This window comes from Canis aureus, unplaced genomic scaffold (genome assembly GCF_053574225.1).
Source record: "Canis aureus isolate CA01 unplaced genomic scaffold, VMU_Caureus_v.1.0 ptg000086l_RagTag, whole genome shotgun sequence".
Taxonomy (NCBI): domain Eukaryota; kingdom Metazoa; phylum Chordata; class Mammalia; order Carnivora; family Canidae; genus Canis; species Canis aureus.
The window spans coordinates 343687-415455 of record NW_027554427.1 but is presented as its reverse complement, the minus strand read 5'-3'; the positions used below and the strand labels follow the sequence as shown (position 1 = coordinate 415455).

Here is a 71769-nt window from a genome sequence, read left to right as displayed (position 1 = left end):
AACGAAAGATGAATGGATAAAGAAGATGTGGTTTATGTATACAATGGAATATTACTCAGCTATTAGAAATGACAAATACCCACCATTTGCTTCAACGTGGATGGAACTGGAGGGTATTATGCTGAGTGAAGTAAGTCAGTCGGAGAAGGACAAACATTATATGTTCTCATTCATTTGGGGAATATAAATAATAGTGAAAGGGAATATAAGGGAAGGGAGAAGAAATGTGTGGGAAATATCAGAAAGGGAGACAGAACGTAAAGACTGCTAACTCTGGGAAACGAGCTAGGGGTGGTAGAAGGGGAGGAGGGCAGGGGGTGGGAGTGAATGGGTGACGGGCACTGGGGGTTATTCTGTATGTTAGTAAATTGAACACCAATAAAAAATAAATTAAAAAAAAAAGAAAATCCCCTACAGATCCAGGCTTTAAAGTTAATTTGTATAGAGTTTTGCAAAGAATTCCCATAATTATTTTGTGTTCGTCTGTCATTAATGCCCCTTCCTTGTTCACATGTCTCTTCATTCATTCCTCTTTCAGCTTTCCTGTAACTTATTCTCTTCTCCATTTTGTCACGTTGACATTAGTTCACCGGGTCGGTCGCTGACCTTGCTGGGTGACTCAGAGCCTGGGATCTGCTCCTTTCCTCACCCCTGGTCAGAGGACTGATGATAAAGAGTTTTCCCCATCCCCAACCAGCCAATCTTTTCTCTCTTGCCTATAAGAGCTCCCCAGGGATATCATAACACCAAATGGGTGACTTTCTAAACAAAAGGGAGTCTGTTGTGGTACTTACATTGCTCATATTAAAAGCATTGGCTCCAGCGAGATTAATTTCTGGAGTATCTGGCATGAGGTGGACTGAAGTTTTATCCTTGTCCCAAAATTCTCTGTGCTTTGGCTGTGGAAGAAAACACAATAACAACATTACTTTGCAATTTGTAATTCTTCTAGTTCAGTGCACTACTTTCAACTTTTCTGATCTTAAATTTTTTCATATTAAGGAAAAACATCTAAAAGTTTTCCACGTTACTCAAATTTAATATGAAATTAATATTAATATATTTTTGTTTAAAACTTATAAACAACAATAAAACAATCCTACTAACATTACATATTAAAACCTAAAATCATCAATGGTATAATTTTACAAATAGATTACTGGGTTAATTATCAGTCACTTACAAGCATGACTTAATTTTAACATAGATGGGGAAAAGTGACTTTCAATACTAATATTCTCAGCATTCAACTTAGCAAGGACAACTTTTGGTGTGTCAACAATACGTGTCTACCTGAGGCTCTCTATAGGTGTCCGATAGACACTGTCTAGTAGGATCTTCTGAGCATTTTTGACTCTCAACTCTTCAGGAGACCCTGCAAGTCAGCCTTATAGATGGCCTGGGAAAGAAAACAAAGTTAGATAGAAGCGTTTTTTTTCTTTAATTATGATAAGAAAGCAGTTTCATGGTATATTTTACCTCCCACAAACTAATTAAAATTGAGCATTGGCCCGACAAACACAATTCATCATGTGTAGAGCAGGATGCATTAGAGCCCAGCAACGTTCTAGTCTGCTTTTTCTGTGGCGGGGCACCTATGCACTCATAAAGAAGAATGATGCAGAAGGAGCTCTCTCTCTATGGGATGCATGGAAGGTTTTCAATAATATTTAAGTAACCTCATACTAGCTCGGGTGGACTTTTAAAGCAATAATAACAGGCTTTCCAGTAAGTTTTCTATACAGCAGGCAGAAAGATCTTTATAAAATTCACAATTCAAATCTGACACCACAACATTCCTCTCATCACATGGCTTCCCATTGGCCTTAGGAAAAAGATCAAATTCTTTACATGGACTAGAAGGTGAGGATAATCTAGCACCATCTTATATGCTTCCCTTTGACCTACGGATTCTGTCCACACTGGTTTTTTGGTTTGTGATTCGTACACAGCCCTCTCCTTTTGCATATATTGGTCATTCTGTAGGAATCCCTGTGTCTTCCTCACAGAACCAGCTCCTGTCCTCCCTTGCAATCCCTATTAATGTAGTATTTCCTTAGATAATCTTTCCCCACCTCACTTTTTCATAGCACCATTGATCATTATTTCTCATCCATCAGATTTTTTATTGATATTCTCTAGTTAATATCTGTTTATTTGCTAGCAATGTAAATTCCCTAAAGTCTGAAACTTTGTCTTGGTTCTTCCTCTTCCTTCACCATTGGATCTTCAGTGCTTAGCACAATACCCGGCACATGGTGTATTTTAAAGGGATAATTAAGAATCCAATCCTATTGTGGTAAACAGTAACAAGGTTGTTCAAAAAATTGAGTATAGAAATACTGTATGCTCCAGTAATTCCACTACTGGGTATTTACCCAAAGAAAATGAAAACTCTAATTCAAAAACATACATGCAACCTAAATGTTTACTGTAGCATTATTGACAATAGCCAAGGTATGGAAGCAATCAAGAGATGGATGGATAACGAAGATATGGTTTATGTATACACACACGCGCACGCATGCATGAAATATTACTCAGGATACAAAAAAGGATGAGATCTTGCCATTTGTGACAACACAGATGGACCTAGAGGATATTCTGTTAAGTGAAATAAGTCAAACTGAGAAAGACAAATACCACATGATTTCACTTATATTTGGAATCTAAACAACAAAAACAAATGAATAAAAACAAGCAAACAAAAAAAAAAGAAGAAACAGATCAATAGATATAGAAAAACACTGACAATTATAAAGAGGGAAGGGGTAGGGGGTTGGGCAAAGTGGGTGAAAGGGAGTGGGGCATACAGGCTTCCAGTTATGGAATGAATAAGTCATTGCGAAGAAAGGTACAGCATGGGGAATATAGTCAACGGAGTTGAAATAGGATTGTATGGTCACAGATAGTAGCTACTCTTCTGGTTGAATCACTATGCTTTACTCGTGAAACTAATGTGCCATTAGGTGTAAACTGTAATTTTAAAACAAAGAATTCAATCCCTGGTTCCACAATTTCGATCACAGTTGGCTTTTCATTTTCCCTAGATATCTCTTCCTTTTGAATTAGGATTTACATTTTCTTGGTCATTTGTTTCTTTTTTTCACTTTCCTGTAATATTTTTTAAATAATAAATTTATTTTTTATTGGTGTTCAATTTGCCAACATACAGAATAACACCCAGTGCTCATCCCGTCAAGTGCCCACCTCAGTGCCCGTCACCCATTTACCCCCAGCCCCTGCCCTCATCCCCTTCCACCACCCCTAGTTCATTTCCTAAAGTTAGTAGTCTTCGTGTTCTGTCTCCCATTCTGATATTTCCTACCCATTTCTTCTCCCTTCCCTTCTATTCCCTTTCACTCTAATTTATATTCCCCAAATGAATGAGACCACATAATGTTTGTCCTTCTCTGATTGACTTATTTCACTCAGCATAATACCCTCCAGTGCCATCCAATTGAAGCAAATGGTGGGTACTTGTCATTTCTAATGCCTAAGTAATATTCCATTGTATACATAAACCACATCTTCTTTATCCATTCATCTTTCGATGGACACTGAGGCTCCTTCCACAGTTTGACTATGGTGGACATCGATGCTAGAAACATCAGGGTGTGGGTGTCCTGGCGTTTCATTGCACCTGTATCTTTGGGGTCAATCCCCAGCAGTGCAACTGCTGGGTCGTAGGGCAGATCTATTTTTCACTCTTTGAGGAGCCTCCACACAGTTTTCCAGAGTGGCTGCACCAGTTCACATTCCCACCAACAGTGAAGGAGCGTTCCCCTTTTTCCATATCATCTCCCACATTCATTGTTTCCTGCCTTGTTAATTTTCCCCTTACTCACGAGTGGGAGGTGGTATCTTATTATGGTTTCTATTTGTATTTCCCTGATGGCAAGTTATGTGGAGCATTTTCTCATGTACTGGTTGGCCATGTCTGTGTCTTCCTCTGTGAGATTTCTGTTCCTGTGTTTTGCCCATTTCATGATTGGATTGTTTGTTTCTTTGCTGTTGAGTTTAAGAAGTTCTTTATAGATCTTGGAAACTAGCCCTTTATCTGATACGTCATTTGCAAATATCTTCTCCCATTCTGTAGGTCGTCTTTGAGTTTTGTGGACTGTATCCTTTGCTGTGCAAAAGCTTCTTATCTTGATGAAGTCCCAATAGTTCATTTTTGCTTTTGTTTCTTTTGCCTTCGTGGATGTATCTTGCAAGAAGTTACTGTAGCCGAGTTCAAAAAGGGTGTTGCTTCTGTTCTTCTCTAGGATTTGGATGGAATCTTGTCTCACATTTAGATCTTTCATCCGTTTTGAGTTTATCTTTGTGTATGGTGCAAGAGAGTGGTCTAGTTTCATTCTTCTGCATGTGGATGTCCAATTTTCCCAGCACCATTTATTGAAGAGACTGTCTTTCTTCCAATGGATAGTCTTTCCTCCTTTGTCGAATATTAGTTGACCATAAAGACATTAAAGGCATTCAAATTGGCAAAGAAGAAGTCATACTCTCCCTCTTTGCTGATGACATGATTTCATGCCGATGACATGATAAAAAAATGATATTTTAGTAACTAGTTAATAGCATACAAATAACAAGCTAGAAAGATATATGAGGAGTGAATTGTGGAGTAAAATTTCTATCTTAGTGAAGAACATTTTATATTTTAGCGTGTAAAGTATGATGGATATCCAAAATTCAAAAGAAGGGATTCTCAAAAAGGATTACATACAGATTTTGAAGTTTCCCTTTCTCATTCTTTAGAAACTTGATTCATATGCATTCCTTTGTATACTAATGTTATTCAGGTTAATGCAGAGTTTACATTTCTCTAAAAACTGGCCTAAATCTACCACTTGGCAACTCATGTCAAGGATGGGTATGGGTACACTTTTCTATAACAAATGTATTCATTAGGAGAAAGCATTCCTTGAAGCTCTGGGAACCAAGTTTAAATAATTAAAAGAACCCGTGATTTCCAGTAGAATGGGCAAAAAATATGAATAAATCTAAAAATATTTCAGGTAAACTAATGAAACACCACAGTGTGGAGACTACTACATTAAGGGAAACTAGTGAGTTTGGAGCATGCTGCTAACCTTTGAAATTAATTTTAAGGAAGTATCCCTGTCATTCTTCAATTGAGAGGCCATGGCAATTTTCATGTTTAGGAAACACACAGCACACGTTCAAGAATCTACGAAAAATTCTGGTAGCACCACCAAGAGTAAAAAATAAAACTTTCTAAATAAGCCTAGCTGTAAGGTAGACATTCAGTAAACTTGGTAAAATGCTAAAGGGAAGTGCTTATTAGGGAGAGTTGCGTTTTCCCAAGGCCTAGGAGGAATGACCAGGCAAAGCTGTGGAAGGCTTTCTCCCCAGAGAACAGCTCACGACTCAGGCACCTCGGCTGGTCCTCTCTGCACAAGCAACAACTTACATCACTCTGCAGGTAGTGGGCTTTCCCGGCTTGGATCACATTGTTCTGGTCAGGAAAGCAAGACCAGTCAGTGGTGCAGATACTGGCGATAATCCACATCACTTGCTAAGGCCTGGGCTTCTTTGGCAGCTTTGATGGACACCATGTCCACTGGGATGGAGATCTTGGCCTTGTGGTTATTGTAGGCCTTTTTGTACAGCCTGCCATTCTGCATTTTTTTTTAATTTTTTATTTATTTATGATAGTCACACAGAGAGAGAGAGAGAGGCAGAGACACAGGCAGAGGGAGGAGCAGGCTCCATGCACCGGGAGCCTGATGTGGGATTCGATCCCAGGTCTCCAGGATCGCGCCCTGGGCCAAAGACAGGCGCCAAACCGCTGCGCCACCCAGGGATCCCCCATTCTGCATTTTTAACACAGTTGCTGCCCAAGCCAGCTTAGGGTCTTCCTTGGTATTGCGACATCCAATATAATGGCCTTTCTGTTTCTCGTAAGCGGTTTTCCATAGATACTGGTATACGTGAACAAAAAAGAAGAGTCATGTTTCTCAATTCACTTTTTCTAAACAGTCTGCTCCAAGTATGTCCACCTCCCTTACATTAGCCTTTTTTGGGCACTGTTTTTCATGAAGTCCATACTCTAAGATTTAGGATTCCTAACCCATTGGTTTGTCTTCTATGTCTACATGCATGAACACATTATGAGCATTTCTAAGGCAAGAAGTGTTCTTCTGGATTATCCCCAATACAGGCTTATCTAGTGTTTCCCAACCTTGAGTCACTGTCTACTACCTTCACCTTCTGCCACAATCAAGTAGCACCGTACTTCACACTTTAAATTTAATAAACAAAAAAATCTAGTCAATAAACTAAAGTATAAACTTTGAAATAGTTGTATTCTAAAATTTATAATCTCATTTAAATGGAAAAATATATTTCTAGCACATATTAACATATAACTTTTAAAAAAGGCTTGTCCATCCACTGGACAAGAACATCCTGTATGTTTAAAATTCTCACAGGAGAAACTTTATGTATGCTGCACTTCAAGAAACAACAGAACTTTTTGTATTCATTGAATTTTTATAAGTGCTTGTAAATTACATGATTTTGAGACGACAGTGAAAAGAAAATAAAAACCTGCGCTTAAACATAAGAACAACAGAACCAAGCCCGATGCAGAAGGGGCACCGAACTGTTGTACAAGTTATTCTTGGTTTTGCGATTTCAAAGCAAGACACTAATCACGATGATCTCCTTTCTACTTAAGTGTATTAATGGGGAATTAAGCTAAAGATCAGAAAAATATTCACTCCCATATGACATCTATTAGCGTTGGTTAAGGCTGGGAAAAAAGGAGCTCTCACATCACTGGCGATCTCCCTGGAAGCCCTGGCGTGCTGAATTGGGATGGCATCTTCCCGCAGGTCATAACCCTTCATCTTGACATCTTCTCAAGCTTGGTTACAATGTTTCTGCAAATGGAGATTGCAATGCCACAGTTAATCTGAAGAGGGAGCCACTGAGTCAGCCTTACTGATGTGTAAGAAAACCTGTTAATAAGTCACATGGAAAATTAGTCTCCCGTTAAGACTTATAAAAGAGGCTGGTTTCATACTGAAATTAAGTTCTAGTAGGTTTTTTAAATGAAATTTAGTAAAGTTCATTCTTTTCAAGAAAGAAATTAGGAGACAGTAAATCAAGTAAAAAATGAGAAAAATAGATAGCGTTTGGCTTTAAAAGGAAAACTCAGTGATGGGCCACTGAAAAGAGAACCAAGTAACACTATACTTGCATATATGTATGTTTTTCTGTGGTGTTTTTGGTGAAAGCAGTGCATGTTTCCTTCCAACAAAGATAAGGACACACATCTCTATTTATAAACACAACGTGCATATGCATATGCGTGCCCGTGTACGTGGGTGCTCACACGTGGCACTTCTCATTAGTTTAAATACTAGAAATCAAAGGAATGGTAGGGAAATGCCTTTTGCTAAATTTCCTCTGGAACATATCAACTTAAGTTTCAGTTAGGCAGAAAATATTGTGTAACGCAAGTGAGCGTGTAGCTCCTTACATCACTGATCTGTACGGCATTGATCTTGGACTGCAGCATCCCTGGGGTGTCCGCTGGCACATTCACATTCGCCTTCTCTCTCTCCCAGGCATCACGACACAATGGCTGCTAAAAACGAAAAACGAGAGATGGTTGATAAGTAAATAGGCCAATTACCGCACGAATAAAATTATAGGGACAGTTAACGGTTCTCTTTGGATGTTCTCAGATATGAATGATATAAATCTAGATCACATTTTGTTTTCATTGTGTGAATTTTCTGGGGTTTTTTTTTTTTTGGTTGTTGTTGTTGTTGTTAAGTACTCTCCACAGCCAGCATGGAGCCCAACATGGGGCTTGAACTCACGACCTTAAGATCAAGACCCGAGCTGAGATCAAAAATCGAATGCTCAACTGACTGAGCCACCCAGGCACCCCTTCATTTCTGTTTTTATTTAAAAGGTGCCAATAATGACTCCAACAAGAAGAATACATTGATGTGTGATAGAATATAACTGGAAAATGAATCCGAAATACAGTAGTAAAATGATCCTTTTTCATCAAGTCACATGTAATCATCTGGCAGGAAAACCTACATTGCAGGTAACTATGATAATCCACATCACTAATCAAATCCTGGCTTTCTTAGCCCAAATAACTATCATGGTATCGAATATTGAGGCCATCCCTGGACTTTTCAATTTCCCTCATGATTGAAAAGCAATAAAAGGTGGCAGTTCTGTGATCATGGTATTACCTGGGAGACTTGCATTACAAGCAAGACCTCAAAATGTATTCAAGAATGGGTATCCGAGTCTGCAGGATATAAAGATGCCGACCGCATCTATGTCAAAGTGTCATCTAGGTAACTGAACTGTAGATACCATTAACTTATTGACTACGAAAGTGTATCTGGATACATGAATGTTCAAGGTTCTAATCCTGGTAGTAGCAACTTAAATGTCACACAATTCTTATGGAGACTTCTTCAACACGTCCGAACACATCATCAACCCCACTCACCTCACTGATCTGTATAGCACCGATCTTTGCCTGGATGACTTCAGGGGTATCAACAATGCTGGTGAATTTGAAGTCCTCCGGCTTTATACAACCTCTCATTCAAGAGGTTCTTGAATGGGCATTCTTCACTCTCATCACTTCCACAGAACCCTCTGGCCACCATCCTATACCCTTCAAACGTTCCAGGTCTGATCTGTACATGTTCCGTATGAAGGAAAGGACCACAGAGTTCAAAGGAGTCAAGTCTGCTCACTGTATCACCATGATGCCAGCAGGCCACACACTACCTCTATTTAAACTAGCTGGGTGGCCAGTCCCATGGAATGGAAGGATCAACAGTAAGTATTAATATTTGGTGTTACATCTCTGACACACATCTCTGGGAGAAGTTCACATAATCCTACAGGAATTGGAGCAGGGCTGACAAGTGACCCATGTGGAATGACAGCAATGGCACATTGTTTTGTTTTTATACAAGGTTGACCATCTGCGCTCACCACTTGAAATCTGCCTTTTTTGCACTACTGAGAATCACATCTGTAAGAACTTGAGAGAATAAGGTCTTCAGAGGCATATATAACGAGGAAAAATATATACTTCTACCTGTATACACCACTCTATCTATAAATGTATGTACCAGATAAACTTAAAATCCAACATTTCCTTACGTTTATATTTGTTTCTGAAATTTAGATATTTCATCATGCAACCGTAATGGGTTAAAAACAAAACAGTTGGAAGGAATAGGTATCATGATGACACTAAACGCGTGTCTTTCAATAGTAACTCTGAACGTGAATGGGCTTAATGACCCCATCAAAAGGCACAGGGTTTCAGACTGGATGAAAAATCAGGACCCATCTATTTTCTGTCTACAAGAGACCCATTTTAGACAGAAGGACACCTACAGCCTGAAAATAAAAGGTTGGAGAACCATTTACCATTCGAATGGTCCTCAAAAGAAAGCAGGGGTAGCCATCCTTATGTCAGATAAACTGAAATTTATCCTGAAGACTGTAGTGAGAGATGAAGAGGGACACTATATCATACTTAACGGATCTATCCAAGAAGAGGACTTAACAATCATCAACATATATGCCCCGAATGTGGGAGCTGCCAAGTATATCAATCAATTAATAACCAAAGTTAAGACAAACTTAGATAATCATACACTTATACTTGGTGACTTCAGTATAGTGCTTTGTACACTCGATAGGTCTTCTAAAAACAACATCTTCAAAGAAACGAGAGCTTTAAATGATACACTGGACCAGATGGATTTCACAGATATCTACAGAACTTTATGTCCAAACGCAACTGAATACACATTCTTCTCAAGTGCACATGGAACTTTCTCCAGAATAGACCACATACTGGGTCACAAATCAGGTCTGAACCGATACCAAAAGATTGGGATCGTCCCCTGCGTATCTCAGACCATAATGCCTTGAAATTAGAACTAAATCACAACAAGAAGTTTGGAAGGATTTCAAACACGTGGAGGTTAAGGACCATCCTGCTACAAGATGAAAGGATCCACCAGGAAATTAAGGAAGAATTAAAAGAATTCATGGAAACTAATGAGAATGAAGATAAAACTATTCAAAATCTTTGGGATATAGCAAAAGCAATCCTGAGGGCGAGACACATCGCAATACAAGTAGCCCAAAAACTGGAAAGAGCTCAAATACAAAAGTTAACCTTACACCTAAGGACCTAGAGAGAAAGAGCAAATAGATCCTACACCCAGCAGAAGACGAGAGTTAACAAAGATACGAACAGAACTCAAGGAAATCGAGACCAGAAGACCTGTGGAACAGATCAACAAAACCAGGAGTTGGTTCTTTGAAAGAATTAGTAAGATAGATAAACCATTAGCCAACCTTATAAAAAAGAAGAGAGAGAGGACTCAAATTAATAAAATCGTGAATGAGAAAAGAGAAATCACTACCAACACCAAGGAAATACAAACAATTTTAAAAACATATTATGAGCGCCATACGCCAATAAATTCGGCAATCTAGAAGAAATGGACGTGTTACTGGAAAGCCACAAACTACCAAAACTGGAAATGGAAGAAATAGGAAACCTGAACAGGCCAATAACCAGGGAGGAAATTGAAGCAGTCATCAAAAACCTCCCAAGACACAAAAGTCCAGGGCCAGATGGCTTCCCAGGGGAATTCTATCAAACGTTTAAAGAAGAAACCTTACCTATTCTACTAAACCTGTTTGGAAAGATAGAAAGAGATGGAGTACTTCCAAACTCGTTCGTTCTATGAGGCCAGCATCACCTTAATTCCAAAACCAGACAAAGAACCCACCAAACAGGAGAGTTGTAGACCAATATCCCTGATGAACATGGATGAAAAAATTCTCAACAAGATACTAGCCAATAGGATCCAACAGTACATTAAGAAGATTATTCAGCGTGACCAAGTGGGGTTTATCCCCGGGATGCAAGGCCGGTTCGACGCTCATAACACAATCAATGTGATTCATCATATCAGCAAGAGAAAAAACAAGAACCATATGATCTTTTCAATAAACGTAGAGAAAGCATTTGACAAAATACAGCATCCATTCTGATCAAAACTCTTCAGAGTGTAGGGAGAGAGGGAACTTTCCTCGACATCTTAAAAGCCATCTATGAAAAGCCCACAGCACATATCATTATCAATGGGGAAGCACTGGGAGCCTTTCCCCTAAGATCAGGAACAAGACAGGGATGTCCACTCTCACCACTGCTACTCAACATAGTCCTAGAAGTCCTAGCCTCAGCAATCAGACAACAAAAAGACAGAAAAGGCATTCAAATTGGCAAAGAAGAAGTCAAACTCTCCCTCTTCGCCGATGACATGATACTCTACATAGAAAACCCAAAAGTCTCCACCCCAAGATTGCTAGAACTCATACAGCAATTTGGCAGTGTGGCAGGATACACAATCAATGCCCAGAAATCAGTGGTATTTCTAGACACTAACAATGAGACTGAAGAAAGAGAAATTAAGGAGTTAATCCCCTTTACAATTGCTCCCAAAAGCATAAGTTACCTAGGAATAAACCTAACCAAAGAGGTAAAGGATCTATACCCTAAAAACTACAGACCACTCCTGAAGGAAATTGAGAAAGACAAAGGAGATGGAAAATTATTCCATGCTCATGGATAGGAAGAATTAATATTGTGAAAATGTCAATGTTACCCAGGGCCATTACCACGTTTCATGCAATCCCTATCAAAATACCATGGACTTTCTTCAGAGAGTTGGAACAAATTATTTTAAGATTTGTGTGGAATCAGAAGAGACCCCGAATACCTAGGGGAATTAAAAAAAAAAAAAAGAAAGCCAGGGCTGGGGCATCACAATGCCAGATTTCAGGTTGTACTACAAAGCTGTGGTCATCAAGACAGTGTGGTCCTGGCACAAAAACAGACACAGATCAATGGAACAGTATAGGGAATCCAGAAGTGGACCCTCAACTTTATGGTCAACTAATATTCGACAAAGGAGGAAAGACTATCCACTGGAAGTAAGACGGTCTCTTCAATAAATGGTGCTGGGAAAATTGGACATCCACATGCAGAAGAATGAAACTAGACCACTCTCTTGCACCATACACAAAGATAAACTCAAAACGGATGAAAGATCTAAATGTGAGACAAGATTCCATCACAATCCTACAGAACATGGGCAACACCCTTTTTTAACTCGACCACAGCGACTTCTTGCAAGATACATCCACGAAGGCAAGAGAAACAAAAGCAAAAGTGAACTATTGGGACTTCATCAAGGTAAGAAGCTTTTGCACAGCAAAGGATACAGTCCACAAAACTAAAAGACAACCTACAGAATGGGAGAAGATATTTGCAAATGACGTATCAGATAAAGGGCTAGTTTCCAAGATCTATAAAGAACTTCTTAAACTCAACAGCAAAGAAACAAACAATCCAATCATGAAATGGGCAAAACACAGGAACAGAAATCTCACAGAGGAAGACACAGACATGGCCAACCAGTACATGAGAAAATGCTCCACATAACTTGCCATCAGGGAAATACAAATCAAAACCACAATGAGATACCACCTCACATCAGTGAGAAAGGGGAAAATTGACAAGACAGGAAATCACGAATGTGGGAGAGTATATGGAGAAAGGGAACAATCCTGCACTATTGGTTCGAATGAGAACTGGTGCAGCCACTCTGGAAAACTGGGTGGAGGTTCCTCAAAGAGTTAAAAACATATCTGCCCTATGACCCAGCAATTGCACTGCTGGGGATTTACCCCAAAGATACAGATGCAGTGAAATTCCGGGAACCCTGCACCCCGATGATTATAGCAGCAATGTCCACAATACCAAACTGTGGAAGGAGCCTCGGTGTCCATCAATAGATGAATGGATAAAGATGTGGTTTATGTATACAATGGAATATTTCTCAGCCATTAGAAACGGAAGTACCCAACATTTGCTTCGACGTGGATGGAACTGGATGGTGTTATGCTGAGTGAAGTAAGTCAGTCGGAGAAGGAGAAACATTATATGGTCTCATTCATTTGGGGAATATAAAAAATAGTGAAAGGGAATAAAGGGGAAAGGAGAAAAAAAGTGGGAAATATCAGAAAGGGAGACAGAACATGAAAGACTCCTCACTCTGGGAAATGTGAACTAGGGGTTGTCGAAGAGGAGGATGGCGGGGGGTGGGTATGACTGGGTGACTGATGGGCACTGAGGTGGGCACTTGACGGGATGAGCACTGGGTGTTCCTCTGTATGTTGACAAATTGAACACCAATAAAAAATAAAATTATTATTAAACAAAAGGAAAAAAACAATTGGGACTGAAATTTTCTACCTAATTACACAGAGTAAGAGAGATTTTCTTTGTCTTAAGAAAAAAGAATTGCCCCATAAGGAATCCTCCATAAAACAATGTTCCAAATGATTCTTTTACCATGAAATATACAGATTATGTAAGGTTCTATTAAAATCACCACTTAAATTATATCCCTAGGTAGTACACCGTGACACTATTCACAGAGACACACGTCTCCCCCAAGAGTCTGGTGACAAATACATGCACATCACTCTGCAGTTCGTAGGCCTTCTTAGCCTGCCAGATCACATCATTCTGTCCTGTCAAACATGTCCGCTGGTGCAGATAATTACAATGATCAATATCACTAACCAGGACCTAGCACTTCTTAGCCTGAACAAGTGACATCATGTCCAATGGTGTATTGGGAATTCTTTCAGACTTCTCATAAGCTTTCTTGTATTTTCTGTCACTCTGGATCTTGGCAGTGTGTATAGACCATACCAATTTGGGGTCATCTTGTAGGGTGCGGAAACCCACGTGGTGGCCCAGTTGCTTATGCTAACCTTCTTTGTACTTGTACTAAAGTGGTGAAAAATCAGATAAACAGATATATGAAAATAATGTAGTACGGTCTTTTGAACAAATGTTTTCCGAATATTGGCAGTCATTTTATATTTCAGTTCACTCTGAGCAAAATAGAGCTATTTTAGGTAGTTTGATAGAGAACGGGAATAAATCAGGAGGGCAATAGGATGGTGAATAAGAGTCATTACAAAAAATTATAGCTGACATTTACTGAGCAATGACTATATATGCCAGACACTATTATGAGTGCTTCATATGTATCAGGCTGATCTGTGTGAAACTGCTGTGTTTTTTAGCAAAAAATAGTTGAGTAGTAGCAACTACAATCCCATTTAATCTTCCCAACATCTCTGTGAAGTGCATACTATTATTATTACATTTTTCAGATGTGGAAAATAAGACACAGTGGGTGTAATCATGGGTCTCCAAAGGCCGCCTGAATGGTGGAACATTAATAAATTATCTGGTCCCCCAAGAGGACTAACAATACCTCAGTAGGAAAAAGTTATTTGTGTGGTTTGGGAGACAGGTAAAAATGGCGCATATTTCACAGGAATGGAAAGCAAGGTGATTGGTTTGAATCAGATGACAACAAAAGCCCTGGAACAAGAGTTTCCATCTTGTTCAGACTTGTCCTAAAAGTGTCTTAGGACTAGACTAAGGTAATATCTTTTCTATATTTGGATAACATAGAAAAGTTTGGACAAAAGGGAGGGAGAGACACCTGGGAATAAGGCAGATCCTATAGACTGGCTACTGTATTTAGAGACAAAAATGAGAAATAAGAGGGAAGAAACAGGTGGATACACAAGATAAAAAATAGAGAAGAGCCCAGATAAAGGGAACAGGATTGCTTAAAGATTTGGAGCTGAGGGTGGGAGGTAGGGAGCTTGGTAGGATAATTATTTTGACTAAGTTTTTAAATTACTATTAAATGAACTTCAAAAGGTTGCTGAGAGCATTATACATAAGCCTCCAGTATAAAATCTTATGTATAGAATGTGATTTCGGTCTTGTCTGATATGAAACTTTCAACTGTGATCTAGATTTATGGAGAATGTCATAAATATTTGGGGGATAAAATGACACTGGTCAATAATCAAATAGATTGTTTCCTGAATTTTTCCCAAGAATTCTGCATAGATTCTTCATGTTTTTTTTTTCACTTCTACTTGGAAACAACCAAGAAGTTATACATATACCTCATCTATGCTAACCTTAATGTGCTTCATTCAGTTTTAATGTTTTTATTGTTTTGAAGATGTATCTGACAGGGAGAGAGAATGAGAGAGAGCATGAACACAGGCAGGAGGAGCAGCAGGCAGAGGGAGAGGGAGAAGCAGGCTCCTCATTGAGCACAAAACCTGACATGGGGCTTGATCCCAAGACCCTGAGATCATGACCTGAGCTGAAGGGAGATGCTTAACTGACTGAGCCACCCAGGTGTCCCCATTCTAATGTTTTTAAATAGAGAAAGTCTTTAGTTAGTGCAAAACAAAATAAAATTGTTTACATAGATTTTTTAACCCCCCTCGTCGATTGTTAAAAACACTACTGTGTTCGTTACAAGAAAAGCTAAACCACAAGGAAATAGAGGCCATACCTCACTGGAAATATCTCTGGAGTCTTTGGCTTGCTTGACTTCAATGGCATCTGCTTTGAAGTCATAGCCTTTCTGCTTGGTCTCATTCCAGTCTTTTTGGTAAAATTTCTGTTGAGGGAAAACTCAGGTTTGTTTACAAACATTGAAAATAAGTGAATACTCCAAGTACTCAAAATATGAATATGACAAACTGTGAATGAAGACAGGATAAGGAAAAACAGGGATTTCTGAGTTCCTCTGGTTGTTGGCTATTTCCTTAATGGAGTGCAGGATACTTCTGACTAAGATTTTAAAGCTAAACATCTAGACCTAGTAAATGTTTGAATGCTTGTCTTCATCACAATATGGTACACATCTGAAAATACCGCAACACGCAAAACATGGAAACTAAGAATCAACTGTGAAGCTAGAAAAGCTTCATCAAGGTCTCATGTAAGGTCCGGTAAGATATTTTTTTTCCTAATGTTGCCTTTTGACTTTTCAGAGGTCCCTGCTCAAGGGACATGACATAGATATGTTATCGTTTAGATATGATCTTAATAATTTAAAATCTTTTAACTTTCTGATGTGGAAAATAAGACACAAAGCTAATGGCTTTGTAATATCAAACAAGAATGCTCTGGATCAATCAAAAATTTATAAAGATAAAGGAGACTGTCACCTCATACTCCCTCAAGTAAGAGAAATTCAACTAGGTATTTCAATATTCTCTATTAATATATGATGAAACTGAGCTGTGAACATTGGATATCGAACAATGCTTTCAAGATTGAAAGGAAGACACCGATAGAATACAGATATCCCAACTCTTTGTAGTCCTGGGACCCAGCCATGTATTTAAACTAACATTTAAAAGGAAGAATTTCATTCATACTGCATTAGGAATAGAAAGCTAAAGAAAAAATGTTTAGCACCAAAAGCTGTACACATTTCTAAGATAGGTAATTTGTCCATTTCATTATACCACACTCCCAAAGCTGACATATATTATCCTATGAAGGTATTTTCAATTCGTATTTATGCCTCTTACATTGCTGATTTGCAGGGCATTTATAGGGGCCTGCAGCATGCCTGGCATGTCAGAAGGAATGGTGATGTTGGTTTTATCTTTATTCCATGCATCTTGATATAGTTTCTGTGGAGAGAAGGGAAATGTTATTTGAGTAGTGGATATAGACAATAAATTGGGCTTTCATTGTGATTTCACTGAAAACCCCACAACTTTGAATTTCATCCATGACAGTCCCCCTAGGCTATTCCTGGGGAGAGACATTTCGGCTGGGGAAAGACATCTTCATTGAGTGACAATAAATGGATGCCATATCTTTCCTTACAGAGGATGATTCTTACAGAAATCTGGTTCCTGCAGAAGGAAATGCCCTGAATATTAAATAGCCGGGATCCCTGGGTGGCGCAGCGGTTTGGTGCCTGCCTTTGGCCCAGGGCGCGATCCTGGAGACCCGGGATCGAATCCCACATCGGGCTCCCGGTGCATGGAGCCTGCTTCTCCCTCTGCCTGTGTCTCTGCCTCATTCTCTCTCTCTCTCTGTGACTATCACAAATAAATAAAAAAATTAAAAAAAAATAAATAAATAAATAAATAAATAGCCTCCACATGCAGCTCTCCATGAATCATGCTACAATCACAAAACCTCCCTGGTTCATTTAAGATGACTCACCACATAGATTAACATGCATGAGAATGTGAGTTTTAGTTAAAAAAAGAAAAAAACTTTCCTGAATTCAGAAAGAGTAGAGAATACTATTTATCATTCTACATGTCACCAATGAAATGGGTCTGCCAAGAGTGACCATGCCCTCTTGCTGGGAATCAAGGTGGTTTATATACTTAGTGGAATATGGTTTTACCTTTGGCCTGTGAGTTAATAAAGACACTGTCAGTGACTGTAACAGGAGAACACAAAGCCAGCAAAAACCCTGATCATCTACCATGCTTTTTGGTAAAGGTGCATTTCTCAAATATCTTCCTGTATTGTGAAGCCTACTAAGACAGGAAGAGAATCACCCCTGAAGTGCCAACATTCCTGGGCCTGTCACACTCACATCGCTCTGAATTTGATTCACATTCCTGGTGTGCTTGCTTGAGACTCATGGCATCGGGTAGGTACATGTAATGGTGTACGGGCTGTTTGTAGTTGATATCGCTGACAACATCCCGGGACAACTTCGCAGCTGTAATGCTAAGCATGTCCCCAGGGGTATGGTAGCTCATTTTGACGTTCTCATAGTTCCTCTTGTGTTCATGATCCGACTACAGTTTTGCCACATTCATGTAATGGACCAGCGTGGGATCATCCTGAAGGCTTCTAAAACCCACATGCTTTCCCTCTGACTTCTCATAAGCTTCCTTGTATTTATACTGCGAAGGTAAAATTTGGTTAGCAAAGTCCTCGGCGTTGATAACATTAGGTATAGCAAGAATAGCCACACACAAAGGCACTTTGACACTGTGACTTTCTGGAAGACTACAAGAAATCCAAACCATACCTGCCCACTCCTATGTGCCCCAGAATATTCAGAGTGAAAACAGTTATTTCCAACACTGCTGGGATAGAAATAGGTAGGTATCATGATAAATTCAGGACCAGTTTTTTTCTTTGCTATAAATCCTACAAATGCTTTTGTATGTCGGACTTCACTTAAACAACCCATCTGAATGTTCATCCTTAATGCAACAAGACATTCCAAACATAAGGCCAGTACCTCTTGGTTTCCTAGGGATGTGAATTTTCCCAATCCAATATGGCACCACCACCACAGAATGTTATCATACATCACAGGACGTTAGAAATTGGTATGAAAACCTTCCATTTACTGCTCCCATTGACTGAGTGATACGTATGCAACTGACGCAGAAGAAAATCCAAAGAACTCTGTGAGTTCACACACAGTTTTTCTTGGGAGTAGGGGGTGGAAAACTTTACTATGTTGTCTCAGGCTGCTGGAGTAAGGTTAGAACAAACCCCTCTTCTTTCTAGGGGGCATCAATTTAGATACTGCATAAGCAGGTAGCCAGGCCTTTCCCCCCCCCATTTCTCGGCAGCCACTTTCCAAGCCCCCTGCTGAAGCAGCTGCCGATGAGTTCAGGAACAGGAAGGGCAGGAATGGCTGGGAGCTTCCCCTGGCAGTAAAAACCTCAGCACAATGCTCCACAGCCCAAGCTCTCTCACTGCTGGACCCAGCAATGGTGTATAGATAGAGTTGTACGGTAGGTAACAGGTCAAAACCTCAATTTTTATAGAAGAGAACTCAAATCCACTTAAATTCTGCAGAAACTCTGCTCGTGCCATTTATGCACTGATTTATAAACAAGAGCTTAGCATGCACTGATTTATAAACAAGAGCTCAGCAGACAAAAGGGTCACCGAGACATTTCTAGGTATGTTAGAAAGAGCCCTGCACAAGGCCTTAAAGAATGATAAATTCACATTTAGACTTTCATTTTGTCCTTAACCGAGAAATGTACTTCCTCGTGGTGTGCACATCTTTGAGGGACGCATTTTCAGGGACCTCTAAGGAAAGCTGTAGAATTCTTCCATCCTGAGCTCCCCTGTGGACTGCACACATGGGCATCTTATTTCTTCTCCTTTCCCAAACTGTAACTGTAGCCCTCAGAATAGTAGGTGACAGTGAAGTCTACGGGGCATGTGTGCTGTTTGACATTTTTGATCTGCAATGATAAGAAGTGGAAGTGTATACTTTTCCTATTGCAGATGAAATGGCATTGATTTACATACATGAAAATTAAATTCAAGAAAAATGGACCACACCTTTACCCATTTGGTTTACAAAATCCTTACATTTTATACATCATCTTTTCAATCTTCTTAATACAATTATTATGCAGGCAGTCATTTGAATTTAATGTGTTACTGTCAGGGAGGGTGTTCTCACTGAAAATTAATGTAGGCTGTCAAGGAAATGTGTCACTAGGGGTAATCTGGCCTACGAATCAGGGGAGAAAGTGGTTGTCAGATTTACGATAGCTCTACCAAGTGGGGTCAATGGAAAAGAATCACAGAATTTTGAAAAAATGACAGCTCCTCAAAACAGTATCTTGTGGAGAATTTCAACGTCATTAACTCGACATATTGTTTTCAATGTGGCAACATTTAGACAAGCACACATTTGATTAGTTTTTTAAAAGGCAATGCACCCACATTTCACCGAAAATGTTTACTCACATCACTGGCAATGTTTCTGGATGCTTTGGCTGCAGTGATGTGCAGCCTCACCTAGCGCATTGTTGCCCTTGGCTATTAAATCATGCCAGTCCCGTTTGTAGCAGACCTGAGGTATGAGGGAAAGAAGGAGGTCAGCATGCTGTACATGGATCAGCTGAAGTGAGTCCCCAATTGCTGGGACTGTTTCATTCGTTTCCAGATATAAGCTAAAGGAATCTTCTACAGTACATTTTATTTTGGGAAGTCACATTAGCAAAACATTACACCTTGTGTAGCATGACATTACAGGATGCTGCACCAATTATACACCCAAACCTGGTTTGAGTACAGAGCAAAGCAGGATACTGAGAAACTGGAGTGGATCTGGAAGAGAGGAATAAAGGTTCTTTCTGGAAACCTTGGCGTGTGAGGACCAACTAGAGAAAATGAAGTTGTCCACTCTTATGGAAGGAAGGTCAAGGGAAGACCTGGTGGTTAGCTTTAGAAATTTCAGGTCTGCTGTAATAAAAGGATTTCATTCATTCTTATTTTTCTGCAGGATAATAACTCTCTCCACTTGCAAAATGAGGAAAACCAACTCGAAGTTTGAGAGGAATAGATGTTGGGCTCCACGTAAGGGAGAATGTCACATCCTTTTGGAATTATCCTGCCCTGGAAGAGGCCGACTTAAGAGGCAGAGAGCCATCGTCATGAGATAGGCTCCATCCAGTGTGTGTGTGGGAAACCAACCTAAATAGTTATCAAGGCCCCATCCTACTCTGAGATTCTATTACTGTACCACCTTGTCTGGGTTTCACACCCCATTGAAAACCCTACTTACGTCACTCATATTGTAAGCATTGCACTTGGCCTAGAGAAACAGAGGAAGATCAGGACTCATAGTGTATTTATGTTTCACATCTTCTCCTTTAGCTTTGTAGAAGATCTGCAATACGCAATCACAAAAATAACATGTATCACAGAGAGTACAAAAAAGAAAATGCTTAAAGTGAACACCAATAAAAAATAAATTAAAAAATAAAAAATAAAAAAAGGAGTATTTGGAATAAATCATGAAAGGAACTACAATGGAAAGGATGGAAACTGAGTGTGTGGGGGGAAGTTAGAGAAAAATACAAATCATGAGAGACTCCAAACTCTACGAAACAAATAAAGGGTTGCCGATGGGGAGGTGGGTGGGGGGATGGGGTAACTGGGTAACAAGCATTAAGTAGGGCAGTGGTGAGATGAGCTCTGTATGTTATACCCTATGCTAACATATTGGATTTAAATAAAGTATGTTTTAAAATAAAAGAAAAAATATTCCAAAGGAAAAAGTTCTAGGTATACTAGAAGATGTCTTCAAATGTCTTTTGAAGTCATTTATCAGAAATCCTTCCAATGTTATGAGCCACTAAAATACTCTCAATAGCTTGTGTTTTCACACCCCACACACTGACCTCTTCCCACAAAACTCCCCAAAATCCTCAAAAATCAGCAATTAAAATTGTCATCTTACATTTGCCAAAGGGCAAACATTACTTTGCTGTTATCTTCTAAAAATAAAGTTGTTAAAAGCAAAATAAAATGCTTCAATTGTACACTTAAAGGAGTTATTCCCAGCACAGTCCCTCTACTACTTCTATTGTTAAAAATCAAAGGTATTCTCCTATTTTTAAAAAAGTCAAGCATTTTTGTCATTTTCAGAAAGACCTAAAAACTCCGTGTATTAAAATAGACAGAAAAGTAGAAAACAGTGATCTTTGATGGCTAGAGATGAATGGAAATCATTTCAAATGCAAAACCCTAATTTGAATAAATGGAGTTTACCAAAGTCAGAAAAGTCCAATCTTTGCTAGTGGAGTAAACCGGTCTTGTTTTTGTTTTGGGTTTTTGATTCTTAGAAAATGGCATTTAGAATGAGACTTTCACTTCTGCTAAAAAAAAAAACAAAACTTTCCAATTACAATTGTAGCACTAAAACCATATAATAATTTCCTCATGCTATGATATGAGGGCGCTTCTACATAAACCCAGTGTACTTAAGAGGTTTACCATTTCATACTTACCCTATCTTATCCTTTTACAGATGTCAGGAAGACAGCTAGGTCCAGGATGTAGAACTTAGATTGTATCCTCCTCTTGGTAATAGAAAAGAAATTGCTTGATTTCTAAAATCTAAAATACAACTGGAACCACTAGATTTCCAGTCTCTTGACTGTCATTTATCACATAAACCTTTAAGCAGATTATCACATGTAAACTGTTGTCTATGTATCACAAAGTCTAAAGAGGCTGATATCTATTTGAATTCTCAAATCCTAAATAATTTCTTCTAGGCATCCAAGAGCTAACGTTATTCCCTCACTGCCTTTAGAAACCATAGCTAGGCATTCACAGAGTCTCACCGATTCTACCCTCTACACATGTCCTCTGCCATTGCTAGTGCTTTAGTTGAAGTCCAAAGGAGTCTTCTGCTAGGTTTCTGTAAGCGCTTTTAATCCATCTTCTTACCTCCATCTCTTCCCTCATCAATGCCATCTCAGCACTCTTGGTCAGAAGTATCTTTTAGAACACAGATCTGATAATCCAACTCCATGGATTAAGATCTTCAACACCTCCCATTACCTACCCCACAATCTCCAGAGTATAAGCACACAAGATCCTCAATGATCACATAATAATCCCGAACCCTTCACCGTCCTTCCAGTTCATTAGCTCTTGTTGGTCATCATGATTTTTTCTTTCACCAGGAATGCACCCTTCCCTTATTTGCCAGGGAAGCCTTGGTGGGGGGTTACCCTCTTCTCTTGTACTTGGCACATACCTCTCCTGTAGCATTCACCTCTTGGTGTGGCAATGCTCTGGTTCCATCCATGCCTTTGTCTTACACTCTTATATCCTTGTCATCTCCTATCTATCTCACCACTCATCATCTATGGCGTCTTTATAGCATCAGCATATAATACAATGCCCGGCTCAGGGAAGGAGTTCAAAAACGTTCATTCAATGGATTAATAAATAAATGCTTTCCATGTCCCTTTAGTTCTTCTACACACTAAGCTTCCCTTTAGGTCTGACCTTAGCCAGGTCATACACATCGCTCATGGACAGCCAGGCAAATAACATACTAATCTCCAAGACCTAAGTTTTCTTTTTTTAAAATTTTTAATTTATTTATGATAGTCACAGAGAGAGAGAGAGAGAGAGAGAGGCAGAGACACAGGCAGAGGGAGAAGTAGGGTCCATGCACCGGGAGCCTGATGTGGGACTCGATCCTGGGTCTCCAGGATCACGCCCTGGGCCAAAGGCAGGCGCCAAACCGCTGCGCCACCCGGGGATCCCCAAGACCTAAGTTTTCAAAAGCCTCTATAATATTTGTGTATGATGAATTCTGAGAAGTAAAACCATATACGCATGTGAGTTATTTCCCTGTACTAGTATTTTATATACGAACAGCAAATATATGCAACTTAATATGGATCTGAAGGTGATGAGTTTGTTAAAGTGTCTGGAATTCAAGTTTAAATTTTGTGTGTGTATATACAGGTGTAGTACAAGAGTAGAACTTTTTCATCACAACAAATTTATCCCATAACACAGTATTTCAAAGGCAGCTAAAAAGGAAGATGTTATAAAAAGGAAGATAAATAGTAATATAGAAGAAAAAAGAAAATGTTAGTGCCCAAACTAAAAATAATTGTTGTGGTTGTTCTTGTTTGTATTCCTAATGGAGCCCAATGCAGGGCTTGAACTCATGACTCTGGGATTAAGACCTGATCTGAGATAGCAAGAGTCTGACACTTAACCAACTCAGCCACTCAGTCAGGTGACCCCCAAACTAAAAATAATTGTAATTGTAATTTTAAAATACATAAAGTAAAAGGAAAATTAATGGCTCAGAAGAATTAAACTTTTGAGCTGCTATTTATTTTGTTGAAGCCTCCTCCCTCCATTCTTGGCCCCCTCTTTTGTACTTACATCACTGACTTGCTTTGTGTTCTGTTTTGCCTGGACCATAACTGGGGAGTCCACGGTGCTGGTAAATTTGAGGGTGTCTGGATGCTGCCTGTACTTCTTTTCATTCAGGGCATCACCTGCTTTCTTAACGTTTTCTACATCTAGACTGCCAATAGGTATCCAGCCTATGCGTTTCATCCAGGTGTTGTAGTCTTCCTTGCAGGCATTCTATTGCAAAGGGAAAAAAAAGGAGTAAGTGCCCCAAGCAGTGGGTTCTCATGCACTTTCTGACTTTAGGAGAGGATTATCCTGTGAAATAAGTGTCACTTACATTGCTCTGTACGTGCATCATGTTTTTAGACTACTCCAGGTCCATGGCATCAGGCAGATAGGTGTAATGATGGAGTGTATGCTTATAGTTGACATTGCTGGCAACATCCTGAGCTTTCTTGGCTACCACAACATTGAACACATCATGGGGTGTGTTGTATTTTGTTTTTGTCTTCTCATAGTCTTTTTTATACTCCCGGTCGGATTGTATCTTGACTACATTCATATAGTGAACCAGTTTAGGATCATCTTGGAGACTTTGGAAGCCAACCATTTTCCCTTTGGTGTTTTCATAATCTTTTTTGTATTGAACCTATTGGAAACAAAGTGGGTATATTTTAAAATGTAGTTATGAAGATTTTACTGATCAATAAGACTATGATTTAAAGCAATTGAGCTTCCCAGGAATTACTTCAACAACCAGTTAGATGTATTCATTTGTATATAGTTTGAAATGTAGCCTGGTAAAATTAAAATGTTACTTAGAGCCCATTTAATTGTCTGTAGCTGCCTCAGCCACCTGAGAGAGATTGGGGTGGGGAACGTTTCCATAATTCATGTCAGAGACAAGGTAGTAAGTTCCTTTCTACTTATACACTGGTAGAGACAAATGAAAAGATAAACATTCTGCAATCATTACCAGTTATATTGTGCTGCTCCAGGAGACCCCTCCCCAAATAGCTGGCTATCTTAGTTGTAGTAGAATTTTAATGAGTATTTGGATATTCAAAGGAAGACCCAGAGCCAGTTGTGTGTAAACATGAATTGGATCTAAATTATAAAGTGAGAAGAACTGAACTTGCTTGGGGAGATCTGGGAAGAAGCATGGGAAACTGAGAAGCAGAGATGTGAAGGAAAGCTAATGTGTGTGTTGGGGTGGGGAGGAGCTGGAAGAGTGCACCCAGAAAGAAAGGGAATGGGTATCATCAGCGCTTTGATGATACCAGTATTTATTACTCAATTGTAACTTATTTACATCGGCGCAATGTCAACTTCATTTCAAACCATCGATGAGGTTGTGCTTGGGACTTGGGTTCGGGGGACTAAAAGATGGTTCTGGACTGCTGTGTTCCATCTCTGGACCATGCAGACCAGAAAAAAGTGAACCCAGGGCAGGAGAGTCCAGGTGAGCATGAGCAAAACCACTGTGTACAAAGTAGGAGCCAGAGGTAATGGAAAGACAAACCTCAGAATATCTGCATTGAGCAGGAGGAAGGGTATCCTACTTCCTAGAGGTTAGCTGGTAGGGGTTTGAGTCAATTTGATTTGAATCTCAAAGAGGAAAGTAACTAGTTCATAGTTACAAGTATGATAAGGAAAAGAAAAAAGACAAAATTTTTAACTTTCATGGAGCCTAATGACTGCTATGGACCTTGGAGCCAATTAATCCATCTCTGGAAGCAATTAATTAAAAAGAAATAAGGGAAAGAGGGAATCCATGTAAATTAAGAAAATTTTGAGACAAAAATCTTACCCCCAGGAGGCGATTAGGACTTAAATAGTGACTGATTTGTTTACTTCCATGAGGAGAATAATGTGAATTTGTACAAAAATGCAGAGGAGACCTTAAACTTAGAGTGTTGCACTAAAACAGGTTAGTAAAGGTTCTACAAATCCTTACTGCCAGGAAAATTCAGACCTTTTTAGGGAACTTTCTTTTCTAAATAGTTTTCAACAGGACTCACTTCGTGCTGGGGACAGCAGACACGGCGACTTCTGCATAACGAATCCACCCCACCCATACTTCCTAGTTACAACACACCAGTGACCCCACCACCGGCACTTACCTCACTTGCTGCCTGCCAGGCAGCTTTGGAGGCTCTGATGGGAATCGTGTCCGTTCTCAGGTCATAGCCCTTCTTGCTCAAATCTTTCAAGCCTGTTTTTGTACATATTCTGAAAGAAAAAAGTCCCTTGCATATAACTGAGGCCACATTTAGAAAGGCCTTCACACGCAATCAGCAGCTGAGCTCACGTGCATACCTCATTGATACTGTAGGCATTAACTTTAGCCTGGATGAACTGGGGCAGGTCGGCTGGCAGGTTGTACTTGTGAAGAAGTTCTTCTCCTCTGGCTTTGTATGCTACCTTGAGAGATGAAAAGAAATGCATGAACAAAACAAAGGGGATCCCTGGGTGGCACAGCGGTTTAGTGCCTGCCTTTGGCCCAGGGCGCGATCCTGGAGACCCGGGATCGAATCCCACGTCGGGCTCCCGGTGCATGGAGCCTGCTTCTCCCTCTGCCTGTGTCTCTGCCTCTCTCTCTCTCTCTCTCTCTCTCTGATGTGACTATCATAAATAAATAAAAATTAAAAAAAAGAAATGCATGAACAAAACAAAGGAGGGAAAAGGGTTTAACGACACAGGAAAATAATTTCAGAACAGATCACATTACACAGAGGTGCTTTTCTTGAAAGACGTTCTCTGGGTCACCTCACATTCACCTGTGCAGATCTGTGGGCCTTCAAGGTCTCACATGCAATGCACAGAGTCCCATCCTAGTGCCCGTTCAGCCTTGGCAAAGGTCCCTTGGTATGTGCTAGGAACCTCTGAGCTTCGTGCGGTAGGGGCACCTCACAGAAGTTAGCCCCGGGAGAGGGCCTGATGAAAATGTTAACCTGCAGATACTTCCCTGAGCACCGAAAAGGCTAACTGGGTGGGATACACACACTATCTATCTTACACTTGGTGGGTGACTGATGGGACTTTGGGGTGGTTTTTACTCTACATGATTTTTGTCTTAGCTCTGACTTACAACGTAGCTCCTCCAGAAGGTGTGCCGCATACATTCATTTTCTTGGTCTTTCCTAAAAATAGGCTTATAGTGTGTCTTGTCATCAAGAGAAGCCCCTGACCTTCAGTGTTAAATGGCTGGAAGGACGGTCAGCGTAGCATCCATAACACCCTGAAGACGTGACGTAGGTGTGCCTTATTAGTGAAAAGCTGGGAGAGTTACAGAATTGCTCATGGAACTGAGTCTCTTTGGTTTGCAGAATAACCACAGGTGATCAGCACGTTTAGAACCAAATGTATTTGTTTCCGTTATTAAACTACAGATAGAATTAGCACTCATATCACTTCTTTGGGCCTGGTTGATTTTGGACTGTACTATAATCGGAGCATCCTCAATCGAAGTAAAATTGAGAGCGTCTGGATGTTGGCTGCATTTTTTCTGTTTGGTGAATTGAAACAAGATAAACAGCAATAATACTTTCACTTAAGGCTAATACATAAAAATCCTTGAGATTTATTTTGGAGGGACAAGGGTTTTTTTTTCCTGATTTAAAAATTTTTAGATACTAGCTTCTTGGTTGGCTTGGGGGAAAAGATGAATACAGTACAAGAGATGATGTTCCAAAAATTGGCTCAATTTTGGATGGTCTGGGGCATTACAGACCAAGATAACTTTCAGGAACCAGGCTACCTCTTGCTTATGAAATGAAAAGAGGGTACTCTTAGCTAAACAGAACCCAGAAACACCACAAAGTTTTCTAAAGTATCAGAAAAGCATGCAAGGAAATTTGGAGTGTCTTTTGTGTGACACTAACAGGCTCTCAGATTCCTGTCAGTTGAACAGAGGTAACGCAGCTCTTTGGTTGAGGGAGGAGGAACTGGGGAATTAGGCAATGGCTAGGGGTTCCTATAAGAAAGGGAGAACTTCTGCTCTGCAGCCTCCATGTGACTAGTCCACAGCTTGTCACTAAAGTACTGAGGAGCTAGCTACAGGAGAGAAGAGAGTGGAAGGTGTTCCGACGGGACCTTCTAGCTACATTCCTAGATTTTCCTCCCTCTAGTCTCCCACTCTTCTTCCCTTGTGCATCTTCTACATCCCACTTCTGTGTATGAAGTGGCATCACTCAGCTTTAAGACATCTAAAAACCACCAACTCAGAGGAACTTTTGTGAAAAATCGGAGGATATAAAATGTTGTTTCCTAAAAGCAAGCAAAAGCCCAGAACAACAGAAACAAGAACCTTCACTCAGTACCTCCGTCCCTCCTTTATGTAGGCTAACCTCCCTGATGTGTTCACCTGACAGCCATGGGAATGTGCCTCTGTCGGAGGGGAAGGGTCAGATCACCTGGCCATTTAGAGTGAAAGATCATCGCTGCTTTTTTCTTAGACTGAATAACAACTTATCTGGTACTTCAAAATGATCAAGAATAAGACACACGGTATAATAGTTAAAGGAAAATTTCTGTAGTATTCATTCTATGCATTATTCATAATTGCCAAAACTGGCAATTATGAATCCACATGTGTACCACTGGACAGCCAAAAATATAGCTATGCAAAGGAATACTACTCAATAATAATAAGGAATGAATTGTAGATATGTGCAGATATATAGATGAGCCTCTAAAGCATGGTGCTAAATGAAGGAAGTCTCCTACAAAAGAGATTTCTAGGAAAGTACAACTATAGCGACAAAAAGCAAGATCTCTGGTTGCCAGGCATTGCAGATGGGAGGGGGAGTTTTCAAGGAAACTTTTGCATACTAGCAGCATTTTAAAATTCAATTATAGTGATGACCATAAAAACTACATGAACTTATTAAAAATAGATGAATTTTGTGGCATGCAAATTATACTTTGATACAGTTGTCAAAAATATTTTTATCATGAATGGTTAATATAAAGGATTTTGATGATGTAAAGCTTATCTGTCTGGATAATTCATGCATGTGGTAAGGGCTCTTTTCTCAGTAACAACCATGAGAGAATGAAGAGGGAAAAGAAGGTGATTCCACGGTTCTGGGGGCCTTAACACGGCACAATCCCAACCCCCTCTGTGGCACATGAGATGTCTTTACCTCATTTAGGGTGTCTGAAGCTCTCTTTGCCTTTCCCATTTCTAAGGATCCAAAAGGCACCCAGCCACAACCTTTCATCCAGCTGTTGTAGTCAGCCTTGTATTCAACCTAAAACACCAAGAGGAAGGTTACAGGTTTTTTGTTCAGCATCATCCTTATTCATGAAATCATTAACATTTTACCCAAAACAGTGTTAAGATTTCTGACCAGCTTCCTTACTTCATATATCCTAAGGTTTCTTTTTGTTTTTGTTTTTTAAGATTTTACTTATCTGAGAGAATGATGAGAGCACGCACATCAGTGGGGCAAAGGAAGAGAGAAAGAAACGCAAGCAGATCCCACATGGAGCACAGAGCCCAACACAGAGCTTAATCTCACACTCAGAGATCATGACCTGAGCCAAAATCAAGAGTCGGATCCTTAATTGACTGAGCCACCCAGATGCCCCACATTGAGATTATGTTAAGTATTTCCTTGGTGGGAGATTTTAACAGCCCTTAGGTTATCAGTGTTCTTCTAGCTGGCATGTAGTCCATCTCCTCCTTATTTCCAACTGAAAGGAAGTATGTGGAACTCTAATTCCAATATGGACAAATACTATATTTAAAGCTCTACTTCAAAGAATAAAAAAAAATTTATATGTAGATAATCAAAGGTGAGGTGTTTGCTCCCTGGAACTCTAAGTATTATGTTTCTTTGGTCAAATTAGGACTGGTGGCCACATTGAAGGTAGGTAATTTTGCTCACCTTCTGAGAAGACTTGATAATGGTTATTCGTACTATAGGTTTGCACATGTTGCCCTTCATGTGTAATGGTTAACTTTGAGTGTCCCCATATCAGTTAACAATGCACTTTAAAATAGTTATGCTAGGGGCACCAGGGTGGCTCAGCTGGTTAAGCGTCTGCCTTTGGTTCAGGTTGTGATCCCCAGGTCCTGGGATTGAGCCCCATGTCGGGCTTCGCCCCACGTCGGGCTTCCTGCTCAGCAGGGAGTCTGCTTCTCTACCTCCCTCTGCCCCTCCTTGCTGCTCACTGTCTGCTTAAATAAATAGATAAATAAAGTATTTAAAAAATAAAATAGTTACAATCAATTTGCTTGTACAAGGCTCTTACTATTTGGAATTTTTCCTATTTTGGGGACACACTTGATGCCATTAAAGTAATAGGCCAGTCTTGGGGTGCTTGGGTGGCTCAGTTGCTTACACGTTCAACTCTTGATTTTGGTTCTGGTCATGATCTCACTGTTGTGGAATCAAGCCCCATGTCAGGCTCTGTGCTGGGTGTGCAGCCTGCTTGGGACTCTCTCTCACTCTCCCTTCTCCCCTCTTCCTCAGCCCTCCTCACACACACCCTATTCCCTCTCTCTAAAAGAATAAAATAAAACAGTAAAATAAAATAATAGACTACTCTTATTGTCTGGCTATATGTGGTACGTAAAACTTATATTCTAGATACAAATTTCAAACCATTGTTCTTTAGTGTGGGCCTTTTAATTGGAATAAAAAATCAAGAAACTATTTGGTTCCTGCCTTTGAAAGGCTTACCATCTACTTGGGAGAAAGAAACATAGCAAAATTAAAAAAGTAAATAACCACGCATGATACAGGATTGTTAGTGATGGAAATTTAAAATCGTTCAGGGGCTGTAGAAAAGAGTAGATTGGGTCCTCAAAAAGTTAAAAATAGAATTACCATGTGATCTAGCAAACCCATTTCTGAGTGTATACCCAGAAGAATGGAGAGCAGGCTCTCAAAGGAAATATTTGTCACCTACGTTTGTAGAAGCATTATTCAGAATAGCCAAAAAGATGGAAGAAACACAAACGTTCACTGATGGATAAAGGGACAAACAAAATGTGGTATACACATACAATGCGGTATTATTCAACCTCAAGAAGGAAGGAAATTATGATACATGCTACAACACGAATGAACTTTGAGGACATTTCATTAAGTGAAATAGGCCAGTAACAAGAAGACAAATACTGAATGACTCTACATATACATGGTCTACAGAGCAGCCCAGGTCAAGTACAAGGGTGGTTGCAGGAGCTAGGGAGAGGGGAAAAACAGGAAGATAACTGCTAGAGTTTCAGTTTTAGAAGATGAAAAGGTTTTGAAGATGAGTGCACAACAATGTGAATATAATTAGCTGCTACTCAACGGCACACTTGGTTGGTAGCTTTCCCGGAGGGATATAGTGATGAGTTCATGCTAGATCTAGGTCTAACTCTGAGGGGCATGCTCTCATCAAGCCACAAGGGTCATTTCCCCATTACATACTAGCTACATACAGAAGACAATGCCAACACCTCTGAGAATGGCCAAAAACACCATTCCACTTAAAGATTATTTCCTTTTCCACCTTAGAAAAACGGAAATGAGAAAATGTGATTACTCACATCACTCTGCAGTGCATAAGCCTCCTTGGCAAGATCCACGTTGATGCTATCGGGTGGGTAGCTGCAATTGTGTAAGATGTGCTTATAGTCCATAGCACTGGCAATTTCCTGAGATTTCTTAGCTCGAGTAACTTGGAGCATATCAAGAGGTGTCCTGTAGATAGTCTTTGACTTCTCATAGTCTTTACGATATTCACGCTGTGAATAGGAATTTTCCATTTATTACCATAAATCCTCAATGGAATTTCCGGACAAGCACAGAAATCTCTCATAAACAACAGACACGAGTTAGAGAAACACATTCAAACGTGCGAGTAGTTTTTTTTTTTCCTAAAATTTGTTCATCTGTTACACATTATTGAACCCTTTCCCTCCAAAAACCTCAGACGTGGACATATGTTATCAAATCTACTTTTAGATCAAAGAGCAACTGTCAGACAACAGGAGGGGGCCACAGTTTCTACTTCAGGAAGGCATTTTATTTTAACACAGGGTTTTTTCAAGACCATTAAGAAGCATTATTTTTACCAAAGTAATCTAATCTTTTAATTGTGTTCCAATAAAGAAGTACTTTTTTAATTGATGAAGACTATAGAACAATCATTTCATGCTTCTAATTTCATAAAACGACCACTTCATGAATAAAGCTGTCCACTTGACTACTTGGCTTTTCTAACAGCATGTTTAAGTGGTCACTGAGTTTTTCAACCTGACTATTCTACTTTTGACAGTAGATAAGCTCCACTGAGAATCCCAAAGGTTCTTTCATACCAAGTTTAATTTTGGTAACAATTTAAAAGCAGCTTCAGATTGCAGCAGTAATAAGACCTCAAAGGAGAAAAGTTTGTGACACTGAACCATTCAAGTAACCTTGGCACTTATTACAGTGTTCTCATAAACCAAATGTCTTGACTGGGCCTCAGAAGGCACTTTCACTGGCTGGTTTTCCGGAATGTTAGACAGGGTGCTAATTAGGTCAAGGGGTCAAGGTCCCAGCTTCATCATGCCCACTCAACCAATTACCTTAACAGAGAGAAAAATTCTACCCCAGTGCCTGTAGGAAAATTCTAAACCCTTATATCTCCCCATAATCACATAAGCATTAAAGACGGTGACCCAAGCTAGCAAGTAGACATGTGCCTTATGAATCTTCTGTAGAAATTCCTGTTGCAAACAATCTGATCATTTGGCTCCCTTAGGGAATGTGATCTTCCTCCTAAATACTTTGTGGGCAATCACCCTCACTGAATAAACATCACTTAATTGTAAAATCTAGCCTTTGGTTTACGAAAATAAAATATGGAAACTTTCTGATCGTATGTAAGAACATTGAAAAAAATAGTTTGTCTTTATTAGAAATAAGCTGATGGGGTGCCTATTGGTGCAGTTGGTTGAGAGTCTGACTATAGGTTCAGCTCAGGTCATGATTTTGGGGTTGTGGGACTGAGCCCCACGTTGGGCTCCACGCTGAATGTGGAGTCCACTTGAGTTTTTCTCTCCTTCTCCTTCTGCCCCTCCCACTCATGCTCTCTCCTTCCTTCTCTAAAATAAATAAGTCAATCTTTAATGAATAAACAAACAAACTGATAAAGTAATGTTGCCACAGCATTGGTGTGTGGAAGTGTTTTTGACTAAACCATTTGATTCTTTTGTTCATGTTTATACCAGTTCATACATATCTGTACAATGTTGTCAAAGGTCCAAATGGCTTTAAAAGATTCTCTTTATTTTTTAAAATTATTTATTCATGAGAGACAGAGAGAGAGAGAGAGAGAGAGAGAGAGAGAAAGGGAGAGAGACAGGCAGGGACACAGGAGGAGGGAGAAGCAGGCCCCATGCCGGGAGCCCGACGCGGGACTCGATCCCGGGACTCCAGGATCACGCCCTGGGCCAAAGACAGGCGCCAAACCACCAAGCCACCCAGGCATCCCCTAAAAGATTCTCTTTAAAAGCCATGCATGTTCTATACCTGTAGCTTAGCTCTTAGCCTGGATGTATATGAAAATGATTCATCATTGACTAGCTCTTTTGGTTACCAGTATCAATCAATTAACAAGTATTTACCGAAGATACTACGTGCTTCGTGTTCTAATGGGTACTGTGATAGGATAAAGACATGTTCTGTCAACAGACAGATATGAAACCTTCTGAACTGAGAAAGGATAAGGAGCTACTAAAAAACATAATATGATGTATGTGATCACTATATACAGATATAAATCAGCGTGAAGTTATTAGAGAAAACTACTGACTACGGGATGCTTTAAACTGCCATAGGACTACACAGCACATGCAAAATGAATTAATGAAGATATAGATCATTATATGAATACATGGTTGAAATGAAAGTAAAGGATACAAACATCCTTCTATTTAATTTTGAAAAAATAATATTTGCAAGCTATGCTGAACACTCTTACCACTCTTTAAGGAATTCTCTAATCATTTTTTAAACACAGCATATACTGTGATTTGCAATAGATCTTTCCCCTCTCTAGTAAGAACTTTACCCAAAAGATGAGACTTGGCCCATAGACAAGCTGTAGGGAATTTATATTCTCTGAAATTCAGACAAAAGGCAGGAAGAAAAAGTTCAATTTTCTAGACGAGTGATCAAGTCTTTAATCAGAGGCTCAAAGGAGCCTATAATCAATGGAGTATTTTTCTTGAACCTATACCAGTACTAATTACTAAAGTCAATAAAAAACAATGATAATTAACAATAAGATTTTTATCTCTGACTCATGGTTTTCTTCCACTATAAAGACAGTTTCAAAATCATCATTTAAAGTTTATTTTTCAATCAGAAGAAAATATGAAACCATCTAGTGATGTTTTCAGGAAGTTTTGAGAATTAAAATCACTTCTTTACCGATTGCAATATTGAGAATTAAAATCAATATTCTATTACATATTGAAACAAACGGTTTTCAAACTGAAATAGAATCAAGTAATCAGAAATACCTCTCCCCAAAGGTACAAGAATCTGGGAAACCATTCTACTTCTAATGTTCATTCCCAGCAGTCTGTTGTGAACATGATAGAGCCCATGGATATGGAATCCTTTTACGTGCTACCAACCCCTTGGGCATATTAAGAGGGACGTCACCTTGAAAGCAAGATAGATCTACAAAGACATCACTCTGGTTTTTTGGCTCTCTTCAAAGAATGCAGCATCTTGGGATCATCATTAATGCTCAGGGCTCCAATCATCTTTCCTTTGCTTTTATCATAGTCTTTCTTGTACATCACCTATGAAAACATCACACATGCCAGATCCCACCCATCAGGCAGCGTCACTGGGGTCCCCTGCCCGGGTGCCCAGGCCATACTCTCATCCCTGGCGATCCTGCTGTTGGCTTCGGCTGCCAGCAGGGGGATGGCGTCCACTTTCATGTCAAACTGCTTTGCTTTGCTCTTCTCCCAGTCATGTTTATAGATATTCTGAACAGGAGGTTTCAGCAGAAAAATGGTTAGAACAACATCTAACTCAGAATCATTCAGTAACAATAAGAAACAGACTGAAAATTTCTACATGTAGACTCTTTTCACCTTCAAACACTATACTTCCCAAATGATAGTATAATTATTCATAAGCCTGTCATCTTGCTTCTCCCCTCCCACCACATAAGGATAATACGCTTTCTTAATATCCTATGAACTCTCTAAAGTTTCGGCTATGCCGATGTATAAAGGACGATGTAGAAAGACAACCACTTAGAGAAAGTGAAATGGGACATTCACAGGAGCTTGCCAATGCTACAGAGATTAGCTGAGGGTAATTAAGAGGATGTTTCTGATGGTAACAGAAAATGTGGAAAATGAATTAGAAGAGCAAAGTAAGAGCCTTCTGAGCAGTTCAGCCTTAAAAGCTCCACTTATACTCTGGAAACAATTGCCACCATTGTTTAATTGCATAACTCCTAATCTGGTCTTTTTAAATACCCATAACATTTCCCCTTCACGTGGGCACATAATGGTAGATTTCTGTAGCTTTGATACTTACATCACTTAAGTTATAGGCATTGACTCTGTGCTGGATAAACTGTGGAGCATCTGCTGGTACGCTGCACTTGAACTTCTCACTTTCACGTTTTGCTTTGTAATTCAGCTGGAAAACAGAAGATATCCAAACAGTTCAGGGTCAGGATTTCCTTGAGGGCATGTGGGAGAGTGTATATAAATGACTGAATTACTTCTATACTTCTACCCTTTTCTGAAACACGCCTCAAAGTGATGGTATATCCATCCAGTCAAAGTCTGTTACAAGGCCTAGACTCTGACTCCCTCTTTCAGGATTGTGGTGTAATCCAGTTTGGGTTGTCATTTTTATAAACGCTATCACAATGTATGTGTGGGAAACTCATTGATGGATCTAAACTTTTAGGCTGTGATTTCAGGACACGGACACTGAAAGTCTATTAAATTCTATGATCAGAGAGATAACAAAAATAGAAATAATCCTAAATAACTAAAATCCTAGTACAGTCAAAAAGATACATATATTCTGATTATTAAAAATGTAAAGTACAGCACTGTATTTAAAAAACTTAAAGCTGACATAGGTGGAAGGAAGGGGATAGAGACAGAATGAGGCTGTTGAATTCTGGAGCTAAAGGCAAATGCACGATTGAACGTCAGCAATAACCACCTCGAGAACAGTGCCCGTGGCCGGTCCAGGCCAATGAGAAGATCATGCTGTGAGAAGACACTGCCTACAACACTCTGTCCCTCGTCAGCTTACCGAGTTCAGCTGGGCCAGTGATGTTGGTAACTGGCCAGCGTTTAGCTGTTCCTTCTTGTGGCATAAAATATTAATATGCTAGAAATGCCGCATGATGAACTGACAGGACTCCTGGGGTATAGCGATGTCATTCACTTCATTACCAACTGCAAATGAGCTGTGATACTAAAACACATTTTATCGTAGGACAGGATGTATTTTCCTTCCTGAGAAGGTTGTGCCGCTCTTAGCTGCTGGCACCGTGCAGCCCAAAGTGTGGTCTAGCAGCAGCAGCATGGGCATCGCTGAGGAGCTTGAGAGAGAGTCAGCATCTCTCTCCAGACCAACTGAATCAGAATCTGTACTCTAACCAGGTCGCTGGGTGACCCACACGAGTGTGACCGAGAAGCACTGCTGCTCTTCCCCGATCTTCACCCGGCTGGACCGTTCTGCTTTAGATCACCCTTGACCACCCTCTCTCTCTCTCTCTCTCTCTCACCATTCTGTTTGAATTCTGTATCGGTATCCTGTATTCATTTTCTTATTACTACCTGATGTCTTTCTTGTTTCTGCACTCTTCGTATCTTTTTGTATTGCCTTTGTCAGCAAACTCACAATGGGAAATGCTTGCCTTGTTACCTACACAAATACATGCTTTTGTTGTTTTCAAATTCATGAAATTTAGTATGCATTATTTTGGGTGTGTGTCAGATCCCAATGGGCAAATTCCCCACTAAAAATTGGTGACTTATTGAAGAAATATTATTTTTAGTATCGTCTAATACCACTTTTCCCAAGGCTGCAATTCAGTCAAGCAGCTTCATTTGCATCTTATTAAATCTTGAAAAATGACAGTGTTGGGTAGATAGATGAGCCCGTGAAAATGCTTATGTTTCAAATAAACACAGCATTCCAGGTCATCCACACTTGCACAAATCAAGGCACTTACATCGCTAAGCTGTTTCGTGTTGAGTTGGGCTTGCAACAGTACAGGAGTGTCGGTGACGGCCGTGAATTTGGTCTTATCTGGATGAACTTTCCACGTATGCTAGAAAAGATGTTCTTTAATAAAATATCATAATAACGGATCTTTATATTCTTGTTTATATACATACTACATATAAAGAGTTTCCAGTTAAAAATAGAATTTATTTTCTGAAAACTTGGTTGATATGTTGTCACTTCTCTCTCTCAATCTCCATCCCCTGATGTTGCCTCTAAATTGGTCTCCCCGCCACAATTCAGCAACCAGATTAATCTTCCTCCGGCTGACACCTTACAACAGCCCTCCATATGACTTGACCTAAACTGTGCTGTGGCTGATGAGCCCTACCCTACAGAATCTGCCCACCCCCATCCCCTACCATTTCACTTCTTCCCACTGTCTCCGTCTCCAGAACGCTTCTGCTACTTCATCTTTGCAATTCCTTAAGTGCCCAGCTCTTCTCTCCTTAGACCGTTCTTCCAGTTAGTTGCTCTCACCTTGATCTTGGCATGACTGCACATTCCTGCCTTAGAACTCTCTCAGAGCACCCAGCCTATGGAGCCCATCCAGTCTCACTCCCACTTCATCCTATTTCAATCCTATAGCATCATTCTTCATAGGTTGTATTATCATTGTCTAGTACCTTCCTTCTTTATACGTTTTTTGTTATCTATTTATCCCTCTCAAATGCATGCTCCCCCAGAGGCAGCCCACCTTGTTCCCTTTTCTTTCTCAGCATCAAGGACAGTGCCTGACATAAGCTAGCTCCTCGTGTAAATTTGTGAAATGAATGAACACCCCTCTCTCACAAATCTATCTTACCTTTCCCTCCACTAAGCCACGTGTACATAAACTACTGAAAGTAAAGCTTTATTAAGACCACAAACTATTCTGTAACAGATCGGTTTCTTCACAATAATTTTTGTGCTCCCCAGTTCCACCCCAAATTTAAAATTTAACATCTGCTAACCACTAGGCATTAGCATGTAAACTCCTGCTGAGTTCACCACTAGATGGCACAGGAATCCCAAACCCCATTTGGAGAACTCTGGGCAGCTGACTGCTGTCTTTACACTGGTCTAGCTTCGTGATTGCTTCATATTCTTGTGTGATTTTCTGAGGGAAAAAGCATTTCCCTTATCTTCTTCATACCTGGCTTTGTAATTTTTCTATAATGAGAAAGAACTAAAATAGATCATGACTGTTATTACCCCCAAAGAATGTCATCGAGAGACAGGAACAATGGTCTTCAACTTAATGTCACTGTTGGGAGTGGAGACTTTCATGCAGTGTATTTGATATGGGTCCTTGAAGCTGCCCACGTAATGGCCCAAGACGTTCTGTACATAGGAATGTTTGTATTTAGTCTGAAAGAGAAGCATATTGACAAATATGCCAATTAGGTACGTTATTTGTCACATCGTAGAAAAGCCCTCAAACCCCAGGAGCAACCATGGCCTTTCCAACCTCGCTGAAGTTCTTCAGCAGAGTGTCAAGTTGGTATTTAGGGGTCTCACAGTAGTTCCTGCTCTTTGCTTTTGTCTTCTCATAGCTTTCCCCTCTATAATCTCTCTGTCAAAGGAAGAAGAAAATTAAACAGAGAAGAAAAATCTATGTCATGGTGTAGAAGCCATTCCCATCATTGCTATACTTAACCACAAAGAAAAATTTTGTACTTTTTCAGAATTTATTTTCCATACGGCGAAAAAGGCAGTATTCCTATGGTAGAGGCTCACATCTTAGATAATCTAGTCTGCTAACAACCATATATGCGCTTGTGTTATTTATCCTAACATTGCTGAGCCAGGATATTCCATGACATAACAATGCTGCTTGAGCAACTTTTTTGTCTTAATGTAATTCTATCCACTTGAATGCATTTGAAGGAAAATGAATTTTTTAAATAGTACAAAATTAGGTAAAAGGTATAACGTGGACCTTAAATACTTAGGCACAGTCCCAGAAAAGTCTTCAGCTCATTACTTGATGGAAACACATTTTATTTACAATAACTTTGGAAGCTGGATTTTCTCCTTGAGTTCTAATATTTTTCTTTATAGTAATATGCAAAAATAGTTTTTTTCCATTTTATTATAGGTATCATGTATTCTTACACATTCTCCTTAATTTTACCGTGCAGAAATCCAAAAATATACGCAGGACAGACAAGCATACTTATAAATGATACAGGATAGGGAATATTTATTTAATGCCATGAGTTAGGGAAGCAATTTTTATAAGGAATTTTTAATATTTTAGTCTTTGAAATGAGATCAGTGTTTTATACAATTCTTAAAATACTTTGTTCTTGAGGTTATGCTTCATCATCTAGTTTTCCTACTTTATTGTCTTTAGCCTGATTTTCTCAGTTTTTGCCTTTTATTTTTCTATATATATTTTTGCAAAGTACCTGAAGTCAGATCATTACATGGAATGAATATGTGTTTATGACATACTGAGATATTAAATCTATTTCTAGGAAATGATAAAGAAAAGGCTATTGCTAGTATATTTTCCCCCTAATAAAACAGAGGGCATTAAAGAAATTAAGGAAACATTTACAATATACACTGATGTCTCGAAGTACAGAGTTGTTATAAGAATAAGGAACTTAATCATTTTTTACTCCTGGGCTTTTGTGTGTGACTTGTCATCCTGAATTGGAGATTTCATATAGGCTAAACATCTCATCCAAAGTTATAGTAAACAGTAAATGTAGCCATATCTGAAAGTAAGCATGATTTTACAAAGACACTCACGTCACTCTGGTTCTTGGGATCATCATTAATGCTCAGGGCTCCAATCATCTTTCCTTTGCTTTTATCATAGTCTTTCTTGTACATCACCTGTGATAACATCACACGTGCCAGATCCCACCCATCAGGCAGCTTTACTGGCAGCCCCTTCCCAGGGTGCCCAGGCCATACTCCCATCCCTGGCGATCCTGCTGTTGGCTTTGGCTGCCAGCAGGGGGATGGCGTCCACTTTCATGTCTAACTTCTTTGCTTTGCTCTTCTACCAGTCTTGCTTATAGACATCCTAACCGGAAAATTTTAACAAAGGAATTGGCAAAGGTGATATGCATATTATCATACTGTTAAGACTAATGAGTATCTCAATACTCTGTCTTAATATGAAACAAATGAACCATTTTCACTATAGAAAATCATGCATAAAAAAAGAAAATCATGCATATTTTAGTTATTTTTCTTCAAACTGAAGCTTCTAATTTTCCAAGATCAAGGTGCTCTCCTCCTCATTAGAATCTTTCATTAAATTAACCTAATCCTAGTTACCATACTAATACCTAACTCCTGTTACTGAGCCTTTCACAGAGTGGCACCAAATATTCTACAGTTAATTTACTTTTTATGATCTAAAGATATCACTTTCATTTGATCTCAAGGTCCTTTGAAAGGTTATTTCCTGAATCATTACAATACTCATTGATGCTAGATAATCTAAGGACTTATTTATAGAATTGTTGAAGAAATGAGATCTCCCCTTCAAAGGGGTATTTGCACTTTCTATAAAATTAAGTTTTGAAAATGAAAGGTAGCAATGGATACCTACCTGGCCTTATGCCTTTTATGCAAGCTCTCTTACATGTAGAAATAAGCACCGTTTATGTGAAATAAGGGATATTATACGTCTGAGTAGTAAATAAAATGAAACTGTATCTGAAGAAACAGGTCCTGGGTGAAAATTAATCATTGTATGACATAAATGAATATATGGCTAAAATATCTCACATTATGATTTGCAGTCAAACCTACATGAGTGGTGGCATTTTGGAGGTTGGTTAAAACATATCGAGATTGTCTAATTGTATGAAGCTACCTACAACATTGCTACACACATTTATAAGGTGAATTGAAAGATACATGGGTAGAGGCATAAGGGCATGGTGCAGATGCTAAATGTTCTTCCCATCTTTATTTAAGATTTTATCTATTATTGAGAGAGAGAGAGAGAGAGAGAGAGAGAGAAGGAGAGAGGGAGAGGGGCAGAGACACAGGCAGAGGGAGAAGCAGGCTTCATGCAGGAGCCTGATGTGGGACTCAATCCCAGGACTCAGGATCATGCCCTGGGCCAAAGGCAGGCGCTACACCGCTGAGCCACCCAGGGATCCCTGTTCTTCCCATTTTTAACACTGAAGTGTTTATGCAGTGAAACAACCCAGAAATAAAAGCACAGGTTGTCAGGATATCCCATACCATAGTATATAGGAGCTTCCATCACTCAGGTTATAAGCATTGACTTTGTGCTGGAGGAGGGCAGGAGTATCTGGAGGTATGTGGCACTTGAACTTTTCACTTTCATGCTTTCCTTTGTAGTTCAGCAGAGATAGAGAGTGAAAGAGACAAAGACAGATGGAGAGACAGACAAAAAAGGAGACCATTAGCTCGAAAGAAGAATTGTCCCAAAATACAAAATCTCGGGTGGTACATTTCATAGAATAAAACGTAAAATACATTATGTTAATTAACAACTGACAATGCTGTTGAGATCAATACAGAAGTCCAGAGCGAGGGTAGTCCACCCTGCACGACTGACAACCTGCATGAAAGCACGTCTGTCACCGTGGTAGGACTATCCTGGAAGGAGGTGGCTCTTTCATATATGCTCCCTCTCCAGGCACATCACAACCGGCCCCCAGAATCAGCAGATTCTTGAGACTCACAGCCCTTTCTCTCTTTCCATTGTCAACGCTCACTTTCCGGAGAAACACGTTCTAACAAACCTGGTTACGTCCCCTCACATACATTATGCTTTGTTAATACTCTTTATCTGAAGACTTTATTTCTGGCCATCAATTGGCTGAGGTTACTTTTATTGCTTTGCTTACTTCAGCACAAGTTTGGAAGTTCATACTTAAAAGTCATGTGATAAAAGTATCTCCAAAGCTCCATTTTCCGAAACTTATTGGAGACAGAGACATACCGTGTATTAAACATCAACTCCGGGCCAGGGTATTTACTATGCTCAGATCTCCTTTCGTTTACTCTTCAAAACAACTGCAAATTACAAAAGGGTAACTAACACGAGGCATAACGAGGTTAAACAATTTGCCTAGGGTGCCGGGTTATAAACGACAGAGCTGGAATTTCACCCAGATTTGCCTGGCTAAAGACCTCATGTTCCTTCCAGCATGGTAAGCTATATTAGGCCCCCTTAGAGAACCATTCTGCTATCCTTGCTATACATCCCAGAAGATGCAAGGCAACTAAATAAGGAGATCTTTTAGGTGATTACAAATATAGACAAGTTAAATTTGATACACTCACTTAGCCTTTTTTTTTTTTTGGTAAATGTGACAAGTCACTGGATTTTATATACAGAGTTATGATAGGTTATCCCTCAAAATTGGATTTCCTGCCTATTTAAAGGAACTTACATCACTCAGTTACTTGGAATTGACTTGGGCTTGCACCAGCACAGGAGAGTCGGTGACTTGAGTGAAGTTTGTTTTATCTGGGTGGACTTTGTAGGTGTGCTGTGGAGGAAAAAAGGAATAGTCTTAGCAATCAAATCCTATAGTCCAAGCAAGGAGAACCCATTCCCCAAAAGAAAAGAAACTTGTAGTTAATAAAACACAAGGCTCTTTTCTAATTAGACTGCAGTGTTTTAGAGATGCTTTCGCAGCTGTACAAGAAACTTTCTCATTCTTCAGATTTCTGATAACTCCTCTTTGGGGAAATGAACTAGAATTAGCTCTTGAAAAGTATGGATGACAGCTAGGGAAAACAGTTCATCACCTACAAGATAGATTTTGTTTCTTATAATTTCCTTGCTTGCATATATTTGAAAAGTGTTAAAATTTTAAATTTCTCTTGAACCGCTAGATGCTCTGGAGGCCAGGATGTTTGAAGGTCATACTACAGACTCACATCTTTACATGGATCCAGCTTCTCGATTGTTTCATTTTTTTGAGTTATAGTCTGGGGGAAGAAGCCTTTGCCTCGGTCTTCTTCGAATTCTGCTTTGTAGTTGTTCTACGAGGAAGAAAAATCAGACACGAGGATGCAACCATTTTATCCATGCCCTAAAGATGTGTTAAGTGGAAAGCTAAACAACTGTCTTAGGACTTACATCGCTGTTTTGAGGTGCAACTTTCATGCAGTGTGTATGATATGGATCCTCAAAGCTGCCCACATAGTGTCCCAAAATATTCTTTAAGTAGGAATCTTTGTATTTGGTCTGAAAGACAAAACATATTTCATGTATTTATTGGGGGAGAATAATGGATCTTTTCTTAACAGAAGAAGTAACCACAGAATTGCTTACATCACTAGTGAAGTTGTGCAGAACTGTATCAAGTTGGAATTTGGGGGTTTTACAGTAATTTATGCTCTTTGCCTCGGTCTTTTCATAGTTTTCCTTGTATGGTTCCTGTCGAAGAAAAAAATCAAAGTAGATTCTTGTCACTCCCACACTGATTATAGTGCTTGTATTTCTCAACAACAATAAACAAGAAGGAGAAGATAAAAAGATATATCCTGTCAACGGTCTTAAAAACTGACAATCAATATTGGGGTGTAGTGAATGAAAAGTTTCTTCTATTAGCAATTACTGTAAAGTTTAGGTTTTTAACATTCACCAAAAAAAAGTCAAGAAACCAGTACTCTACCTCAGACCAAGCCCTTAGTTGTGGAGATTTGTGTGTACTTCAGGACTGCTACATCCGCTCTCCCTCAACTCAGACTCGTCTTTCACTGATGGTGCAACAGACAGGAATCTTCTGAGCAACAGTGAATTCTTTTTGAAACAAACCTTCACAAAAATGTTTAGTATAAGTTGAGAAATACACTCTCTCTTCCTCCTTCCACCAAGGAAAAAACCTCCTTACACAAACAGATAGTATATCCTGTATATAGGTATATACAGGAACTCAGATGATAAAGCTACTCACTCTTCCTCTCAGCTATGACCCAAATTTAGCTCTAATACTGACAATAAACAACCACTGGATTTTAAATGCACAACTGATAAAGTGAGAGTCTTGTCCCTTTCTCATGTTAGGTTTTGAGGTTGTACATGGTGCTTTTTGGTTTTTAAAAATTTATATTGTTCTCTTTATCAACAAAGTAGGTTTGAACCTGAGCTTTGCTAGGTTTGATAAAGATGACCTTTATTTAGGAAACAGAAAACATGCTTTGCATTGATTTCCCAACAGGGCTATTTGGACAGATCCACTCACGCTCTCTCACCTGCCACTCCAACTCCACTCGCCTCATTCCTCAATCACAGGTACACATTTCTATGGTGCTGACTTAATTTGAGGGACAAAGAAAAGATAACTAACCCACAGGGGGAACACCATGTATAATCCTCAAATATTGGGAAAGCTTAATACTGTGGGAATAACTTAATTGATCACATGTTCCCTCTTATTTATATAGTCAAAGTGGTCTTGGGCTGTTAGTCTCTTAATGCATCTCTCACTTATCCGATCTGTTTTATTTTAAATCTTATGGATTGGTCAGACTCTTAATTCTACAAGTAGAAACTCCTGTGAAGACTTAGGGAGCCACCTTTTATTTTTTGTTGTTGTTGTTTGTCTTTTGGGGGAGCCATCTTTTAAGTCGTGCTTTCTGCAAATGATGGTTTCTAGGGCCAAGATTTGCACAGAGAATGACAGAGGTGAGGGGAAGAACCTGTGGAACCCAGGACATTTGTCTTTGCCCTGCTTGAAGAACACAAGGGCAGGGTGCACACACAACTTCACCTCTCACTCTCTGCCCCTTGCAAAGCCTCTTTCTGTGTCAGGATCCCAAAGAAGCACAAGCACTAGAACCTATAAGCAAATGAGGTTTTCTCTGCCCCTTGAGCTAAATCCACAGGCACCCCCCCTCCCAAACTAACACACATCATACTCAGGGGGCATTCCTGTCTTCCTGTGGTTATATAGTTCCAGGGAAACTGCTACACTAGAATCCTAAATTATTTGCAAAATTATGTATGCATTTAGTCATTATAGAAAGAGAGATAGTTCATCTCTCTAGCAGCTAAAGTTAAAAAAAACACTTTCTGACAAGAACGTACTTATTACATCACTCAGGGCATTTCCTGCCGCCTTCAGCTGCTTGAGCAGTGGGTTCTCTGAGGCAGGAAGTACATTATAATCAGGCTTTCCTTTATTCTTTTCAGAGTCTTCTTTGTATTTTACCTGTAGGAGTGAAATGATAAAGTAACTGGGTTACTTTTGTTCTTGTCTCTATTATGGATATTATGACATAGTTCTACAAATCAATTTTCTCTCTAGAAAAGTGGCAGCTTGACATTTTATAAACAAAATACTCATAGTAACTCATAACAGCAGCAAAGAAACTCCATAAATCTCCAGGATAACTTTTCTTCCCATTCATTTATTCACTCAAAAACATCCATAGGGTATTCATTACATGCTGGCCTTGGGACAAATACATGAAAGAATAACACCTGGTCCTTGCCCTCAAAGAGAAAAAGACATACACAAATAATGGCAGTGTATCATGTCTCAGACACTTGCTACTCCACAACTCTCATTTAACTTAGCCACCAGTGACCTAACTGCCAACACATTTTTTCAAGAAAGCAAGCCAGAAGCATCATCAAAATCTATCCTCTGATGCCTCATTGACTGTGTGTGAGCATGTGTGCAGTTCACGTGCGTGCAGAAGTGACCATACGTTGGTAATTTCAATTCAGAAACATTTTAAATAGCGGATCGCTCCTTTCTCCCTTCACTCACTTCTCACTCTCTCCTCACTCTACTCCTACCTCATCTCGTTGATGTGTTCACATGGAGATACTCCAGAGTTCAGTCCTTAGAGTTTTCTGTCTATGCTTGCTCCCTTGATGGCCTCCAGTCTTCGGACATTAAATACTCTCCATATACTGATGACTCCCAAATTTATACAACCCTCCCATATATCTCCCCTGAAACTTCAGACTTGTACTATCAACTGCCCACTTAACATTTCCACTTCGATGTCTAAAACGCATTTCAAATCCTACATGTTGGAAGCTTAGCTCACGTTTTCCCTCCAAAAATAATTATGCCCTCCTTCCACACTCTTCTCTCTTAATAAAGAGAAATCCCATCCTCCAGTTGCTTAGACCCATTCTTCTCATATCCCACATCCAACCCAATAGCAAACCAGGTCAGCTCTATTCTCAAAGTCCATTTCATCCATCAGCCCTGCTCCCCTCCTGATCTAAAACATCACTATTTTGCACCTGGATACTAAATGGCTTCCTGGTGGTGTGATATCCTTGCTTTCACTCCCTCAGCAGGGCCAAGGCTAGGGTTTCAACCAAGTCTGATTGGCTTTGAAGTTTATTTCTAGTGCTTTAGAACGTCCAGGATTCTTCTTACCAAAGTCTACTCTACAGAGTATAGGAGCATATCCATGGATTTGTGTATCTTGTCTGTGTCTAGATGTTCAGCAATTGCTGAAGGAAAATAAGAAAAATCATGGTAATAGATTGTGTGGGAGTTTCCATATTCAGAGAAGGTTGACAGCTGTCCTTTCTTGAGGGGTCCTTCTGTCTGAGAGCACAACCTTTCTAATTGCAGGTATCAAAAGGTCCTTTAACAAATACTGAAGATGATACCTGACTATTGTTAAAGGTCAGACATAGGAAAATTTTTCAAAAATTTGGTAGCCTTATGATAACCCCAAATTGCACTTTTTGTTGAGCCCCAAGAACCCTCTTTTTTTTCATTACATACAAAAGCAAAATTTCTAAGAAACTCACCCACAATAAGACCATCATGACAAATAAGAGCATTTCTTCATACCTTGCTAGCTGCCACTCCAGCTTGTTTATTCACTTTGTACTCTGGTGTTTCGGTCTACGTGAAGTAGATCTGGTCTTTCGTATTCTCAAAGTCTTCCTGGTATTTCCTCTGTAAGACATTACACACACTGGAGAATTGCCATGAGCACAGACTATGAAAGGGTTCACATGGGAGGACAGGGGCCGCTTCAAGAGCTCACGCACAGCCGTGCTCCTCTTGGCTTACACATGGGTCCGGTTACAATGAGAGATGGTAGTGCCATCATCAAAACAATTAGCAACTCAACAGAGATTTGGAGCACTTACAAGAGGCTGAAAACCAGCCTCTAAAGAGCTCTCAAAGACCAGGGGCAGAGAACTTCAGAGGGAAAAAAAAGAGCACTTTTACAGTGAAGAAACTCTGGGAAGAAACGAATCAGTTTCATAAAATGTACTGGTTGGGTTCTCCAGGCAAATAGTACTTTAACAAGGGCCCCTTTAACCTGTACTCACTTTGAAAACATATTGTTGATATGAAAATTGAGGCAAGCATAATGGAATTTAATCAAAACAGTATTTCTCAAAAAAAGAAAGATGGAGAGATTTCTTTGTCAGCAGGAACTCTACACAGGTCTTGTCCCCATGAAGAGGAACCTGGACTCCAATGTACTTGTAAACCTGCAGGTGCAGCTGAGGGCCAGAAGTCATAAAGGAAAGGGTCACTTTTTCAACCTAAGAATATCTGGCTCTCCCTTCGTACTGCTATTCCCACCAGCAGCCCCCTGTGCCATGTCCACAGTCACCCCTTCTTTTTCGACAGCTTCAACTGCTCGCTCTTCATTAGCTCCTTTCCTTTAACTTACTAAAGGCCTCTCTGTTGTTAAAGTATCATGTCCATTAAGCATGCAGCAGCCCCTTCACCCTTGCCCTCTTTTTCCTTCACTACTGACTACTCAGGGCTTTCCTTCCGTCAACCTTGAACCCTGCCTCCAAAAAAGCAGGACGATTTGTCAATCCCCAGATACATGAAGCCCTCTTACGCCTGTGGACCTTGTACCTGCTGTTCCCTTTCTTCAACATGCCCCAGCTCCAGACTCTCCCCATCTGCCTACAGGCTGCTGCTCATTCTCCATGGCCCTGGGTCAGCACAAGATCCCCTCCTGAACCCTCCCTGACCTGAAGACCTTCTCCTGGGGTCTCACTCAATGTGACCGTTAGCTCCTTGGAAGGAACTGTCGGATGATGCCATGACTGGTTGTTTACCTATCTGCCCCTCCTTGGACTGTCAGATCTGGATGACAGCAAACGTAACCTCTCATTTGGGAGCCCTCGTGGCTTGGGCAGACCCTGACCAGAGCAAAGGTTCAATGATGGATTTCTGAATCTATGTTTTATATACTGACGCCATGGAGGGAAATCTCATTAGGAGACTTACTGTGCCAACTCTGCTACTACTCACTTGTGAGACTTACACAAATTACTTCTCCTTCCAGGTGGCAGTATTCTTATTTACAACATACAGAGGCTGGATAGTTCCTGGGGCACCTGGGGGGCTCAGTGGTTGAGCATGTGTCTGGCTCAGGGTGTGACCCTGGGGACCCGGGATCGAGTCCTGCATCAGGCCTCCTGTGGGGAGCCTGCTTCTCCCTCTGCCTGGGTCTCTGCCTCTCTGTTTCTCATGAATAAATAAAAACCTTTTAAAAAAAGAAGCTGGATAGTTCCAAGGTCCCAGTCATCTTCATGCTTTAACCAAGTCTAACTATGTCCCATCCTAACAACGTCTACCTACTGCCTAAAACAAAAGCTTTTACGAATATCCAAGGGTCAATGGAGATACAAAAGACCAGTTTTAAGATGCAGTTATATTAGTTCCTCTACTCAGTCTTTAAGGAGCGAAGGCTTTATTTTAGGCATAGGGCGATTGGTATTTTCCATGGCTGGCCGAGTCCTCAGAGTGAGCAAAGTCCTATCAGAATGAATGCTTACTAAGTAGGGCATCCTGTCAGGAAGCTCCAGAGAAACCGGATCTAGAAGTCCTCATTTCTCAGGAACTTTGTTCAGAATTCTGTCTTGTTAGAATTCTGTACTCTGGATCCACTTAAAGTCTCTCTTGGTATTTGCCAAATATTTGTTTCGGCTCAGATAACAAGAGAAACCTAGTAAGTGGGTTTCAGAGAAACTGGAAGAAGGCACAGGTGAGGGGGACAGAAAGCCTCCAAACCCAAGCCCTCAGTTGAGATCTCCGTGCCTAGGCAGCGGAATGTTCTGTGAACAACAGCCCACGGGGGGGGGGGGGGGGCGGGGGGAGCCTCTGTGCCCAAGAACTGTAGGAGCTCATGGTGTGGACAACAGTATTAATAGGCAGGCTGGGAACCTGATGCTTGGTGCAGTTAGTCTGCAATAAAGTTACAACCCGTATCTTAAGTGCCACATTTTTCTGAGGAAGGATGGGAAGATTTTACTTCACTATGCAGTCTCCATTATGTATTCTGTTGAGGTATCTCAAGACATGTGGTCAACTGTACCTGTTTGAAGTCCCTAGAACCAAAGTGGCATGGAGGTTTCCCTTCATCTGTCCATCTTATAGGTAAAGGGAGACGGGAAATTAAGTATCTTCTTGGACACTCTTCCTGAGCTCACGTGACACGGCATTTCCTGGTTCTCCTTCAACTTCTCTGACCATTTGTTCTCTCATTACTCTGCCGGCTGCTTTCCAGATGTCCTAAGTAGGGGTATCCTCCAAAACTCTGCCCTTGGCCATACACTACTCCACCCCCCCTTCATATATTTTCATGTCCTCAGCTATCACTTTTATTCCGATGACTCTCCAATATTAATCTTTTGTCCTGTTCTTATGCCTGTGCAATAGGACAAAGTTTCTAATGGAAGATCCAGATCAAGGCATCTTATGGATGAGGCATCTCAACTCCATTCCTCCGTTCACTAGTACAGTTGTACCCCTATACACCCAGACTACCAGTCTCTGTTGTAAGCTCCTTGATGGCTCCTTTCACTCTCTCATCTCCAATATCCAATGTCCTTAACACTTTTAAAATACCTATTGCCCTCAGATTCCTTTCTTCCTCTCCGTTGTCCTCCCTTTCATTCCATGATATTATTAAAATAGTCTTCTTCAATGTATCACAATTATTCCTAGTCCCAATCCACTATATTGTCCATCAAAGTTTTTCCATATCCTACTTTTACCATACTGTTTGCCCCCCAAAAAATCACAGGGTATCTCTTAAGGACTACCATATCATGTCAAAGCTATTTGGTCTGATTTTCAAGGTCCTGCCACCACTTCCTTAAAAGCACCCTCCTAATGAGGTGTCCACAGCATTCAGTTTCTTTCTCCTCACCAGACTCATTCCACCTCTGTCCCTCGTTTCAAGTGTACTCTCTACTTGGAATGCCTTTTCTGGTCATAACTGCCCTTTCCCTTGGGATTACCACTTCCACGAGGCCTTCTCTAATTACTTGCATGTGTCTTTTCAGCAAGTATTAGACTGTAGAATTTGCTCCCTAAGATTTTTGAAAACTGTTTTCTTATTGTTTCATGTATAACAATTTCATCTTACCAGCCTGATTATAAAATCTCAAGGGAAAGGATGAAAACTTCTTTTCTATCCTGCCAGCTGTCCATGCATAGACTTTCAACAAGTAACTACTGATCACTTGATAAAGGTCACACAGTAATACATATTCATAGATACAGAAGGTTACACAATATTATATATTCATAAGATACAGAACCAGAAAATGAACTTAGAAGCAAGAAGTCCCTACACATTAAAATTGGTACCGTGTACTAGAGAGCCTTAAGTTTTTGTTATGGCTTCTCTAGTTCCTATGTTACTCTATGGAAAGACTGGAGCATAATCTATGCTATATTTTAATGAATTATATGAAAACAGATAAAAATATATCCCCTAAATTTGCAAATGACATCGAGTGAGAGGCAATAAAAGATCAAGACCTCAAAAGTCGGAGACACCATCAAATGAGTCTGCATAATTCCAGTACAAGGCAAGATAGGATCCTAAGACCCACTGGAAATAAATCCCTGTAATTTTCAAGACGCCAACTGACTTGTTAAGTCCATAGTGAATGTAAGAAGTTCTAGGGGTCTGATTGACAACTGAATCAAAAACAACTTGTTGTTTTATACAAGAGTGCTCTCCTGAAGACTAGAACAGTAGCCTTTGGATTTTCAATATAGCCTCTAGCAAATCCAGAGGTCAAGAAATAAAGCTCCTCAAAACAAGGGGAAGTGCTAGAATCAAGTGGAGTTCTCTGCTGCGGATATAGCTTTCAACCTAAGGAGTCTCTTAGGCCTTTTAAGTCCCTCTAAAACTGTTTTCAAGATAAAAGACACTAAAATTCTGGTCAGTGGAGACAGCTGATTTTTCTTTTTACTAACTTTGAAATATCCTCCATATCTTTGAAATATCCTCTGTGTATACCTTACGGCAAGAGCTTTTGTGGGGTAACTACACAAGCCATGTTTGGACAAGTGTGTCAGTTCATGTAGACAAAGGGGGACACATCACAATTCACACTTTAAAATTAGGAAGCAAATCAAACTCCTTCAATAACATTTTTCACTTAATATATTTCGGGAAATGGCTACGATCCCAACAGGTTTTTTTTTTAAGTGCCACTCTACTGTCACTGAAGAACTTCAACTCCAGCCAAGGGAACAGAGGGCACAGGCTACAGTGGAAAGAACACCGGTCTTGGGATCACAAGATCAGGTTTCTAATCTGGGTTTTGCCCACTAATGACCTAGGTCTTAGACTCAGGTTCTTCAACTAATAAAAAACAAGATTGGGTTTAATTATATCTAATATAAATTATACATCTAAGTACACATCATAAATTACAACGATTCTAGATGTATTCATCTGCTATTATGACATTTAGTCTTTTTGAAAGAGGAATTGCAAAGAACATTTGGCCAGAAGACCTAACTGGAAGCGTCCCGATTCCACACTCCCAAACAATGTTGACTGCACTTGACTTACATCACTGAGGGCTTTCTGGGCCTGGGCCACCCGTCTCAGCTCTGGGCTATCGTTGTACGCGTAAAACAAGCTTTTGTCAGCTTCCCAGTCCTCAGTGTACAGTTTCTAAATCAGAAAAGAGTGAGAAGTTATGAGATAGGAGCTCCCACTTATACGAAATACACAATTTTGAATTCATCCATCAATAGCAAGAAGAACCGAGGGCAGGGTAAGAGCAAAGGCAAATGGAATCTCCAGATAGCCTCCCCCATTCCACTCAGTCCAAGTCATCTTCATTAACAGCGTGTCCTGCTTCTCCTGACAAATCATGTTTTCAGGAGGGTAGATGTGTCGGATTTTGTTTCATCTCCTCTCTGGGGCCTTATCTGCTTCCCACAACAACTATGAATGCAAGCGGAAGGAGGCAGGAGGCACCTCGCATAGTTCCTTGTCACGAAATAAACATTTCGTAAGAGCGATAGTCAGAAATAACTCGAAGGGTAGCCCCGGTCTCTAAGAGCCAGGTCTCCGGCACATCTCCCTTCTCCCCACGTGTTCAGCTTCCCACCAGGACCCTCCCTCCCACTCAAGAGCTTTCCCCTCAGTTCCCCCTTGCCAGCCACAACCCCTGCAGCCCACACGGCTCAAGGACACTCGCAGAAAGGCTGGGCCACCACGCGCCAGGTCCGCACAAGCACCAGGGATTCCTCTGAATTAGGTGGAGGAGGACAGAGTTCATGACAGAGCAGAAGCCCTCACCTTCCCACACATGGCTGTGTTCTTAACTGCCTGGACAAGCTCAGGGGCATCAGGGGGACGCAGGTACTCATCGTTGGTGTCTTCCCAGTTCTGCTTGTATAAAACCTAGACAGACAGGGAAGAGGACCCGTGGTTGAGGCCACCCACGAGCTATGAGGGTTCAGAGAACAGAGTGCTGTTGAGTCTTTCACAGTCAAAGCGCTCTCATGGAGGGGCTGCCCTTGTGCCAGTTGTCACCAGCACTGACTGTGCGAGCGGTGACCATGTCAACATCCCACGATACTTCCCCTGCATTGTAAGCTTTTACTTGAAAAGTCTGATCTCTTAAACTAAGTCATGATCATGATTCTCCATAGATTCCTTTTAAGGGCTGCAACCTTTGAAAGTCATTGGCCGATTCTGGAGAGGGGGCATGTTCCTCTTGACCTATGTGGTATTTTTTCCATGTTTTTGATTAGTTATTTACATTTGAAATTTAAGGATTTCTTGTAAAAATTAAGCTCCCTGACTTCTCTAAAAAGAAGTAGGAGCCTCTGGCAACCCTGGGATTGCATTCGGCACGGCAACTGCCTGGACCGAGTTGCAGGGCAGAGGTTTGACAACCCACTTCAGTCATCCGTGCAGTCTCCCTGACAGGTGTGGGCACCGAGCTCATGATGCCCTGAGATTCAGGGAAGACTGGCGAGCAGGATCAGGCCTATCGTGTTTTCTTAGGTCAGATAGAGGAAACCCACATGCATCCCAAACATCCACACTGTGACCTCACCTTAGTGACTTGCTGCGACACTTTCTTCGCATGTTCAATGTCCTTTGCTTTTTCGTCCACTGACACACAGTTTTAGCAACATCGCCATCCATTCGATACTTAACCCGCAGAAATCAAGCACAGCATTCGTGACGGGTGTGCCAATGTGAGTAGATTAAAGGCTATCTTACAACCAAACAGCATTAACCCAATGACTCAACGTCTGTGCCGCAAAGTGAAGTTTCTGCACTCTTAGAAAGTAGAAAACTATCATAGTAGAAAACTATCATAGTAGAAAACTATGATCCCCAAAGATCTGTGGAGCACCTGCATTCGCTGTATATCTGCTTTCCTGGTGGAATTCCAGCCTCCCTGCACTCCTCTGTGGAGGACCACAGTGAATTCAAACTTCCCATCTCCTATCATCTCTTAAGCTAACCTACTTAGCCAAGCTTTTGGAAATCTCTGGGGGGTTCTCATTTAGAGCCACATAATCTATAGCCAAAGCTTCCTCTAGATTTCTCGACTGTCTCAGACTAATCTGACTCGTTTCCTCTACACCTGTTAAAGCCCTCAATTCCCAGTGGTGAGCATGTTTTCCACCTCTCCCTCCCCTTTATTTTAGCAATGCCACCCACCTCACTGAGTTGATCTTGTACTTTCTTTTTTCATATAAATTTGTATGTTATCGGTGTTCTATTTGCCAACATATAGAATAACACCCAGTGCTCATCCCATCAAGTGCCCCCTTCAGTGCCTGTCAATCAGTCACCCCCAGCCCCCACCCGCCTCCCTTTCTATCACTCCTAGTTTATTTCCTAGACTTAGCAGTCTCTCATGTTCTGTCTCCCTTTCTGATATTTCCCACTCATTTTTTCTCCATTTCCCTTTATTCCTGTCCACCATTTTTTATATTCCCCAAATGAGACCATATGTATGTCCTTCTCCGATTGACTCATTTCTTTCACTCAGCATAATATCATCCAGTTCCATCCATATTGAAGCAAATGGTGGGTAATGGCTAATTAATGGCTGAGTTATATTCCATTGTATACACAGACCACATCTTCTTTATCCATTCATCTTTCGATGCACACCGAGGCTCCTTCCACAGTTTGGCTACTATGGACATTGCTGCTAGAAACATCAGGGTGTGGGTGTCCTGGCGTTTCATTGCACCTGTAGCTTTGGGGTCAATCCCCAGCAGTGCAATTGCTGGGTCGTAGGGCAGATCTAATTTTCACTCTTTGAGGAACCTCCACACAGTTTTCCAGAGTGGCTGCACCAGTTCACATTCCCACCAATAGTGCAGGAGGGTTCCCCTTTCTCGACATCCTCTCTAAGATTTGTAGTTTCCTGCCTTGTTAATTTTCCCCATTCTCACTGGTGTGAGGTGGTATTGCATTGTGGTTTTGATTTGTGTTTCCCTGATGGCAAGTGATGTGGAGCATTTTCTCATGTGCTTGTTGGCCATGTCTATGTCTTCCTCTGTGAGATTTCTGTTCCTGTCTCCTGCCCATTTCATGATTGGATTGTTTGTTTCTTTGCTCTTGAGTTTAAGAAGTTCTTTGTAGATCTTGGATACTAGCCCTTTATCTGATATGTCATTTGCAAATATCTTCTCCCATTCTGTAGGTTGTCTTTTAGTTTTGTTGACTGTTGGTTTTGTTGTGCAAAAGCTTATCTTGATGAAGTCCCAATAGTTCATTTTTGCTTTTGTTTCTCTTGCCTTCATGGATGAATCTTGCAAGAAGTTACTGTGACCAAGTTCAAAAAGGGTGTTGCCTGTGTTCTCCTCTAGGATTTTGAAGGAATCTTGTCTCAGATTTAGATCTTTCATCCATTTTGAGTTTGTGTCTGTGTATGGTGCAAGACAGTGATCTAGTTTCATTCTTCTGCATGTGGATGTCCAATTTTCCCAGCACCATTTATTGAAGAGACCGTCTTTTTTCCAGTGGATACTCTTTCCTCCTTTGTCCAATATTCATTGACCATAAAGTTGAGGGTCCACTTCTGGATTCTCTATTCTGTTCCATTGATCTATGTGTCTGCTTTTCTGCCAAGACCACACTGTCTTGATGACCACAGCTTTGTAGTACAACCTGGAATCTGGCATTGTGATGCCCCCAGGCCTGGCTTTCTCTCTTAAAATTCCCCTGGATATTCAGGGACTTTTGTGATGCCACACAAATCTGAAAATAATTTGTTCCAACTCTCTGGAGAAAGTCCATGGTATTTTGATAGGGATTGCATTAAACGTGTATATTGCCCTGGGTAACATTGACATTTTCACAATATTAATTCTGCCAATCCGTGAGCATGGAATATTTTTCCATCTCTTTGTGTCTTCCTCAATTTCTTTCAGAAGTGTTCTATAGTTTTTAGAGTATAGATCCTTTACCTCTTTGGTTAGGTTTATTCCTAGGTATCTTATGCTTTTGGGTGCAATTGTAAATGGGATTGACTCCTTGATTTCTCTTTCTTCAGTCTCATTGTTGGTGTATAGAAATGCCATTGATTTCTGGGCATTGATTGTGTATCCTGTCACACTGCCAAATTGCTGTAGTTCTAGCAATCTTGGGGTGGAGGCTTTTGGGTTTTCTATGTAGAGTATCATGTCATTGGCGAAGAGGGAGAGTTTGACTTCTTCTTTGCCAATTTGAATGCCTTTCCTGTCTTTTTGTTGTCTGATTGCTGAGGCTGGGACTTCTAGGACTATGTCGAATAGCAGTGGTGAGACTGGAAACATCCCTGTCTTGTTTCTGATCTGAGGGGAATGGCTCCCAGTATTTCCCCATTGAGGATGGTATCTGCTGTGGGCTTTTCGTAGATGGCTTTTAAGATGTTGAGGATAGTTCCCTCCATCCCGACACTTTGAAGAGTTTTGATCAGGAATGGATGCTGTATTTTGTCAAATGCTTTCTCTGCATCTGAGAGGATCATATGGTTCTTGTTTTTTCTCTTGCTGATATGATGAATCACATTGATTGTGTTATGAGTGTTGAACCAGCCTTGCATCCAGGGATAAATCTCACTTGCTCATTGTAAATAATCTTCTTAATGTATTGTCGTATCCTACTGGCTAGTATCTTGTTGAGAGTTTTACATCCATGTTCATCAGGGATGTTGGTCTATAATTCTCCTTTTTGGTGGGGTCTTTGTCTGGTTTTGGAATTAAGGTGATGCTGGCCTCGCAGAACGAGTTTGGAAGTACTCCATCTCTTTCTATCTTTCTAAACAGGTTTAGTTAGAATAGGTATGGTTTCTTCTTTAACGTTTGATAGAATTCCCCAGGGAAGCCATCTGGTCCTGGACTTTTGTGTCTTGGGAGGTTTTTGATGACTGCTTCAATTTCCTCCCTGGTTATCACCTTGTTCAGGTTTTCTATTTCTTCCAGTTCCAGTTTTCGTAATTTGTGGCTTTCCAAAAACGCGTCCATTTCTTCTAAGATTGCCGAATTTATTGGCGTATAGCTGCTCATGTTTTTAAAATCGTCTGTATTTCCTTGGTGTTGGTAGTGATCTCTCCGTTCTCATTCATGATTTTATTAGAGTCTTCTCTCTCTTCTTTTTAATAAGGCTGGCTAATGGTTTATCTATCTTATTAATTTTTCAAAGAACCAACTCCTGGTTTTGTTGATCTGTTCCACAGGTCTTCTGGTCTTGATTTCATGGACTTCTGCTGGATTCTTTATTAACTCTCTTCTTCTGCTGGGTGTAGGATCTATTTGCTGTTCTTTCTCTAGCTCCTTTAGGTGCAAGGTTAGCTTTTTTATTGGAGTTCCTTCCAGTTTTTGGATGGATGCTTGTATTGCGATGTATCTCCCCCTGAGGACTGCTTTTGGTGTATCCGAAAGATTCTGAATGGTTGTATCTTCATTCTCATTAGTTTCCATGAATCTTTTAAATTCTTCCTTAATTTCCTGGTGGACCCTTTCATCTTTTAGCAGGATGGTCCTTAACCTCCATGTGTTTGAAATCCTTCCAACCTTCTTCTTCTTGTAAAGCATTATGGTCTGAAAATATGCAGGGGATGATCCTAATCTTCTGGTATCAGTTAAGACCTGATTTGTGACCCAGTATGTGGTCTATTTTGGAGAAAGTTCCATGTGCACTTGAGAAGAATGTGTATTCAGTTGCATTTGGATGTAAAGTTCTGTAGATATCGGTGAAATGCATCTGGTCCAGTGTATCATTTCAAGCTTTTGTTTCTTTGGAGATGTTGTGCTTAGAAGACCTATCGAATGTAGAAAGCGCTACATTGAACTCACCAAGTATAAGTGTATGATTATCTAAGTTTGTCTTAACTTTGGTTTTAATTGATTGATATATTTGGCAGCTCCCACATTCGGGGCATATATATTGAGAATTGTTAAGTCCTCTTGTTGGATAGATCCGTTAAGTATGATGTAGTGTCCTCTTCATCTCTCACTACAGTCTTCAGGATATATTTTGGTTTATCTAAGGATGGCTACCCCTGCTTTCTTTTGAGGACCATTTGAATGGTAAATGGTTCTCCAACCTTTTATTTTCAGGCTGTAGGTGTCCTTATGTCTAAAATGAGTCTCTTGTAGACAGCAAGCAGATGGGTCCTGCTTTTTCATCCAGTCTGAAACCCTGCGCCTTTTGATGGGGTCATTAAGCCCATTCACATTCAGAGTTACTATTGAAAGATAGGAGTTTAGTGTCATCATGACATGTATTCAGTCCCAGTTTTTGTGGATTGTTTCCTTGGACTTCCTTTTTCTTTTACAGGGTCCCCTTTAATATGCTTGCAGAACTGGTTTGGAGGTCACATATTCTTTCAGTTTCTGCCTATCTTGGAAGCTCTTTCTCTCTCCTATTCTTATTGGGAGCCTTGCTGGATAAAGTATTTTGGCTGCAGGTTCTTCTCTTTTAGGACCCTGAATATATCCTGCCAGCCCTTTCTGGCCTGCCAGGTCTCTGTGGAGAGGTCTGCTGTTAATCTAATATTTCTCCCCATAAATTTAGAGATTTCTTGTCTCTTGCTGCTTTAAGGATCCTCTCTTTATCTTTGGAATTTGTAAGCTTCTCTATTAAATGTGCAGGTGTTGAGCGGTTTTTATTGATTTTAGGGGCGGATCTATTTCCTGGATCTGAATGCCTGTTACCGTTCTCAGATTAGGAAGTTTTCAGCTATGATTTGTTGAAATACATATTCTGGACCTCTGTCCCTTTCAGCGCCCTCTGGAACCCCAATTAAACATAAATTTGCCTTCCTCAGACTGTCATTTATTTCCCTTAATCTATCCTCATGATCTTTTGTTTTTCTTTTTCCTCAGTTTCTCTCTCTGCCACCAACTTTTCTTCTATGTCACTCACTTGTTCTTCCACCTCATTAACCCTCGTCGTTAGGACCTCTAGTAGGGGTTGCATCTCATGTAATTGATTTTTAATTTCAGCCTGATTACATCTAGATTAAGTCTCTTTAGTCCTTTATACTTTTTTCGAGAGCCACCCAGTAGCTTTATAATTGTGCTTCTGAATTGGCTCTCTGACACTGAATTGTAATCCAAATTTTGTAACTGTGGGAGAGAGGGCTGTTTCTCTTTTTTTTTTTTTTTTTTTTTTTTTTTGAGAGGGCTGTTTCTGATTCCTTCTTTGGATGTAAGTTTTTCCTTCTAGTCATTTTGCTCAGTGCAGAGCAGCCAAAAACAATTTGTATTGGGAAAAGGAGAAAAAGAGCGAAGAGAAAGAAGAATAGAAAAAGAAAAAAAAAGAAGGAAAAAAGAGAAGAAAAAAAGGGGGGAAGCAAAACAGAAAACAAGAAAACAAAAAACAAGAGGGAGTAACCTCTGATTCTGTATACTGTAAATCCCTCAACTTCCCCTGGAAATTTCCAGTGCTGCTTGGTCAATAATTTGTTTTTCCCCTGTCCGTCTAGCAGGTCTTCTGGCAGAGGGGCCGGCTGTGCTCATTCTCAGGTGTCAGCACTTGGGGGAGTTGCCCCCATGCTTGGTGCATGGCTCAGTGAAAGTTGTTTAACCTTTTTATCCTGTGAGGCCACTGTGAGCCTGTGATTATGCTCAGTGGGGGTTGTTTATCCTGGGAGGCCCCAGGAGGAACAATACTGGTGGCGGCCAGCTCTCCAGCCCTGGAGTCAGCTTCCACAGTAACTACGGAGCTCTCAGTCTGCAGGGGCCTGGATGCTCCAGGGGCGGGAGTCACCGATCTGCACAGCTCAGGGCCGCCGGGTGGCAGGAGTATTCTTGCTGTCCTGTGCCCTCCTGGCTTCTGCCTATTCGGGGGTGAGCGCCGGATCTTGGGCTGTGTCCCCGGTGCCCTGTGCTCCCGGGCCTGCGCTCTTGGAATTGCACTCCCGGCCACACAGCTCCCTTCGTGTGGAGCCTCTGCCGGAGCTGCCTCTGAGCTGCTCCCGGGGTCGCACAGCCCCCTCCACGCGGAGCCTCTTCCCCAGCCACCTCCGAGCTGCTCTGGGTCCAGCCGGGCGCGTGCTGCAGCCCTTTAGGGAGCTCGACCACGGGGTGTGGGGTGCTCTCCTGGGGTGCAGGTCCTCTGTTAGTGTCCCAGGGAGCCTGAGGGCATCCCGACTGCTCTGGGATCCTGCTCCAACTCCCTGCGACCTCCTTTCTGTCCGAGAAGATTGGTGCAGCTCCTGCTTCTCCAGGACAGGGCTTTCCCACCCTGGGGGCTCTCGCTGGGGCCTTAGCCCGACTCCTGGTGGGGCTCCTCTCCCTTGGATTCCTCTTATTTCTTTCTCTTTTTCCCCCATCTTTCTACCTGAAGAATGAACTCTTCTCACTATAGCATTCCAGCTGTTCCCTCTTTAAATCTCAAGTCAAATTCATCGGTTTTCAGGATGATTTGAAAGTTATCTAGGTAATTTGGTGGGGACAGGTGACTTGGCCCTACTCTTCCACCATCTTGTCCCGCCTCGATCTTGAAGTTTCTTCATTTGGGGAAGTTCTGGTGTATCCGTCGTGATGGCATATGGCTGTCCTTTTGCTTTCTCACAGTTCTCCCTATATTTATTCTGAAAAGAATAGCAGAGATTAGCCTAAAACCTGACAAGACGGTAGCAGAAATTTCAGGCAATGCATTCATCCCCTTGTGATAAAAAAAAAAAAATCCAGCAAGTTCCAACAATTATCAGTTATAACAGCTTTCTTTTTGTCCCCTACTCGATTCACAGCAAAAATTATAATAGATTTGTTATTTGTTATTCCTAACATGATTGGATACTTAAGACAGTAGAAATTTTATTACAAGCTATGGTCTCGAAAATGCCCTAATATGATTCAAAGTTTTTATTGTCTGAATGCACACATAAAAAGCCTGAACCTCAACAGTTTTAGAAAATATATATATAGAAATTGAAAAGATTTGATTGATAACACAATGCAAAAATACTCAATGCTGACGTTGCAGCTGAATCTCGATGGCTTGGATAGCTGAGACACCAGCTGAATTAATGGCAAGTCTGAATTATGGAGTATTTTGAAAAGGAATGCAATTTTATTATTTCTGCTACATATACAATGAGTTCTAATAAATAAAACACTAAGAGCTGTCAGTCTAATCTGTAGGAGCAGAACCTCTGATTGACCAAAAGGCATGTGGATTTAGGTTCATCTTTGTGCATGTGTGTCAGACCTCTCTATACTGCCCATGGCAAGTTTTTGATGGTCAGTGGCTGAGGTTGCAAGTGGCAGAGAGCTTTGGGCCTGTTGTACTGCTGTCGGGGGCCTCTCCCTCTGCCAGTAGGGGCTGCAGATGCCTAGTAACCAGCAAAGACAGGGCCCTTTGGGGGCAAAAGGATTTTTTCTAGTGTGATGTTGCTTGGGAGGGCCCAAATGTTGCTTGGGAGTGTCCGTGTCTTCACTGTAATTTCTGGAAAACGTTACCTCAGACCTCCCTGAATGGAGAGGTCTAAGTTTGGAGGGAAATTTGACAAAGCCTTCATTTGAGGGAACGGAGGAGTGTGTGTCCATTTCTCTGGCCGCACCGTAACTGTACATGGAAAGTTAAGGACCGGGGACTTTCAGCAGCGGTGATTATGCACCTGACCCTGGTTTTCTAAACTACAGGTTCTTCTTCCCTATATGACTCTTAAAGACCTTTTTATATATTTTTAACTAGTCTACTTAAGGGGCATCCTGCTCAGACACAGTGTAAAGAGGTGTTCTTTAGCTTCTGTGAATGGATTTCAGTTGAATCTGTATTTAGGACTTCAGGATTCTAGATTAGCCAGAAAACTGTGAATAAATATCAATAAATGCCTCATAATAGGCCTCCTGTTTATTTTGTGGGAATGATTTCAGTAAGGAGGTTTCTCTGAAACTGCAATGGTGCAAATGAATTACATGAAGGGAAGATTCAAGAGTCACAAGAGCTTATGTTTCTGCAGATAAGTTTTTGTCTCCTACAAGGTTGAAGAACAATCTAGCTGGCGCCCAAAACAGAGTCACTGGAGATCAATAATTTCTCTATAATAAAACCAGATTGGCACAAGATGTTAGAAACTCACCGGGCCAAAGAGGTCCTGCATCTTCTGGCTGTGTACAATGTACACAGGTCATGAACTTCAAAGAATCCAATTTCTTCCAGATAACCTTCTTCCTCTCCGCTGGATTGGCTGGTACTGGCTGTGCAACACCAATGCCGGTTTGGAAGGTCCTGATGGTTCATAGTCCAATGTGGTCGTCCTTGTGGTAGTAGTTTCAAAGATTTCTGTTATTGTCTGAAAATGAGACATGCAGTTCCAATGGTTATGGAAATAAAAATGGTGATGGCATGATCTAGTTGCATATGCATTATCCTGACCTCAAGTCAGACTTGCACCCTAGGGGTGCTTCAACATGTCTGAAACAGACCAAGGCGGCAGGCCATGTACTGTATACATCACGTTACAGAAATGTGAATGCTGATTGCTCAGGAGGGTGTGGAATCAAGAGGTCACTCCCTCTTCATTTGCTACAGTGCCTTAAAATTCCATTGGTAGGAAGGAACCCAAACACTTTCAGGTTGGATAAAACTCAGAAACACAATCTTTTTTTTAATTTTTATTTATTTATGATAGGCACACAGTGAGAGAGAGAGAGGCAGAGACACAGGCAGAGGGAGAAGCAGGCTCCATGCACTGGGAGCCCGACATGGGATTTGATCCTGGGTCTCCAGGATTGCGCCCTGGGCCAAAGGCAGGCGCTAAACCGCTGCGCCACCCGGGGATCCTGAAACACAATCTTCTTAAACATTTACAATCTTCTCAAATCGTTTGGGTAGAGCCAAAGCAAACTTGGCATCAGGGAACAAACAATTAAGAAGATCAAATAAAGCTCACCTTGTTGACTTCATATTAACTCTAAATGAGTCTATGAAAAACCTGCTTGCTTTTTCCACAGGTCTTCAGGCCTCTCCCCTGCAGTCCTAGGCAAAGAATAATGAACTTTAAAGGAATGAATCACATCAGTATCACAAGTGACTACCATCCTTTTGGCTTAGTCAGTTAGTTAATGTGAACTAGAGTGCCATTTATGCTAACAAATGCTTAGGTGGACCAGGATAAGGACGGCAACATAAGGGGGTAATCATCCTTGTAACAGTCGTACACGTGCAGTAGGTGGGAAATTACGGTTTCTTATGCCAGGGTGTACAGAAGAAACTAAGGCCAAAGTTTAGGTCTGGTCCAAGGTTAAAAGTACCGTATGTAAGAAAAAATGGTAAGCAGGCAACTGGTCCATCCATGTGATGGCAGGACTTCCTTCACAGCTAGTATCATCTCTACCAAAGCAAGAGTCCTTGCATCAATTATGGAAAGGGAAGCTGAACCAACAAGGAAACCGACATCTGGGACAACTTCCCCTGGTGTCATCAGGTCGTTGCTGATGGGCTGCTTTCTGCTGCCGTTGCTGGCAAACAGGGATGGGGAGAAACTAACCGACTGGCAGCAGCTGCAAATGTTAGGTCTCATGCAGCTCCAAGCCCTGTGACAGCCATCCTCTGTGTGCCGTGCTCAAGAGAAACAGATCTATCCAGAAAGGAAGCATGAGTGAGCTTTTTCACCCTAAAAAAAGTTCCACCTTGGAATATTCACGGGAAAGGCTTTGTGCTAAAACCTCAGTAACGTTTCGTTGCACCATCGGGGGCAAAGGCAGAGATGGTACCCAACAGGTTACAGCTCTCTACGACAAAGCTGCTGGTCACCCTGCAAGTCACCCGTCCGAGGCCCTGGGATTGCGACGGGTACCACGTGCTGGCAGCCTCTGGCATTATTGCAATTAGCACCCACTGCGCCAACAGCGCCCCACGAATGGTGGGGAATGATGCCCAAGCACCCTGGGTGTGCTGGAGAGCAAGAGCAGGGACACGGCCTGTCAGGGGCAGCATTTCTCGCCGGCTCCCGCAGCTGTGGGGTGCAGGCAAGGAACGGTCGCTGCCCCCTGACCCCGCGCGTGCCAGCTCAGAGCCCCGGGAGCCCGTGGCAGGTGCTGGCGGCCTCAGTGTGCACCTCAGGCAGCCTTACCTGTCTGGCCCTTACTTGCCCCGGCACCTCCTCGTATATGGCGTCCTCCACCTAGTACTGCAAACAGAGGCAGAGCGGGCGTGAGAACACAGCAGGCGGCCCTGTCCACTGCCCGCAGTTGGGGGCGCCTCCCGCGTGCCTCCCGCAGGGAGGGGCATTATCTGAGCCCAGGCGACTTGGGGCGGCTGGCGGTCCCGTGAGGGCCGCCAGCCTGGGTGGGGTGCAGGGGGAGGAAGGGGCTCCCCGGGTGCATCGTTAATGGGCGGCAATTTCCCTGGAGGCCAGGAAAACCTCTTCTGGGAGCCAGGGCCTTGTTCGCAGCGAGGCGGCAGGACGATGCGGGAGGCTGCTGTCTGCACAGGAAGGACCTCGGGTAACGCGCTGTGACCAACAAGGCGGCGGTCACAGGGCCGGGGACGAGGGCAGCACAGAGAGGAGAGCCAGAGGAAAGCAGCACCCAGACCACCCTCGTCCCCAAGGCCCCCAGATGTCCCGGGGACGAGTGGCCCTCCGGGGAGAGGAGACGGAGCCCCGAGGCCGGGTATGAGGGCGGCAGGGACCAGGTGGCACAAGGTGCGGGCAGGCCAGGCCGCCACCTGCAAGGTGCCCCAGGCCCCACCCAAGGTCAGAGCCACTCTGTACTCCCGGCGTCACCGCCCGCCGCAGGAGCAGGTGCGGTCGGGTGGCCGCAGACACGGGGGGCCGCAGTCCCGGCCCCGCCACCCAGGCCCCCGGGACAGGCACGCGGGCCACTCGGCTCGCTCTCTCACGCCACACAGTGCACCTCGTTCTATGCTTCACGTGTCCCTTCTCTGCCACCAAAGACGACGCTCGGGGAGAGGGGAAAGCCAAGGACCAGACCTCCTGCAGCCAGGGTCCCGCCTGTCCCCCGGGTCAGCCAACTCTTTCAAGTTACTTGGCCTTTGCCCCGAGGCCACCAGCTCTAGTCCATCAGCAGGGACTCGCCCAGGGTCCCCCGTCTTGTGCTTCCCCTGCTCCCGCACCGTTTCTTAACTTCGACCCCAATACCCATCTGGGTCCTTAGGCAGAGCCAGAGATGCCTGGGCTCCTGCAGGACACCGGGTTCCTCCATGACGGGCTCAGCCTTCATCACATGGGAAATAGCGTTTGGCCGCTTGGGGGCGGCTGTTTGGTGGTGAGCCACAGAGAACCCCGCCTCTGGCCATACAAAGCATTGTCAGTGACTTGAGAAGGGATGTTACATCAGAGTGAAGGATTCACGATTTTGGATTTTCTTAGCACCCAGGGAAAAGCAGTCCTTTGGTAGCTATCCAACTTTACCTTTGTGGGACTCTCACCCTTGGCAGATGAAGCTTAGAAATAAGCTGATAAAAAAGCAACAATACCCAAATGGTTGGCATTAACTTACGTGCCAAATCCCACATAGTTTTTAGAGCTATGTCCCTAATTGGTTAGTGCATCCTTGCTTCTTTTCCTTTCTGTCCAAATTTCAACTGGAGTCAAGAGTGATAGTATGATTTTATTTAGATGTCTGAGACCCCTAACAGATGTTTTTAAAGCTAGTTCCTGGTTTTGAACTCTTCCCTGACCATCTTCCCAGATTTGCCACCATTCCATTCTCTGTGACATCTTTTCTGAGGTCAGGGAGACCTTGGGTGAACACTCCCAGGCAGGGAGTCTAGCAGTTAAGCAACTGCTGGTCAGTAATAGGAACAAAATGGCGAGGATGAGATGCCGAAAAAGAGCCCCTTCCATTTTTTTGGCATCTAGTTAAATCACTCAAGTCTAACACCGAGGACAACTTCCAATGACCACTGAACGCCGTTATTTTAAGAAAAACAAGGGAATATTTTAAGTTGAAGGCTACAAAGTATTACTGGCATTACTACCAGAGGGAAGGCAATTTAATTTATAACTGTCAGCGCTTAATCGTGATTATTCTGATTTTCAGATTATTCTGATTATTTCTTTGCAATTCTAAATCCCACATAATTACAGTAAAACTGAACGTAAAATATTCCCTTCTCATGCTCTCCTAACGATGCTTTGTGAAGTTATAATAGATGATGTATTTTATTTTGCAAATGATTGATTCACCTACAGTACGGCTTTGATTGTCGCTACATAAAATACTTGGCTGTCAGAGTCCGTTTTTCTCATCTTACCTCCACCACCTCCTCATATTCTTCGTCAGCTGCCATTTTCCCTGAGTAGTAGTGGCACCTACAAACTTTTCAGGTTCCAGACAAATGAAAGATACATTAGAATCTACCCTCGGACTGAAATCAGAACATCAGAAAAAAAGAATTTAAGACGTATCCACGCTACACATCCCTAGATCTTTGTAGGCTAAATGAAAGGAGAGATCTGAGTACAGGTCTAAAGAACTCGGGCCCCAAATGCCTTTCTCTGGATTCCCTCAGCAACATGCCAGGTATGGCTACTTCTAGCTACACGATCAATTTAGTTCAAGTTGTGAAAGGAAGTGGAGGTAAGAAAGCGAGAGTTTGGATCCAGAGAAACTTTATTTAAATTGCTAAATACTTGCAGAAAAACACTTTTTTTTAAATATTTTTTTAAATTTTTTATTTATTTATGATAGTCACATAGAGAGAGAGAGAGAGAGAGGCAGAGACACAGGCAGAGGGAGAAGCAGGCTCCATGCACTGGGAGCCTGACGTGGGATTCGATCCCGGGTCTCCAGGATCGCGCCCTGGGCCAAAGGCAGGCGCCAAACCGCTGCGCCACCCAGGGATCCCCAGAAAAACACTTTTAAGCAAAGTATTAGTTAAAGGGAGGTCAGCTCGGCTTCCAGAAGTTAGTTTTGGGCCAGCACCAGGATGCTACGAGGGTGCCGTAGGTCTCTAAAATGCTTTCCTACTTGAAATCAGACACATACAAACAATCTGTCAGTAGCTTTAAAAGAAAAATAGAAACCTCAAGGCAATGGGGTTATTCTTTTCCTAAACACCATTGGCTTGTATGGATTTTTCTCTTTTGTGTCTGTAGCCCTTCCTCAAACCTGAAAAACAAGACACGTTTACACCATTGACTGAAGCGCATCAAAGATCGTGGGCCTTGGGTCTAAGCTTCTAATTCGGGAGCTAGGGAAAGGGTCTCCCGGGGCCTCTTAGGTTGATGCCAGAGAGTGGGACGTGCTTGATAAAAGTGGATGATGACCTGGAGCAGCTGTCCCTTTCATTGCCTAAAGATATTTGCCGTGTAGACCAATACCCCACCATGGCTAGTTTTGTTAAGCTAGCGAAACCGCCGCCCCTTCTGAGGCAGATGAGGCCCAGTAGGATGGGATAAATATATAGGAAGCCAGATCTTAGAGCCCTTTTCATACTCATACATTTAGAAAAAAAAAAAAAGGCAAAAATTTTTGAGATTTTTTTCTGTTAAATGAGAAAGTCCACCGGGTCAAGCAACCAGGGGATAGTCCAGGGCCTGACTAACCTCACAGCACAGGGCAGATGCGAGTAGGGCCCGGGAGGGCGACAGGGCCACAGACTTCGCTAGTCATGTTCCCATCGCGATTTCCCCAGTTAGGATACCAAGCTTTGGAAAACACTTCAAGGGAAGCTGCAGAACGTCTCCAGCAAGAACATTACGAGAAAAAGCCACCAAGCAGCCTTTGCTGTCCTCTAGCACATCAATTTCCTCAGCAGCAAAGCCTCTCCAGACTCTCCCCTCCCGAGAGCCCCAGGCAGAGCCAGCGCGATGCCCAGTCTCCAGGTGACCACACGGCCGCGGCAGCCAATCAGACCCTGAGTCGCTCGAATTTCAGAAGCTAAATATACTGAGTGATCCCCTGAAAAGCAGCTGTTCATCAATTCCAGTAAAGGATAAAGGGTAACAGACTGCTTGCTTAGAACTACTCAAACGTAATGGAATTGCACTTAACTTCCAGCATACGGGCTTCCAGTTTAGGTTTCATCTCTCATTTCCTGCAACCCTGTTTAATACCACATTCGTGCAAAAGAATCTAGGATAAAATAAGCATGTCTTTGAGGGGCTGTGACCCTTCTGTAGCTGCTTTCCTAAGGTCACTTGCCTCATTTTCATGGAGGTAAACCTATTCCCTCTTGTACAGCTCCCCAGGTGAGCTACAGGTAAGTTACAGGTGCAAGAAAGGAATAAAATCCATGAAACCTCAAGTTGGCAAAACCAATGTCTAAAATCATGAACAAAAGAAATGACAGTGGGAAATGGTTGATGTGACCCTAGATAAGCTGGCCACAGAGCGTAATTAGAGAGAATGGGCTCCATCCTTTTTCTGTTACTAAGCCAGAAAGGGATGCGGAGACCTTACTGATTATCTTCTCCCTCCCTGGGTAAGGCTGCCTGCTAGCAATACCGAGCCGCTTTCCTAGGTAAGCCAGCTTCTGATTTACAATTCAGCCAGGTGGCTTCTAGAGGCAGAGTGTGAACACAAGCACAAAAGCGTTCAATTTTCAAACAGCAGAAGCAGATACAATCTAAATCAGTCAATTACTAGGAGAAGATAATGCCCTATTAGGTAAGTCTGAGTGTATGACACTGAGTTGACAAAATTGACCCAGCAATTTTCCATCTGAAGACAATTTTCACTGACTTGGTCTCTCTCTAAACCTCTGTACTAAAGCAAAACCCCTTTTGGTCACTGGTTTCTTGACATGGGTTTAAAATTAAACATGTTGTCATAGTTCTTTTTTTAGCTAAACGTTAGGAAGCATTGCCACATTTCAAACATATGTACCTCTCCGCCTTCTGTGATTCAGACGGTGGTAAATAAAATTGAACAGGACTTTTAACCATCTAAACCAATTAAACCTTGTTCACTTCCTATGTTCTCACAGGTTTTATGACCAAGGGATATGTGTGTAATAGGACACCATTCCATTGGCAGATGTAAACTAGAACTGACTTACTCTTCATTATGTTTTAAAAGATGGTGTTAAATCGGAAAAGAATTCAGGCCCATTTTCTATGACACATAGGATAAAACCATATAAAGTAGAAAAATAAGCATAGACACTCGAATGCTAACCTGGAACTCTGTCTCCTAGGCATGAAAGAGCCAGTCTATATTTCTGTCCTATGTATGACCTTTCCCGTGGAAAAAGAATAAATGATCCCTGATCTATTGATGGGCTCTTATCACACGCCTTGCACGTAGTAAGTGCTCCATAAACATTAGCTATTATTATTTTTATTATCATATTTAATAGTTATTTTATTTGATATATATTCTAGCTAATAATCAATATTATTAGCAATAATTATAATCACCATTTTAAAATATTTCATTTATTCATTTCAGAAAAAGAGGGTGAGCAAGGGAAGGGCAGAGGCAGAGGGAGAAGCAGGCTCCTGGATGAGCACTAAGGCCAAGGCACACCTAAGCCAAAGGCAGACGCTGAACCCACTGAGCCACTCAGGCGTCCCTTATTATTAGCGTTTTACGACATTTTATTGGAATCTTCATGCTTTACTCTGTATTAAACTGAAATATTGTGACACTTCTGAAATCAGACAGTAGTTTGTCCAGGAATTTATGAACCAACAGGAGTTTGACGATAAGCCTACACAATTGACAAGAGCAAGGCAGGGTGAAGTTAGGTGCCAGGAGCAGAGTTTCAGACAACGTGTCCCTAAATGTCAGACAACAGAAGTATCCTGTCTGGGGACCAGAGTAGACCTGATGCACAAGATGGCACTGTAACAGAGCTTTTGTCTTTGCAGTTTCCTCTTCTTTTTTAAGGTTTATTTATTTGAGGGGGGGGGGAGAGAGAATGAGAGCACACGAGAAGGAGACCCAGAGGCAGAGAATCTCATGCAGACTAGACTCCGTGCTGAGCGTGGAGCCCATCTCACAGCCCTGAGAGCAGGACCTGAGCCGAAATCAAGAGTCAGAGGCTGACCTGACCAAGCCACCCAGGTGCACCTGCTTTTGCAGTTCATTCTCTTCTATTTATAATTTTAATCAAATCATACCTACATATCATTAAGAATCAAATAGTTTTTGTGAGGCTTGTTCCTAAATTGATGCTCCCTGTTCCCACCATTCCTCTACTTTCTCCCTCCACACAGACCAACGTTTTAACTCTTTTAGTTGAACCTTTCATGATTTGTCTGTACACATTTAACAAAATGTCTCTGTAACTTTTTCCTGATATTTCTGATATCTCACAGGCATTATCTGTTAACTTCCCACCTTGGAATGTGAGGCTTTACAGCTCTTCCCTACGAACCCCCACTCTTACCAGACATACGCCTCATCTCAGCCCAGCTTCCTCCCCAGAAAGTCCTTTCTATTTGTGGAACTCAGAATTCAATGCTTATGATTAGCAAAGGCTATTCACAGAGGAACCCCATACACTATGATTATTTTTCTTTTCCTGCACAAGTTTGTTTTTCTGCAAATTGGGATTTCTCTCCTTCTCTTTCTCTCTTTTCCCTTGGCTCCATTCTTCTAGGCAAGCAATCCTCAACAGAACTTTCTGCAACGACAAGAACATTCCATACCAGCGCCATCCACCACGGAAGCCACCAGCCACGAGTGACTACTGAACATTCAAAATGTGACTGCAGAACTGAGTTGTTCTACTTTTTATTTAATCTAAACCTAAACAGCCACATGTGGCTGGTGGTGGTGGCACTGAACAGCGCAATTCCAGAGACGGATCACAACTATCTCATACTTTGTATCTGACTCTGCTCTCAGGGTTTTCAGTGACCTCAGGCAGCAAGCACGGCATCACTGTACCCACCTCATCCTTGATCTCAAGGAGCCTTCTGTTCCGTGGGCCCTCGTTTCCTCTGTAGCTGATGCTCGGCTCTCATCTTGGTCCCCCCCTTCACTGTCATTCTGGGGGATTGTGTAGATGATAATATAAAAAATCCCATTTCTTTAACTAATGTTTATTGAGCATGTTCAACGTACCAAGGACTAGTCTCGGTGCTTCCTTCCCACAGCATCACTAGTTGACCAAGCAAGATATATGTTCCACTTCTTGCTTGTTAACAAAACCACATTTTAGTTTGGCACAAAAATATCTTCATTTAAAAGATATGCTCCTCCTCAAATCCCAAGAGTTAGGAGTAAACTATGTCACAGTTTTGCCAGTAAGGTTGAAGTGTCATTCTAGAGATTAGGCTTCTAGGAAAGGTACAAGTTTACTGATGTGTAGGTCCAATCCAGCTGGCATGTACGGTTCTCCTCTTGCCATTCTTCCCTTCTCTATGCCTAGAACCCAGGTGTAATGTCTGGGACACAGCAGCCATCTTGAGACTATGAGGATAAGTTGTACATTAAGAATGGTAAAGCCAGAAGGAGACTTAGCCTTTAATGACTTCCTTAGTTCTTAGATTTTGTGATAATTTTATAGCTTAATACGTTTTGTATATCTGTATTTTATAGATGATTATATTCTGATTACTTTAAATGACCCTACATTTTACATATTATTTTTTCTATTTTGCAGTTTACCAAATCCTAATAAAATGTATTACTTTTTCATGCTTATTGATCCTTTGCAACTTTCACTCTGTGTATTGCCTGCCCTTCCACATCTCTTTTACATTGATTTGTAGGCATTCTTCATATACTATGGGTGTCTTGTAGACGTGAATATTTTCTCCAAGTTGTTTGTTGTATCTGCGGCCATAGAGATGTTTTAAATGTATTTGCAGTCAACTTTGGCGATCCCTTCTTTCCAGTTTTGACACTCCCTGTTGAATGAATTGAATTTGGAATTTGAATTTGAAATATTACTTTTAGCAACCCATTGAAATAGCATGTATGTTCGTCTAGTGGCTTTCATGGTTTTTTTTCTTTTTTCTTTTTTTTTTTTTTACTTTCTGGGTTTTTTATTCTTTACTTTGATTATGAGGTATAATAAACAGACAACTATCTAAATCTTATGTGTACAGTTTAGCAAATGATGGTAAAAAAAGCATCCATATAATGACCACTCAGGTACAAAAAGGTCATTTTTATCCTGACCTTGATGGTATTTATTTCCTTGCTTTTATTTTTAGTTTTACCATGGCCTGAAGCATTGCTAAACAGTATCGTTTAGTTTTGTCTGTTTTTAAATTTTATATAA

At 41.3% G+C, this 71769-nt stretch overlaps 1 protein-coding gene and 3 long non-coding RNA genes across 8 annotated transcripts; all 4 read right to left on the bottom strand.

Annotated features, from left to right (window-relative positions):
• Positions 1-416: 416 nt before the first annotated feature.
• Positions 417-7735, bottom strand: LOC144309569 (uncharacterized). The gene is made up of 4 exons (XR_013375528.1): positions 7514-7735; positions 6804-6911; positions 1294-1399; positions 417-899 (listed from the first exon to the last, which is right to left on the bottom strand). It is a non-coding gene; the product is annotated as an uncharacterized LOC144309569 (long non-coding RNA).
• Positions 7736-17232: 9497 nt separating this feature from the next.
• On the bottom strand, positions 17233-41233 carry LOC144309565 (nebulin-like). Of its 4 annotated transcripts, none has more exons than XM_077890648.1 (16): positions 41134-41233; positions 38384-38488; positions 38128-38283; positions 36881-36979; positions 35215-35319; positions 34318-34652; positions 31209-31406; positions 28807-28914; positions 25979-26083; positions 25783-25891; positions 23997-24308; positions 23687-23893; positions 21775-21846; positions 20547-20651; positions 19727-19832; positions 17233-17901 (listed from the first exon to the last, which is right to left on the bottom strand). In XM_077890648.1, the coding sequence occupies exons 7-10, from the start codon at positions 31347-31349 to the stop codon at positions 25844-25846; spliced, it is 402 nt and encodes a 133-aa protein (XP_077746774.1). In that variant the 5' UTR covers positions 31350-31406; positions 34318-34652; positions 35215-35319; positions 36881-36979; positions 38128-38283; positions 38384-38488; positions 41134-41233; the 3' UTR covers positions 17233-17901; positions 19727-19832; positions 20547-20651; positions 21775-21846; positions 23687-23893; positions 23997-24308; positions 25783-25843. The 4 variants fall into 4 exon arrangements, with proteins under 4 accessions (XP_077746774.1, XP_077746771.1, XP_077746773.1 ...); XM_077890645.1 differs by having other exon boundaries at positions 25979-26079; XM_077890646.1 differs by lacking the exon at positions 17233-17901 and adding an exon at positions 19152-19212 and having other exon boundaries at positions 25979-26079.
• A 2319-nt stretch (positions 41234-43552) lies between these two features.
• LOC144309570 (uncharacterized) lies at positions 43553-52626 on the bottom strand. Its single transcript, XR_013375529.1, has 5 exons — positions 52447-52626; positions 51709-51813; positions 46704-46811; positions 44963-45086; positions 43553-43690 (listed from the first exon to the last, which is right to left on the bottom strand). It is a non-coding gene; the product is annotated as an uncharacterized LOC144309570 (long non-coding RNA).
• Positions 52627-59143: 6517 nt separating this feature from the next.
• Positions 59144-66174, bottom strand: LOC144309568 (uncharacterized). Of its 2 annotated transcripts, none has more exons than XR_013375526.1 (5): positions 65842-66174; positions 63695-63751; positions 62513-63199; positions 61700-61912; positions 59144-60205 (listed from the first exon to the last, which is right to left on the bottom strand). It is a non-coding gene; the product is annotated as an uncharacterized LOC144309568 (long non-coding RNA). The 2 variants fall into 2 exon arrangements; XR_013375527.1 differs by having other exon boundaries at positions 62513-62598.
• Between the last annotated feature and the right edge of the window lie 5595 nt (positions 66175-71769).

What these genes read in the sequence shown, in the direction of transcription:
- LOC144309565 (XM_077890645.1), bottom strand. Translation starts at nt 31,349, where the DNA reads ATGCTCCAAGTTACTCGAGCTAAGAAATCTCAGGAAATTGCCAGTGCT. An exon ending in CTTATGCACTGCAGAGTGAT is followed by an intron (nt 28,915 to 31,208) that starts GTGAGTAATCAC and finishes TTGGTGTTTTAG; the next exon opens with GTTGAATACAAGGCTGACTA. An exon ending in CCTGGCAGGCAGCAAGTGAG is followed by an intron (nt 24,309 to 25,782) that starts GTAAGTGCCGGT and finishes TGTTTCCAATAG; the next exon opens with GTTCAATACAAAAAAGATTA.